We start from the raw sequence: 72,089 nt of genomic DNA on the forward strand, positions 1-72,089 counted from the left end.
GCTAAAAATGAAATCATTTTAAAAAGTATTAAAAGATCTAGATGTTAAGTAATTAATACGAGTTTAATTAAATTACATAGATGTTTTAAAGAAATCAGAATTGGGCAGGGTCATGGATGCACTGTGGTTACCACTTGACAACATCAATTGTAGCGCCGCCGCTTCTGAGTCTTCCGTTTGCTTTCACCTTCCTCGGATGGGCTGCCGGAATTATGTGTTTGGTGGTCGGTGCATTGGTCACTTTCTATTCTTACAATTTGCTATCTCTTGTCATTGAGCACCATGCTCAATTGGGTCGTCGACATCTTCGTTTCAGAGACATGGCCAACGACATCTTAGGTAAGAAGCATACTTCAAATTGCAAATATAATAATAATAATGGTAAACTATCTATTTGATCACCCATCTATTACTTAATTTTTGTTTTAGTCACCCAATTATTGTTTTTGTTCAAAATCACCAACGTTATGTTTTGGTTTTGGGTTAGTCACTCATCGTTAAACAATTAATAATAATGTTGATATGTCATCATAAAATAATGTTATATCAAACTTACAGTTAATTTTTTAACAATTTATTAATACATCATAAAATGGGTGATGGTTTGATGAATGATTAGAAATTGAGAGGCTTCTTTCTTTTGCATTATTGATTGACAAAAATGCGTCCTTGTACATATTAAATGAACAAACTTAAATGCATATGACCAAGCCATACGCGGTCCATTATATACCTTACATTTGTGAATTACTGTATGGTTCCAAATTCTTTTTTAAATCAGCAATTAATTACACAAATATATTAAAGAAAACATTTAATTTATTGACTCCATTATTAAAATATTTTGTTATTTTTTTGGCTAATCTGTTACAATGTTTAGTTTTAATAATGAAAACTGTTAATAACACATAGAGTAAGGTTTTAGCGTGTAAAACTGACCAAAATGATGGAAGTACTGGACACTAGGACTCCATCAAGTCCAATGGTTTGCACCTAAATCGAGACTTTAATGCCAATTTGATGGGGTTGTGGGGTAGAATGAGTTTTCATTTGGTTGGTGAGCAAGGTTACTCACATTAAATGAAGATATATTATATAAAAAAAATCTTTTTTACAAGCAGTCTTAATCCACAACAATATTTTTATTTAAAAAATATTAAAAAAATATATATAAAAATAGATTAAAATTGTTATTTATTAACGTTAGAATATTTTTCTTTAGAAATAATCTTAATATATATTTTTACTATTAAAAGATATTAGTCAATGACATATGCCAGTGGATTAAAGCTATCTGTAGCGAAAAATACAATGTCACCAGTATATAAAAAAATAACCCATTCATTTTTATATAACATATTACTTTATATGTATAAAGTCATAAATAACCCATAATATTTATATAACATATCTGATGAATCTTTTGAAATTTTCAGGTGGATCTTCCTAATTCGACAGCATCCTTTTTTTTAACCTTTATTGATTAATTTCAAGAAAATTAAAATATTAATTTATTTTTTTATAAATTAAGATTTGTTTATGTTAGATTGGGTTTTTTTAGTCATTGAACGATTTTGTGATCTTGATTTTGTATAAAATGTTAAGCTTTATTTCAGCAGTTTTAACACAATATTGGGACTGGCAGGGCCAAGATGGGGTCGTTATTTTGTTGGGCCAATTCAATTCATGGTGTGCTATGGTGCTGTAATAGCATGCACTCTTCTTGGAGGACAATGTATGAAGGTAAGCTCCTAATTAACCCCACCTCCCTTTTTATAGTTTAAATATTAAAAGCAACCTGCACAAACCAAGCGAACTCAATGGTTATAATGTTTACAGGGGCGTTTGAGAGTTCATTGTCAAATGATTAAAAATCTTTTGTAATTATCTTAGATTATTGAAAACAAAAAACTAAAAGCAACCATTCATCAATTATAGTCCTTAATTTTTTCAATTCTTGCAGGCAATTTATTTGCTATCAGAACCAAATGGGAGCATGAAGCTTTACGAATTCGTGATTATATTTGGATTGTTGATGCTGATTTTAGCTCAAATCCCATCTTTTCACTCACTAAGGCACATTAATTTGATATCTTTGTTTCTATGCCTTGCCTATAGCGCCTGTGCCGCTGCTGGCTCCATATATATCGGTAATTCTGCATGTTGAAAACTTTGTTTCAATCATCTGTTTGTTAAACTGATTCTGGATAATTTTGTGTTAATGTTTCCAGGAAATTCTTCGAAGGGACCGAAGAAAGATTATAGCCTGGAAGGTGATACCGAAAGTCAAATTTTTGGAATCTTCAACGCTATTGCCATTATCGCCACAACTTATGGCAATGGTATCATTCCGGAGATTCAGGCAACTATTGCACCGCCAGTGAAGGGGAAGATGTTCAAGGGGTTATGCGTTTGTTACACAGTACTTACAGTGACTTTCTTCACTGTTGCCATCTCTGGTTACTGGGCATTTGGCAACGAATCTGAAGGCCTTTTACTTAGTAATTTCTTGGATGATGGGAAACCTCTGGTGCCAAAATGGTTCATCTTGATGACAAACCTCTTCACCATTCTCCAACTATCAGCAGTTGGTGTGGTAATTACATACCTTCCCTCCCTTTTTCCGAGCATCATATCTTCATTGTTCAGACTCTTCATTTTTCTTAAAATAATCATATCAAACACTTTCTTCCAAATTTGAGCAACATACGTTCATGTATTTGGTACATATCTTCAATAAAACAAGGTCTTTTGTCACAGGTCTACTTGCAGCCTACAAATGAAGTGCTGGAAGGCACATTTGCAGATCCAAATAGCAAAGAGTTCTCTATCCGTAATGTTATCCCAAGGTTGGTTTCGAGATCACTGTCTGTTGTTATTTCCACAACAATTGCAGCAATGCTTCCATTTTTTGGAGACATCAATGCAGTCATTGGAGCTTTTGGTTTCATGCCCCTCGACTTCATTTTACCTGTTGTTTTCTTCAACTTGACGTTTAAGCCATCGAAGCGAAGTCTTGTTTTTTGGTTGAATGTTACCATTGCAGTGGTTTTCTCTGCACTTGGAGTTATAGCAGCCGTTGCAGCAGTAAGACAAATAGCTCTTGATGCCAAAAATTATAGATTATTTGCTAATGTATGATGTAATCCAGCCCCAAGTCTATCAACGCATGGCCTTGTATCTAGTAGATCCTTCATTAAAATGGGAGGGAGAAACTGTTGAACGAATTCAATGATATTGCAGAATGAATCAAATCTTTGATTAAAATTTATGTATTGCAATTGCTGAAAGGTAGCAACAGAAGCTCAAGGGGGAGGGGTAAACAAGAAACATCAGATGCAAATCTGCAACATACAGCTCAATGACAATTTATTTCTACCTGTCATACAAAAACCTAAGATGGAGCAATGAAGATGTAATGCTGCTAAATATCATATGCGCAATAAAGCTCTAATACTTTTCAAATTTATGAATCCGTATCTTCTAAATGTCCGAATTCCTTCATCCAAAAAGATTTTGCTTCTTCAGGCGTCCGAAATGTCCAAATATGGGACTCGGCTTTCTCGCGAGCTACCAGAATTTCCTGTTTTCAGCAGGAGTAGTTCATTATTCAGGAAAAAAACAGCACAGGTAAAATGCAACTGCAATTTGAAGTTTTTTCTAGGAAGAAAAACCAAATAGTTGGGCAGACAATAAGCCTACCTACAGTTCCTGGTCATCATTCCCTTACATGAATGTTAGTGTCATTGGCATTCATAAAAATGAAATACTGTGGCGGATTTACAATTTACAAGAATATGGCGGATTTAGGATACTAAGAAAGACCCAGTTTAAGAATTGAAATTGAGAACAAGTTCATAGACTCTTAGTAAGGGATTTTTCAATTGAAATTTATATCTTACAGTGATTAATGACCAAAACCGACTCATTTGGAAATATATTGTACACGTACAGTTGTCAAGTGTTGTCTTCAATCGTTCCTCTAATCAGATTTTAGCTTATGAACCACTATTTAAGCATAAAGAAACTACTAACTAGTTTACAAAACAAATTTCACAAATAAAAATTAAATCTAAGTTTAACTAATATTTAACTTAAAAAATAAATAAATAAAGAGAGGGGGAAAGAACCTCGAGTTGAGAAGAGGGTTTGGTTTTCAAATACAAACAATCCCAAAGAGCACTCCACTTCCCATAGCAATTATCAAGAACTCCTACTCTATAATATTGTTGCAATTGATGAACCGGGGCTGCCAAATAAATCACCAAAACCATTCATTAGCTAAAATGGGTAAACTAAAATTCTTAAGAAAAAAGAAGAAGGGGAAATATAGAGGGGTGTTTACAATAGCAAAACCAGAGAGCATCGAAGCATTTGGTGCAGGATACGCGACGCTGAGTAGCATAGGATTCTTTTTCGGCACTCATTTTTCTTCTCCGCCAAACTTGCACGCCGATCTGGTCTGCCTCTGAATTCGATTCTTTGTTGTTTTTATGTTCCGGATTTGCCGTGAAATCGAATAGAGGAATAAAACGACGGCGTTGAAGATATTTTGGGTTAGAGTTGGGCTTGGGGTATCAACCCTGAGCTGAAAATATAGTTGAATTACTGGGCCCAAAGTTCATTACCACTTTGGTAAAAAAATTATTGGTCTAATTATTATTTAGTCCCTGTACTATGTTGAAATCAGGATTTAAAGCGTTTATTTTCCTTTTGGAATATTTGGTCTTTCTATTTCCATAATTAGCGTGTTTATAGGCAATATTGTGGGAATAATATTTATTTATTTATTTATTTAAAAGGTTTCCAGACGACTTTATTTAGAAAAGTATCATCCTTTTGATAAATGTGTATCATGTTGACAATATTTTTTAAAATAGTGTAGGACATGTTTTTACTGACGTGATAATTTTTATGGGCATAGTCTTTAATATTAATGTCATCCAAGATTAAAATAAAATAAATTATAATTATGAGTCAAAAACTAAAAAAATATGAATTTTATTCAAAAGTAAATGATACATACTATATGGATAAAAAACATGTATTTATACGAGCACAGGCCATCAGAAGATAGCAACAACATATGTATATATGTTTTGTCTTTAATCATTCACTTAGCCAATGTTTAAAAGGTTATATTCAAACAATTGCAAAAATCATATATAAACAATATGACATTTGAGAATTTAATGACCATAACTTATTGATTTTAAGTTGTTAAAGACAATTATTGAATTTCATCATACTCATATCGAATACGATAATCAAAGACAATTGTTATCTTTTTGATATACTCAAGTTCCCAATATCTAATTGGCTTTGAATATTATACATCTACGAATTTGATTAAATTTAAGAGTTATTTTTAACGAATTAAATTCAATAAATTTTGACCATGAGATTTTAAAATTACAGTAATATTTATATATATGTGAGTTTTTAAACCCATATATTTTTGCCTGAGATGACGATAGATTATCTAAATAGTACTCACTACAACATCAAGAGCCACAGCAACAATAAGTATCGTCTGAGTTATCAAACAACTGCTCGCCTACTGTTTGTCCTTGTAAATATATTCAAAATTTTATATTATTAAATATTATTTTATCAAAAGTTATATATTATTAAAAAGAACATAAACATAATAGCATTATGTACTTTTAAAAAAACAAAATAAATACAATTTTACATTGAGACATTTCCTTCTTACGTAGGGATGAAAATCAAAATACATTAAGACACTTCCTTCGTGAATTAACATAATAATAATACAATTCGGAAGATTTTTAAAAGTAGAACAAAAAACATTTGGCCGGTAATACCGAAAAAATCAAAAAAAATGGGGAATTTTTTTCCCGCCACTATAATAGTTTTGTTTATGCTGTACGTGTCCCCAGTAAGTAATAATCGATTTCCCCCTGTACCCGACCCGCTACGAAGGAGCAAAAGCGTGGGCAGCTTTGACTCACTAAGAACATGCATGAATCGGACCAACTCCGAGTTGGTTCGTTTACACGCCGAGTCAATTTGATTATTTATTATCGGTTTTTTTTTTCGTGCCGAATCGTATAAGGTCAAGACTAGTTGCCTTTTCGTAAATTTGGTTTTTGTTGGTGTACATCACATTAGCATGTTTTTTCGCCTACTTTTAAAATACAATTTGTTCGTAGAATGCGTATTTTTACTAACTATATTTAGTTGTTTAATATACAAACTAAATGTATTTTTTATTGAATAAGATCTATTGATTACTTATTATGTTGATTTATTTATTAATTCTAGATGGAGTTTATGAGATTAAATTCTAGGATAAAATTAAATACATCAAATAATTTCAGTGATAAAAGAGAAAATTATTCTCTTTAAAGATTATGAGTTTGAGCAACATTGTCTGAATGGTGTGTGTATTGTTAATAGATTAAGAAAATTCTGAATAAATGTTTTATTGTAATCACCCTAGATTATTAAAAAAATTATTTGGGAAACTCAAAGATTCTTGTTATCTATTAAAATCTCAGGTTTAAGCACAATGTTTATAGGGTTGTATGATAATATTAACATTCATTATCAAATAGTTAATTATAATTTGAATAAATATCATATTGTATTTACCTTAAATTAATGAAAAATAATAAACATGCGACATTGTTAAAAGATCATAAATTAAAATAAATTTAAATGACTAGAGTTTTAAAAATAAATGATAGATTATAAAATAAGTTTTCTTATATATTTTTTCAATATTTGCATACAAGTATATAATAGAAATTGTATAACATTTATTTTAAGTTAAAATAATAAATTTTTTAAATAAATAAAAACATTATTTTTTAATTTTTAGAAAAACATGGAACTTTTATACATGTTCCATCACAACCCTCCTTTTAAATCGTATCGTGAGGAGGATGTCATAGTATATCACCCCATCTAAAACCGGGTACGAAAAATCATTTACTTTTTTCACGGTCCAACTCGGACGAGTTGTTCAAATCGTCAACTCAAATAACCGAGTCCGCCACTCTCACTTTCTCACGCGCGATAAAAGAGGCCGTTGTTCACTCCTATTGGGATACACCGGCTGCCTATCGCTCTCTATAATCTCTAAAATCTCAGAAGACGATATCAATGGCGGTTAGCAAACCCTAACCAGGTATTGCTGCATAATTCTTCCTCAGTAATTTCTTTTCGTTAAAGATTGACTCCTATTTTCTTACTACAAATTTTAATTTTCATCTATTTAGAAAATTGATTTATTTAATATGTACTTGTAACTTGTTTTAAAGGATCTCTACGAGTCCTAGAGCACTCAAAAAAAGGGGGGGGGGAGGACGCCCAATCACTTATTCACACGAAAAAGAAGGTTTTATTTGGAAACCCTAGGAGGCTGATTGGAAACTAGTTTTTACTAAATCCAGGGTTCGTTTCAATCTGTTACCGGGTCGGTCGATCAATGGAGGTTATGGTAAAAAGGCCTAGAGGTAGGCCAAGGAAGCGTCCGAGGCCGGAGGAAGAAAATGAAAGTGCCGTTGCTGATGCGAAATTCAATAATTCCAAAACTAAAAAGAAGGTACTGGAGACAAGATCCATGGCCTTTGTAGGTCGATATGCGTTGAAAGAATTTGGGGGAAGTTCCTTTTTAGGGAAGATTGTTTCGTATGACACTGGATTGTATAGAGTAGACTATGAAGACGGTGATTTTGAAGATCTGGAAAGTGGGGAACTTCGAGAGTTGATTTTGGAAGAATCTTATTTTGATGATGATTTGCGTAGAAGAAAAATTAGGTTAGATGAGTTAGTGTTAAGCAGGATTGTAAAGAAGAGAGAGTTGGAGGAGGAAAGGAAGAAATTGGAGGTTTTGAAAAACGAGGTTGATGCCCTGGAAACCTCGGCTGTCAGTAAGCTGAGTGATGGGATGATGGTTGAGAATGAAGGAGAGCAAGACAAAGATGATGCGGATTCTTCAAGTGATTCCTGCGATTATGCACATGATAGGGAATTGTCTTTGGAGTCAGAGATTCCTCTTATTCCACCCCCTATATTACCTCCTTCTTCGGGAACAATTGGTGTGCCGGAGGAGTGCGTTTCACATCTGTTTTCTGTGTATGGTTTTCTTAGGTCCTTCAGCATCAACTTGTTTTTGAATCCGTTCGGATTGGATGACTTTGTGGGGTCACTAAATTGCTCCAAGCCAAACCCTTTACTGGATGCTGTTCATGTTGCTTTGATGCGATCATTGAGTTGTCATCTTGAAACAATCTCTTCAGAAGGCTCAGAGCTTGCATCAAAATGTTTGAGGTATGTTCTATTTTCACACATCATCAATTAATGATTTGATGGGTTGTGATTGGGATGTTTAACAACAAATTTGGTTTCCACCCAATCTACTGTACTGTCATTCTCGCTAAAAGTACAAGGTAGTCCCTAGGCCCTAAAGAATTAAAGAAAGTCAGGAGTTCATATAAATTCTGGGGTGGTGCAATCCTTATAATGATACAATTGGTGCACTTTTTCCACCAATTAGGAAAGCAAATGAGAGTAGTTTTGATCTCTCTTGGAAAAAATGTGTGCTTTATGGGTGACTAGAAGTGCCAGATGCTTCACATGTTACGATTCTTGCACTTTTCCTCCCATTTTGAAAGCAACCTAGTGGCATCTTGCCATCTCTCTTAGGAACATAATATAACATAAAATATATTTGGGTTCAACTTTCAGGGCATCACCAAGCACCAAAAAGGAACAGAAAAGAAAAGAAAGTAACGTTCTTACATTCATTCATCAATAGAAACTTATATAATTATAATTGTTGCATTCTTTATCTGCAGGTGTCTCGATTGGAGCTTGCTCGATACGCTGACTTGGCCTGCTTATTTGGTCCAGTATTTTGTGATAATGGGATATGCAGGAGGACCTGAGTGGAAAGGATTTTATGAAGATGTCACTGAGAGAGAGTACTATTCCTTGCCTGTGAGCAGAAAGCTGATGATTCTACAAATTCTTTGTGATGATGTATTAGACTATGCAGAGTTGAGAGCTGAAATTGATATGCGAGAAGCAACTGAAGTGGGAGTAGATCCTGATGCAGTTGTAATTGATCCTCTTGAAAAAGGACCTACAAGGGTTCATCCTATATATTCTAAAATTTCCTCGTGCAAAGGAAGGGAGGTAATGGGAATAACCTCAGAAAGTCACGAGGTCAAGTCATTTTCTAGGACCCCATTGGGTTTGAGAAATACTGGAGGGACTGCTGGTGTTGATACTGATGTAGATGGAAATAGTGACGAGTGTCGTCTTTGTGGCATGGATGGGACATTGCTTTGTTGTGATGGGTGTCCATCTGCATATCATTCAAGATGTATAGGTGTCATGAAAATGCATATACCTGACGGGCCCTGGTATTGTCCAGAATGTGTAATTGATAAAATGGGACCAGCAATTGCAGTAAACACCTCACTTAGAGGAGCAGAACTTTTTGGTGTTGATTTATATGGGCAGATCTTCTTGGGTACTTGTAATCACTTGTTAGTGTAAGCTTTTAAACCTGTTTCTTATTCTACGCTAGTAACAATTCCTGTTTGTCAGTTCAACCTCTCTTTTGAGTGGTATCTGCCCGAAAGGCATTCTTGTCAATGACTTGAAATTTGCCCTCTGACTATCTTCTTGTTCTAGCATTTAAATGTCTCATCATTCGAAGGTGGTTTTACTATGTCAAATTGTTATCTGTTTTTCTACTGCTTTCGACTTTTAAGTTGCTCAGTGTGCTAAGTTTCTGTTATGCATGAAATTGATGCCTCATTCTTTTTCTCCGTATTACCTTTCCAATCTGTTCTAAATTTTTGTTTACAATTTGCAATTCGATAATTGCAGGCTCAAGGCTTCCCTTGACACGGAATCGTATGTGAGATACTACACTCTGAATGACATTCCCAAAGTTCTCCAGGTTCTTTCTTCATCCATTGAACATAAAACATTATACCTTGATATATGCAAAGCAATTATACACTATTGGAATGTCCTGGAAAATATTGTCTCTCCACTTGAAATTGGTGGCAAGGTAGCAAAGATGAAGGAAGACGCAGAATTTTCTACTGGATTACCACTTCCTGTTGTGAAGGATAGCCATAAGTTTTTGGGTTCAGTTGATGTTGAAAATGCAAGTAGCTTCAGTGGAAGCAATGTGGGAGTTTTGCGTCCAGATACTTCTATGCTTGCAATGAACCTAACTGACCTTCCTGGCTCCCTGAGCAATGATGAGACAATGGGAGGGAAGGATCATCCTCCAATGAATAAAAATCTGTCTGAGCATATTTATATCGAGTCTGCTGTATCTGCTGCTTCAGTTAGCCAGCAAACTGCCTCTGATGTAACCCATCAAAGTTTAGTTGACAGATCAAGTGTCATAGATCATACATCATGTGCCTCAGGAAGCAGCAGTAACAGTTATGGTGGAGCTGCAAATGGTATCTATTTTCAAGCAAATATGTTTTGCCAGAGCCAGAGCAAAGTGGGCAAGCAAATAGGTTTTGGAAGGGATGCAAGAAATTTTGCAGTTGATTATATATACATGGGGATTTCTTTTAAACCTCAGGCTTATGTAAATCACTATAACCATGGGCATTTTGCTGCTACTGCGGCTGCCAAGCTGGCTGTTTTTTCATCAGAGGAAAGTCAGGTATCTGAGGTAAATAAATCAGGTAGTGCCAGAAAGGTTGCAACTGCTAGTAGCATGTTGCTGCAAGTAAAAGCTTTCTCATTAGCAGCCTCGCGCTTTTTCTGGCCAAGTGCTGAAAAGAAGTTGTTGGATATTCCACGAGAAAGGTGTGGCTGGTGTGACTCTTGCAAGATCCCATCTTCAAGCAGAAGAGGATGCATGTTAAATTCTGCAGTCTCCACTGCCACCAAAAGTACCAATAAGGTCCTCAGTGGCCTTCCTTCTTTAATGAATGGAGGGGGTAGTCTTCCCAGTATTGCAACATATATTTTATACATGGAGGAGACTTTGCGTGGTCTTGTTGCCAGCTCTTTCTTAAACCCAGATTATAGAAAACAATGGCGTAGGAAACTAGAAGAAGTTTCAACCTGTAGAGCAATGAAAGTTCTCTTGCTTGATGTGAGTATTACAAAATATATTCATTAATTTCCTTCATACTTATCTGATAAAAGCACCTATCTTGATATTCCATCTTATTTTCTGGTCAAGGTTTCCTGACATGCTGTAAACCTTGAACATCTTATCTTTACCTAATTTTTGTTTCTGATCACTATATGCTTTAAAATTTTGGATTAATTGAGAATGTAACTGATGGGGAAGGTTTGAGTTTGTTTCTTTTCCTCTGTGGATTGTCAGTTTTATCATATTGTTTAACTAAATTATAGTCTGAACTTACTAATTCAGACTTTGGTGTAACAGATTATTAGGCCTATGATATTTTTTCCAATTCCGTCATTCATTTCTTCTTTGCTGATGTCTTTCTTTCACCCCTAGCCTAGTCTGTCTTCATTCTTGTTCACATCAGTGCTATTATTTTGCCTTCTCTTCCTTGCCTGTTTCTCATTTCATGTTTTAGTTGTTAAAATGTTCATATTTTCTTGTTAAAATGTATGTATTTTGGTAAAAACGCTTGTACCCTTGTGTACTTGTAGCGTGAAATTAGATGGATGCCATGTGCTATATAATCAATTGCTCTTGGTTGATGTGGTTTTTGGTTTCTGACATTGTAGATATGCATTTTATTATGCTATTTCCCCCTCTATTTTGGTTAATGTACCTTTGGTTTTCATTTTCAGCTTGAAGAGAACATTTCAGTTACTGCTCTTTCTGCGGACTGGGTCAAGCTAATGGATGATTGGTTAGTAGATCCTTGTGTAATTCAAAGCACTTCATCATCTGCTGTGGGATTGTCACAGAAGCAGGGACCAGGTGGACGACGGCGTAGGAAACAGTCTGTTGCATCTGAAGTTACAGCTGATGACTCTGATGATAAAAGTTTTGACTGGTGGCGTGGAGGGAGGTTATCAACTCATGTATTCCAGAAAGCAATTTTGCCTGCCTCAATGGTTAGAAAAGCTGCCCGGCAAGGTATCTTTGGTGTCCATGAAATAATTTTTTTAGAAGTCTAATTTGCTTTCTATATAGTAGTAAAATTGGTGAAAACAAAAAAATTAAATAGAATCATGGTTTTGTGAATGATTAGGTGGGGTGAGAAAGATTTCTGGTATTAATTATGTTGATGATTTTGAGATTCCTAAAAGAAGCAGACAATTAATTTGGAGAGCTGCAGTAGAAAGGAGTATGAACACGGCGCAGCTTGCACTTCAGGTTCGCCATTAAACTGTGTTTGAATTGACCATTCCTGTAACCCTTTTTCCAATAGTGTCCTGGATTACCAGGAATTTTAATAAAAATTCATTTTGACTTTGGTTCAGGTTAGATACCTAGACCTTCATGTGAGATGGAATGATCTTGTTCGTCCTGATCATAACATCTCAGATGGAAAAGGTTCTGAGACTGAAGCATCAGCTTTTAGAAATGCTCTTATATGTGATAAGAAAACTTTAGGAAGCAAGATCCAATATGGAGTTGCTTTTGGAAATCAAAAGCATCTTCCTTCACGTGTCATGAAGAACATAATTGACATTGAGCAAACTGAAAACAAAAAGGAGAAATATTGGTTTCATTTGACACACATCCCTTTATATTTGATCAAAGAATATGAAGAAAGAATGAGTGTTGCTGTTCTTCCATCGGTTAAGAAGCCTTTCACTGAGTTATCTGAGTTACAACAAAGGCAGTTGAAAGCTTCCCGGAGGAATATATTTGCTTATCTGATATCTAAAAGAGATAAGTTAGAGAAGTGTTCCTGTGCTTCATGTCAAATGAATGTTTTCTTGAGGTAGTCATACAGTTATCAAATATTATTTTTGTTGATATTGTAATTCCTGTTTTCTCCACTTATTTGCTCTAAGCTTATTCTTTTATGCAATCATCAGGAACGCGGTAAAATGTGGCACTTGCCTAGGTATGCTAACCACTTTCTAGACTTCTCATTCTAAATTATCTTTTATAGTGAATATTTTCCAATTTTGCCTCTGGGCTCCTAATATCATCTGTATATGAGATAGTTACATGTAGCTCAATAGGCTGCCTGTCTAATGTATAATCCAGTTGTTTTGCTTATTGTTTTTGCAATTAACTTATAAATTGAAAAAGATAAGCCATTCTGTTATATGTAATCTAGGAGAAATGTCAAGCTAGGGTAGGGCTTCTTATTACTTATAAGTCTTCATTTGTCTGTTATGTGTAGTTGACTTTTGATATTTCCATTCTTCTTCATTTTCCATGCTCATGAGAGGAAGTTTGTACTTCATGTTTGTGGAGCTGTTCATCCATCATTTCGTGATTTAGATTTACATTTTCCCTGCAAGTGAGAATCCTGTTGGATGGAGAATTCCTGTAAAGGCGCACTAGAAGTGATCTTGTTTAATTTTGATCAGCTTTAGTCAAAATTTCAATAATTGCATAAATAATGAATATGAAATAAATATTAGAATAATATTTGAAATCTGAAACTGTCATAAGATTTCTTGTAACTTTACTAACAATTGGTTGATTTGAGCAGTTTTGAGCTGGGGAAACTTGATCTTATGGTTCTAGCAAAATTGAATTTGTTCCTTCCAAAATTTGGATTAAGGGGAAAGATATTGATTGCAGATCATTAGTAATTATCTATTCATTAAGTGTTTGTGTGATGGGACCTAAAGTGATAAACATGAATAGCTATCCAAACTCATTTATTTTCTGTGGGGAGTTATTTTTCATTTGAAACATGAAAAAAAATGCGGGATACATGCATTTAGGTATCATGTCCACATTTTTGCAACAAAATCACCCAAGCCACCAGGAATGGATGCATTTTGGCTTTTTATGTGGATTACTTTATTTTTTGTTGTTGCAGAGATAGGTTTGGGTTTGAATATCTAAATAATTTAAAATTTTTCCCATTTTTATCAGGTTATTGTCATGAGGACTGTACTTTGAGCTCAATGCACATGAATGGGAAAGTTGAGTGCTTCAGCATCTGTAAGGGGTGTTACCATGCCAAAGTTCTTGCTCAAAATGAAATCAATACCAAGTCTCCTACCACTCTGTTGTCCTTGCAAGGACGAGATTGTTGCAGTGCACCTGCAGCCACAAAAGGCATGCAGGTTAAAAGTTCTACTCAATCCATGAAACCACTGGCCTCCATCAGAAGCAAGGAGAACCTGGTTAGAATTCAGGAAAAAGGGTATGATACAAAGCAATCTCTTTTAAATAATGGCTCAGGAGTGAAGCGAAATAAGTTGTGTAATTGGGGTGTCATATGGAGGAAAAAGAACAGTGAAAGTGAATCTGGAATTGAATTCAGGCAGGAACACATTCTCACAAAGGATGTTTCAGATAACCGCTTTTTGAACCCTACTTGTGTGCTGTGTCAGCAACCCTATAACTCAGATCTGATGTATATTCGGTGTGAAACATGCGGAAGTATGCTACTGATCTTTGATGCTGTTCTTTCCTTTTTAAATATTCTTTTGATTTTAAGTTATGATGAATGCCTATGCTTCTTTTTTCCCCAGAGTGGTACCATGCTGAAGCTGTTGAACTTGACGAGTCAAAGGTTTTTGATGTGGTTGGGTTCAAATGTTGCAAGTGTAGAAGGATAAAAGGACCCGAGTGTCCTTTCATGGACCTTGAACTTAGAGAGCAAAAGCGCAAGAAACGGTTTGGAAAGCTGCAGAAACAGGGACAAGGAAGTATAGCATTCAATTCTGATCTTGGAACTAATTCCGACACTAAAGAGTTCAGCCCCGTCACTCCAATAATTTCTACAGAGGATGAGCTAGTATATGCTAATGATCCTCGAGTTTTATCCCTTTCCAAAGTTGAGCAAATAACAGAGAACATTTCAGAAGTGGATGTTGAGTTGAATACTGCTTCTGCCAGTGGACCGCAGAAGTTACTTGTTAGAAGGCAAATAAAGCGGGAAGAGGAGGCAGATGGTCTTTCTGGGGATGGTCTTGAACATGTTGAGTTGTCGACATACCCTGAACCTAATGATTTTGCGGGGCCCAAGGGGGAGTCGTCTATTCCTTTTGCGCAATGGGATGTTTCCAGTAATGGGGGCTTTGAAGGTGAGCTTCTATTAGATTATGAAAATCTGAACTACGAGGACATGGAGTTTGAACCGCAAACATACTTCTCTTTCACTGAGCTGCTAGCATCCGATGATGGGACCGGGGATGGATTGAAGGATTCCGATAATCAAGTGGACCCAATGAACCCCGATGTTACTGCACTGCATTGTCATGTGTGTCTACAGAATGAACCTGCACCTGAACTTTATTGTGATGTATGTGGGTTTTTGACGCACACCCAATGTTCTCTTTGGGATGAGTCTTCATCCTTGGAAAGCAGCTGGAGGTGTGGCCGATGTCGAGAATGGCGCTAGTTGGCCCAATGCTGTGCAAGTTTTGGGAATGTCTTTTGTCTATGTTGGTCTAAATGATTAAACAGAGGGAGGCAGAGCTGGCCACAGCCTACCCGTGACAATTCTTGATTACCACGCCAGTCACTGAGGTTATCATGCATTTGGAGGAAACAGAAACCGCCTCCATTGCTGTGCTTTCTCGAGGCTAAAAAGCATCTACATTTTTTCAGTGGCCTTTTTGTTGATAAGCCCCTCGAGACTCTTTCCTCAGATCGGATCAAAGGAGAAAAACTACGTTTCCAGTGGTTTGGTGAAAATGCGTCAATGACAAAGCTTAAGCTTGGGTGAATGATCAATTGTTTTGGACACCAATTGTGTAGGAAGAGACAATTTTTTTTTAAAGATTTAGAGATATTTACGTAGAACAGTTTGAAAGACGAGCAGATGCCCCTTTTTTGGTGATGCTCGTCTGATTGGCATTGCTTTTGTATACAATTGAATTCCAAGCGTTCTTCCAATTTTTAAGATAAACAAAAGATTTAATTTAAGATGTTCCCCAAGTAACGTTTTCTTCTACGTTATTTCGTGAATGCTCTCTCTGCATGTGATATTTAAACTACACGTCCAACATTACATTATTCTGTCATTTGCCCAAAACTATAAATTTAAATGGCTCCGGTTCCTAAGGAAGTTTTATAATTTATCACGTACTGATACTTTTAAATTTATATGAACTTATATGCTAATTAAATTTATGGACAACCATGTATGTAATTAAAATTTTAAAATAAATACGCAATCAATTATATTAAATATTTAGCGTGAAGAAAATAAATAGATCTTTTGGATTTTCTCTTTGTGTAATTGAAGATCCATTAGTCTACGCGCCTATATTATTATTTAAAAACTTAAGATCCATTAATTAGTGAGTGTTCAAGATGCGCATGTTGTCTTAAAAATCTTTTAAAAGTTCTAATCCTATTATTTTAAGAATATAATATCTCTTTACTTAATAAAAGACCAATTATTCTATTAATCAAACATCAATTTAATTAAAAGAAATTAAAAGGTCCTCATATTTATATTTAATTTATATCCCGAATAAAAAAGAATCAAAATTCAATTTATCCAAATTCGAATCAAGATCGAACATCAACTTGATTTTAATTTTATTCCGTTTAATCCGATAATCTAATGAACGAATGTTTTCTTGGGGTATCCCCTTCAGTTCTATTCACACGAAGATACGAACCAAAACTGAAAATGGATCACAAAAAACAAAGAAAACTGCATTTATAATCAAATTTCTTATGATCGTTTTTCTTGTTCCCACTATATACTTATTTTTAATCTTATTACAAAATATATTGGGTTTGACAAACCATTACATTGTTACAACTGATACTACTACATGCCATATCTTACATGTGACGACGTCTTACTAGATAGACAAACCCCAATCTGCTTAACTCAAAAAAATGGGAAGAAAAAGGAAACCCTCACCATGACCATGTAGAAAGAATCACAAAATGCCCGACCACCTTTCTCTCACTAAGCCGTACAAGCATAATTAAAGCTCATCCGTGGATCCGCCGAGCCCTTGCATCATGACTTTTATATATGCACCTCTTAATGGGAGGCGCAAATGCCAAATACGTGGCTGACAGTAAAAATCAAGGTTTATAAGTGTACACTGAACAAATCTTCATTTTCAAGATAGCAAACCCGCTAGTATTGCTGCGGGATCATTCGGCGGTATTTGTGGGGTTGGTTGAGCTGTGGGAGGTGCTTTTGGTGCTGGTGCTGGTGACCGAGCAGTAGGGATGCTAATCAATTGTTCCTTGATGAACTCCTTCAACCTGCAGATCAAATATAAGAAAAATCTGCCAACACCAAAGATTTAAACTTGATCAGTTTGAAGTTTAGCTACTTACTCGAATGTTAACGAAGGATCGCCTGAAGCAAGTGTCATCCGCAACTGGGTTCTGTCCGCTGGATCTGTTTCAATTCTGACCTGAAAACATTACATAAGAAAAAACTGTGAGAAGTGACCTTCCCTAGATCCCAATGGACCAAAAATTCATGGATAACTTAAACACACCTGAAGGGCAAGTTATAAAGGCTTAAAGACTAGATTTCTCTACATAAGAAATTCAATTCGGGGTGACCCGATCAGATAGAAGAATGAAAAGACTGGAGGAAAAAAATAGTAGTGGGTAATTTCAGAACAAATTTAGATCCTTTTTAAACAAGAATAATACATGTAACAAACCATACAAATCAAATAACTACCAAACAAAGGAAAATGGTAAGAGTTCCTTGGAAGTCATCATGTCATTGGAATTTACCACCAAGCTTTACCATTATAATAGAACAGCCATGTAGATTCAACAGAACATATTTCTTACCAGACACAGCATCGCATGCGTACTCTCTGAGTAGAAGGTTGTGCTTGCAACTAGATTGTTAGGATTTGGATCCTGAAAGATTTTGAAAAAAATTTAGAAGGTCAACATTGATGCTTTAAACGAGAGAAGGGATTAGTCAAATGAAAGTGACTTACCAGTCCAGGACATATCATTATCCGGAAACTGTCAAGTAGATTAGCCATTTCTGGAAGAGGCATGGGTCTCACACCTCTAACCTGCACAATTTTGAGCAGCTAGATAAGTCAGGGAACCCAGCAGAGGAAACAAACTGGTCAGTGAATGGTACTATGAGCAAAGCATACATAGAACAAGGCTTCATTATATTATGGTTGTTTACACAGTTACGTGAAGGTGAAGGTGGTCCTAAAGCTAAAGGATGAAACACAATCTCTCTCTCCCCCAATTCCCAACCATTAAAAAGAACACAAAACAGAAGGTATACGTACAACTTCTTGAAGTTTCAATGGTGGTCCTGAAAGTGATCTCCATTGGGGGAAAAACTCCTCAGCAGGCACTTGAATAGGCTGCAGAAACTTATTCAGCACGGCAGGAAGGCGAAGCTTCACATTAACCTGTAAAAGGTAATAATAAGTTACCTGGTAAAATTTAACCATATGCTTAAATGTACAGAAGTATATAACATATAAATTATCATATAAATTATCTTAAAGTACCATATTGGTCCCAAACTTGTAGGAGAAGTCAAGAACAGCTACATCTCGGCTCGGCCGAAGATTTACAATCTCAAGTGGGCATTGCACCTACACATATAATGCCAAAAAAAAAAGACAGAGAAGAAAGCAGCAACATCCTCAGTCCTTTCTAAAATAGAAAGCAGCAACATCCTCAGTCCTTTCTAAAATACGAAATGACAGGAAAAAACATCAATAGCTATTAGTGAGCAACTGGCTACAAGCAGAATGAGTCCGTTTCACCTGAGCTCGAGGAGGTATCGTGTCAGGCACTAATGAAAACTCCATCTTCAGGTGAGCAGGAGGCAATATTATAGCATGAACAGAAACGAGCGGAGCAGTATTCTTGTTTCCCAAGAAAAGAACAAGATGCACATGATGACCTCGCCCCTCAGCTTTAATGCCAATCTGAAGTAAGGTTTAGCGGGAAAATCAGCAACAACTTTTTGGAAGCTTTTACCAACTTGAAAACCAAAAATATCCTAGAGTACAATAAAGAAGTAATACAAATTAGCAGATAATTAAAAATAAAATTATGAGAAGGCTTTGCACCTGAATGTAAGGATCCTCATATAGAACACCACTATCTTTCAGGCATAAAGCATGGAATCTTTCAGCAATATTTCCTATTGGCTGCAGATGCAAGTAATAAAACAAATGGTAAATCTTATAAAGTATAACTTATTAGAATCATGATGCACCAATGGCTTAACTTCTTAATTTTAGTTTAGCATGTTGCAGTATATATTTTTTTGATAGAATATTATTAGGTCTCATTAAAAAAACCCCTTCATCCCTCCATGTTACAACAGTAACGTGAAGGACATTGGAAGGAGGTGCCTATGAATTTTATTAATCAGAACAATAATACACAGCCAGTACCTAACAACCTTCTGTTACAACATAACACTGAAATTTTAGTTTAGCATGTTGCAGTATATATTAACTAGTGAAAATTTTAAGCTAGTAATTTGAAAATAAATGCCCTGTACAATTATTTGATGATAATGACGAGAGAACACTTGATGAGTTTTTCAGACTTCTCTAAGTCATGGGAGAGAGAGAGTAAGAGAGAGAGTAAGAGAGAGAGAAGTCGAAAAGTTAAGCTTCCTCCAGTGAGGTATGGACAATATTCGTGGATAATCTGAGTCAGAAAGTGTCAAGGAGTGCGTTAAGGGAGCTTTTTCAGTATCATGGGTCGGTTATCAGAATCTTTATCCCGAGAGTTTTGAAAAAACCAAAATACAAAGCCTCTACTTTTGCCTTTGTTCAGTTTGCTAATGAGAAGAGCCTGATGAATGCTATCGCGAAAGTTAGCGGATCGTTGATCGATGGGAGGAAAGTATCAGTGGGGGTGGCGAAGTACCATAAACCTCGAAGAGGTACAGCCACACCAGGTATAATTCAGTCAGAAAAGAAACAGTTATATGAAAATGAAAAGAGGAAAAACAGGGTCGGAAATGAAACCCCGAGAAGTATAAGAGATGATAGGTCTTACAAAGAAGCTTTGGTTTAGAACAAGAGGTTGAGGGCAGATCATGATTCGTGGGAGAACAGAGGGGGGGACTTCAAAAGCTGGAACACGAATGAGGAATTTATGGGAGATGCATATTCCTGCGAAAGAGACAGATTGGATGAAGTGCTCATTAGCAGGGTCATTAAGGCATCCGTTGAGCTGGAATTGGTTCAGAAGGCTTTGCACAATGATGGTATTGATGTGAAGTTAGTAAGCTGGGGTTATGCATGGAACTCCTGTATTATCACTTTTCAGTCAGTTGAAGCATTATCGAAGACATGGAATAGCAAGAAAGATGAAATGTCTTTCTGGTTTGATTGGGTGGCACCTCTTCTTGATGAAAACGTAATTCCAATGGCATACTGTTTGATTGAATTGTATGGAGTCCCTTTATTATGTTGGCAGGAGTCTTTCTTACAGAGGTTAGCTGAAAGATAGAGATCGCTGGTATGTACATTGGAGTCAACAAGGAACAGAGAAGACATGTCGGTAGCAAGGGTGATGGTTAGAGTGGCAAGCCCTTTTGATGTTCCAAAGACAATCACGATAGGGTCATATGGAAGATCTTTTAAAGTCAGAATCGGACTGGATTCGGTTTTTCAGAAGCCGATTTATCTTTGGGAGAAAGAATCAGATGGGATTTCAAAGGAGTGGATAATGCGACCTCGAGTTTGCTTTTCACCATAGAACTTTTTTGCAATTCCGATAATATGGCAAACTCGAGGTCCACTTTATCCACTCCCGCTGATAATCTTCAATCAGACTTGTTGTTCAGATTCTTCTCCCAAAATCGTTATCAGATCATAATGCGACACTACTAGAAAGGAGTGCAGTTAACTGGGATCCAAAACCGTTCAGGCTTTTTAACTATCTAATGGAAGAACATGGTTTTCAGGAAATGATGGAATCAACATTGGAAGAGATGAAAAAAGATAAAAGGAGAAGAAGAACTGCAAACATGTTGAATGAATCGAAGAGAGTATTTAGAAGTTGGACGAATAATAGACATCTCTTGATGTCGGGAAGGATTTTAGAGCTAGAGAAGTCTATTTTTGACATGGAGGCAGATATACAATAGGGATTAAATTCAGTATTGCGGGATGCTATTGTGAAGGCATAGAAGGAATTGTGGGATTTGTACAAAAAAAGAAGAATTAATTTGGTACCAAAAGTCACGTGAGAAGTGGATTTCAGATGGGTATCAAAATTCCAGATATTTCATCAGTGTGCATTGAATAGGGGGAGGGTAAACGCCCTGAAGGTCCTTAAAGTTAATGGTGAATGGGTCTCTGACCCAAATCAAATTAAGTCTAGTGTTTTCAATTTTTTTCAAGGAGGCCTATAATAGGAAGGCGACTGTGGGAGTGGATAAAGTGGACCTCGAGTTTGCCATATTATCGGAAGTGCAAAAAAGTTCTATGGTGAAAAGGAATTTTGCTGAGGAGGAAATTTGGAAAGCAATTGCATCCTCGGATAGCAACAAGACGCCTGGTCGGTTATGAAGGATGAGATCCTAATGTTTTTTTCAGATTTTTATTCAGGGAAGAGGTGGGAGAAAGGAGTGAATCATTCATTTATATCATTGATCCCCAAGAATTTGAATCCAGAGAGTTTGGAAGATTATCAGCCTATTAGTCTAGTTGGTGGTCTTTACAAAATTTTGTTGAAGGTTCTTTCAAGGAGATTGAGGACTTGTATTGATGCTCTTATAGGTCCTGCTCAATTTGAATTTGTACCAGGGAGATAGATTCTTGACTGCTCCTTTATAGCAAATGAGGGGATTATTTTTGGGAGAAAAAAAGGTTGAAATGTGTTGCTTTTAAAGTGGATTTCAGAAGAGCTTGCGATTCAATAGACTGGTCGATCTTGTTGAAGGTTATGGAATATATGGGGTTTGGGCAGTGGTGGCGTTCTTGGATTTTAAAATGTTTATCTTCAGCTTCAGTTTCGATCTTGGTAACGGCTCTCTGACTGAAAAATTCAAGATGTCTAGTGGGTTACGCCAAGGGTGTTCGTTATCACCGCTGTTGTTTAATTTAGTGGGTGAGATGTTAAGTTTGATGTTGTCTAAGTTAAGATGGACCTTTTCAGTGGGTTTCAAATCGGCAGTCCAAATAAGGCATTCCCGTTGTCTCATTTGCAGTTTGCCGATGATCTGTTAAATTTTTGTGGTGCTTCAGAAGGGCAGCTGAATAATGTGAAAAGAGTAGTGACTATTTTTGAATTGTGTTCAGAACTTCAACTAAATTTGTCTAAGAGCAGAATTTTCGAAATTAATGTTGATGAATCATGCATCAAAGCGTGGGGCAGATTCGATTGGATGTCGGATGGAATCTTCCCAACGGAATATCTTGGACTTCCCTTTGGTTCGACGAAGAATTCGTTTACTTTGTGGGAACCAATAATCCAGAGATGTTACCAGAAATTGACGGGTTGGAAAGAAAATACTCTTTATTTTGCAGGGAGGGTTGTGTTTGTGAAGTCGGTTTTAAGCGCTTTGCCAATTTATTTTATGTCGTTGCTTAGAATGGAGAATAAGGTTATGAGAAAACTGAATTCTATTCTGACAAACTTCTTATAAGGGGGTTCATCTTAGAAAAAATCATATCCATTGGGTGAATTGGCAGACTATGTGTAGACCTAAAGTTCAAGGGGGTCTGGGTCTCATTGATTTAAACTTTATGAATAGGGCTCTCCTGGGGAAGTGGGCATGTAAGTTTAGCTTTGTTTGTGGAATCAGAGTGGTGTGGTAAAGGTCGGTTAATTATAGAGACTGATTCTGCAATTGCAGCGAAATGGATTAAGACTCCGGAAGTGTGTCCTAACGTGTTTTCACATCTAGATAAGGAAATCGTCAGTGTTGTATTGGAGCATAGTGTTATTATAAGGTTTGTAAAAAGGGTTGTGAATTGGGAGGCTGACAATTTGGCTAAGTCAAGGGTAGGGTAATTGTGTAGTAATTTTTGTTTGGATGATGTGTTTGTTGGGAGGGTGTTGGTTAAGTTGGTGGGTGATGTTTTTTTTATAGGAATATTAGGCCTCATTAAAAAACCCCTTTATGATTAATGGAACTCTGAAAAAATTCTTTAATCAGCGGAAGGAGGAAAAGAGTGCCTTGGATTTTATTAATAATAAACTTAATACAATAGATTACAAAAACCTAGAACTCCTTGAAGGAGATCGACAACCTAAATAGTTACAACCTTAAAAACAACATAAATATCAACCAATTCCAGCCTTAGCTAGAGCGTCTGCCTCTAGATTAGCTGCCCTATTAACCCATCTAATAACACCTTCACACAGTCTAAGTTTTTCAATAATATCTTTAACAATGTAAGCATAAACAACAGGACATGAAACGAAATCCCTAACCCAGTCAACTGCCACCCTGCAATCACTTTCAATGATCAACCGATCCTTGAATCTGTGTCGTATAGTGTGAAAGAAAGATAAACCCTCAAGGATAGATTTCAATTCCATCAAAGTAGGAGGACCAGGTCCTGCGGATTCCTTGTAAGTGTCTATGATTGTCTCGTTATCATCTCTCAAAACACCACCTATCCCACTTCTCTTCCAATCAGTAGTAGTAGCAGCATCGACATTTAATTTGATGAAGCCCTTTGGGGGGATAGGACCAATTAATCACAGTTGCAATCGGTTTGGAGTTAGGAGAACAAGAATCCCCTAAGGATCTAAAATAAGCAAATCCTTAGAGATCGAAACCTGTTTGTACTTAGCTAAGTACCATGAAGCTAGCCTGAACCTAGCTAAAAAGAAGAGTTCTGATTGATCTACCTTCCCTCCTTCAAATGCAATATAATTTCTGAATTTCCAAATTGTCCATAGGATAACCCTGGAATAAATGACCATATGGTCGAATTAATCCTCAAATCAGCCCATGCTAGGAGAAATATTTTTGCATCAACATGAAAGACAGATTGAATGTTCCAGAACCTAATAAATTTATTCCAAATGCTCCAAACCACCGAACAAGTAAAAAATAAATGGGAGGGTGTCTCATCAAACTACTTGCAAAAAGGACACAACAAGTCATCTATACCCAACATACCTCTTTTAACAAGAGCTGACTTCACTGCCAGCTTCTGTAGAATAACTTGCCATACAAATGTCTCCACTCTTGGAGGCAGTAATCCACTCCAAACAACATTCTTCCAGAAATTAATCTCTGATGAACTTGAGGTCCCTAAATAACACTGACTAACACAAGATTTCACAGTAAATACCCCATCTCCAGTGCCTTTCCAGACCAGTACGTCAGATGAATCAACCGAAAGGGAAATATTTGAAATAATTGTCATCAAATTAGACCACTGCTCATATTCCCAATCATTCAATTCCCTTCTTAAATGTATATCCCAAAACCAGCTGCCTGAGCTAAAATCACCAAACTCATATAATTTTCCAGTTTTGTTTAAGGAAAATGGAAAACAATCTCAGAAAAATGATCTTTAATAGTTGATCCATTTCCCAAACATCTTGCCAAAATCGAATGCTACCCCCATCGCCAACTTGAGAAGAATAGTTGCTTCTAATTTTACAGCCAGTAGGATCTATTTTGTAATGATTGTTCACCACGGATCTCCAAATCCATGAAAATTTGGGTGTAACCTTATTGTCAAATAGCAGTAAAGACGAGTCTAAATTGTATTTAGAACAAATCAATTTCCTCCATTCCGCATTTCTTTCATTAGCAAACCTCCAAGACCATTTTTCTAATAAAGCTCTGTTTACCTTGTCGATGTTTGGAACCCCCAATCCACCTTTAAATTTCGGTTTGCACACATTGGGCCAACCCACCCAATGAATCTTGTTTTGACCATTTCCTCCACCCCATAAGTAGTTGGACATGATAGAATTAATTGACTTGTACACCGAAGCCGAAACTTTAAACAATGACAAATAGTATGTAGGAAGCGAGCATAAGACTGAATTAATTAAAACTAACCTCCCTGCAATAGAAAGAGAGGATGCCTTCCAACCTGCCAACTTCTTGTTGAAACTACGAACCACTGGTTCCCATAGGGCAGAAGAATTTCTTTGTGCTCCCAGAGGTAGTTCTAAGTATTCTGAAGGAAAGCTACCAACAGTACAACCCACAGACTGTGCCCAATCTCTTATTTCCTCTTCATTCATATTCACCCCAAATAGTTTTGACTTCTTTAAGTTCAACTGGAGGACAGATATAACTTCGAAGACTCAAAGTACTCTCTTTACGTTCATAACCTGCTTCTTAGATGCACCACAAAATATTATTAGGTCATCAGCAAATTGAAGGTGGGATAATTTGAAAGTTCCCTTCTCCTTGCTAATAACCATACCCGTAAATAACCCTTCTGAAACAGTCCTACAAATCATGAGATTAAGGAGTTCCGCTACTATGTTAAATAACATAGGAGACAAAGAGCAACCTTGACGAATTCCCTTTGCCATTGGGAATTCCTCTGAAGGAACCCAATTAACCAAAACTGATATAGAAGTTGTTGTGACGCATTTCGAGATCCAGCTAATCCATGTAGAACCAAAGCCCATTTTTCTCATTACCCTGAAAAGAATAGGCCAATCAACTGTCATATGCCTTTTTAAAATCCACTTTAAAAACACAATCCTTTAAACCTTTCTTCCTCCAAAAATCAATTCCTTCATTAGCAATTAAAGTGCAGTCCAAAATTTGTCGACCTGTGATGAACGCAAATTGAGAAGGACTGATAATGTCTGAAATGCAACTCCTTAACCTCCTTGATAGGCACTTAGACAAAATCTTATATAGCCCACCTACTAAACTTATAGGTCTATAATCATCAAGGCCACCTGCATTCGAAATCTTTGGAATAAGAGTAATGAATGTATGGTTTACACCATGTTCCCAATCTTTTCCCAAATAGAAATTACGAAAGAATATCATAATATCTTCCTTTAAAACAGGCCAGAACCTCTTGAAAAATCCCAAATTTAAACCATCTGGCCCTGGGGCTTTGTTATTGTCACAAGACTTCAAGGTTTCCCAAATCTCATCTTCAGAAAATTCTCTCTGTAACAACCGACTCTGATCGAGTGTAATTTTGTTAAAATCCAGCTTTATGTCATCAATTTCCAGAGTTGAACGCTTATTGTAAATTTTGAAGAAGTAATCCCTAACTGCTGCCTTTATTGCAATCGGATCCTGAATCGTAATTTCCCCAAAATTTGTGCATTCAATGCATTTTGCTTCTCTCTAACTGTAGCACAAGTATGAAAGTATCTTGTATTGCGGTCCCCATCTTTAATCCATTTTGATCTAGAATACTGAAAACTGATCTGCTCCTGAATTTTAAGTAGTTTCCACAATTATGCTCTGTTAGAGTTCAAATCTGCTATTAATTCTCTATCTGAAACACCATGCTGCTGTTGTTGGACAGCCTCTAACTTTTGAATTTTCTCTTCTAAATCAGAAATCAAAGCTTTTGGATACTGATCTCTTCTCCCAACCCAGTTCTTGATTGCACCTTTGGCATTCTTCAAAATATTAAAAACACCCGTTTTCCTTTGATTTTTCTTATTGTTTTGAACAGATGACTTAATCAAGTCCTCAAAACCTTCCTCATCCATCAAGTAATTGAATAATTTGAAAGGTTTTTTTACCCCAATCTACACCCCTATTCTCAAGAGTTATAGCATTGTGATCTGACACAGACCTTGGAAGAATGGACTGAACTATATCCGAGAATGCAGCCAAAAACTGACTATCAACAAGAAAACGATCCAGTCTTACAAAGGTTGGATTATCTTGTTTATTTGTCCAAGAAAATCTGCTTCCAATCATAGCTAAATCAATAAGACCAGATTGTAGGATAAACTGACTGAAAAGATTCGTAGAATTTCTGTTCTGCCCTCTGCTAATCTTCTCTTCTTCATACAAATAAACATTGAAGTCCCCTCCTACACAAACTGGACAATTCTGACCTCTTAAATAAAGACTTAGTTCTTCAAAAAAACTTGTCTTCTCCTCCTCCACTGAAGGACCATAAACATTGATGAAGCCACAACTGAAATTATTGGCTCGAAATTTACCCGTTATGGCTATAAATCTCCTGCTTACATGATGATTTTCCAATTCAAAAATATTATCATCCCAACAACACAATAAACCCCCTGAGGATCCGATCGAACTAGATTCAATAACACCTCTGAGTTTGTTTAACCCACTCCTAAAAAATGACGTTTTAATCTTCTCTGTCTTTGTTTCTTGCAGCCATAGAAAAGAAGGATAAATCTTAGAACATAAATTCTGTACAACCCTCTGTTTTTGTTTTTTACCCAAACCCCTAACATTCCATGAGCAAATGATTAATTTTGTATTCATCATTGAAAATAAATGTCGATCTCCTTTAATGACCCCAATCAAACTAATCACCTCCTCCAAGATCACCTTGAATGATACCTATCGATACTCTCTCTAGGCTTATGATTTTTTCTAGAAAGGCTTATTTTCCTTCCTTGAAAGACACCCTCAAAAGCTTACTAACCTCCCATGTAGCTAAAGCTTCTTCCAAAAGATTTGAAAATGCTGGAGAGGAGGTGGTATCAATGCTCACATGATCTAGTGCTTCCCTTGTCAAAATTCTTTTGGCTCTTCTGATCAGCAAACTAGATTTGAAATTGGAGCATTCTCCTTCTGAAAAACATCCTTCAATCTCCCTATCCTCAATTTCGTTCAACGAGGCTCCAACAATAACAGAATCTTGTTTCTCATTTGAAGTCAAGACTGCATTAGAACAAATCTGTAGAGAAGTATTAAGATCCACCTGTTCCCCTCCCTGACTAACTATGATTTCCTCAGAATATTCCCGTACCAGTGTATCCTGTTCCTCGATCTCTTATACACCCTTTTAAAACTACACATACTTCTAGTTTCTTGCAGGTCTGACTGAGTTGTAGACAACCTCTTGGAACGATTTAGATTTCTGCGCCTAACGTTATTACCGGAAGAAATAGAACTGGATTTAACCAGCCTTAATTCTGCTTCAATACCTTCTTTTCCAATACCAACAGTCTGTTCTCCATTTTGGCAAGTCTCCATCACTTCTATTATTCTGCTGTCATTTTCTGGAGAATTATGTTTCTGAGCCATTTCCCCAAACTGGTTAATTTGGATTGCTGGTCCAGAAGGAATAACCTTAAAGTCTCGTAGCCCAGGTTGCCCAAAATCCTCAGATTGGGCCAGTGATCCATCAACCGAAAAATTTGAATTTCTAATACTTAAACCGGCTCTTTGCATCTATCCTTGGTGAAGGATATAGTTTCGCTTTTGATTGGAAAGGATATTATATTTAGGCATATTTCAAGGGCGGCAAACTGGGAAGCTGATAAACTTGCTAAAGATGGGATAGGGTGATTTTGGTTATTGTTGTGTTGTTTAACATGAATTGTACCTCCCTGTTTGTTGGATGTTTTGTGTTAAGTTTTATGTTCTTCTGTTGGAAGTGTAGGAGTTTGTTCAATCTTGTAATCTGGTTCTTGTGAATAAAAGTTTTCTTGGCTCTCCTTTCCTCCTTCGTTGTTCCTTCATGTTACTCTCATAACATGGAGGGATTGAAGGAGGATTTTAATGAGGCCTCTTTCTATAAAAAAAATACCTAAACCGGCAAACTCCCCCACATTTATACTCCCAATGTTATGACTTTCTGACAGCCCACAATTAGAGACTTTTCTAAGGGAGGAAAGTCTTGGAGGCTGTTTTTCCTTACCTGCTCCTTCAGATCCTGAAAATGCTCCCTTATCGAACCAATTGTCAACTCTCAGCCGATTTTCTATTGCTGCACGTGCTGCAACTTTTTGTCTTTTCGAAAGTAGGTTGTCTTCTTCATCAATAGACTGCAACTCTTCAAAAAAACCTTCATCGGAACCTTCCACCGGAACATCACTGAAAAATGAACTTGAAAACTCGCTTGCCGATCCAATCTTTATACTAACTTTAAAGGATCTTCCATGTGAGGCAATCGTGGTAGCTTCCGGAATAGCGAAAGGGCTTGTCACCCTCAATAAAAATCTTGCCAATGTGAGGTCTTCTCTATATCTTGTAGCATCGTGTATGTCAACCAGTGTTCCCCATCTTCCTACTACCTTCTCTAAAAAAGATACATTCCAGCAAAACAAAGGAACCCCAAATAATTCCACCAGACAGAAGGTCATTGGGACACCCTCATCATTCAATAATAGTTCCAGTTGGTCGAACAATAGATTCATAAGCTCCTTCCTATTCATCCAAATATCCATCATCTCCTCGGTTGAGTTAAACACTATGACGCAAGAGTTCCATACATGGCCCCAACGAGCAATTTGGATATCAATACCATCTTTAGCTAGAGCCTTCTTAATCAACTCAATCTGTAATGATTGTTTAACGATCCCTGTTAAGGACCTTTTAACCCAACTTGAACTTTCCGATGGAATATACATTTGTAAAATGTTTTTCTTAGCCATCTCCCTGTGAGAAACATCTGAAAACAGATCCTTATTCCCCATAGCACTTCTATTTGATAGCAAAGCATCTTTGTAAGTTCTAGCATCCCTGATACTTCTGTTAGAGTTATCCACCTCGTTGGACTTTGAAGTATCTGCAGAATCCTAACTGGAAACCTTCTTTGAGAACATATTCATCCCCACTACCCTTGATCGAGATACCTTATATCTTGCAGGACTCCCTGAAATCAACCTCCCATCTATCAATATACCATTTAAGGCTTCAACATCCTTCTTCAAACCAATCTCACTCTTAAAATGAACAAAAGCAAAAGTGGAGAATTTGTATTTTGGATTTCTTGTTTCTTTAGGAATAAACACTCTAAAAATTTGACCATGGACTAGGAAAATTTCCCTTAAAGAACGACGAGAAACCCTCCTACTAAGGTTGTCGACGAACACCGTACAAACCTCATCGGAAACTAACTTTTCTTTCAACTTCTCTCTCTGAGATTTGATTTGACCTGAACCCCATTCTTCTTGTAATTCATAACTTTTCGGGTTATTTGCCAATGAATTACAAGAAGAATGGGGTTCGGGTCAAATCAAATCTCAGAGAGAGAAGTTGAAAGAAAAGTTAGTTTCCGATGAGGTTTGGACAATGTTCGTCGACAACCTTAGTAGGAGGGTTTCTCGTCGTTCTTTAAGGGAAATTTTCCTAGTCCATGGTCCAATTTTTAGAGTGTTTATTCCTAAAGAAACAAGAAATCCAAAATACAAATTCTCCACTTTTGCTTTTGTTCATTTTAAGAGTGAGATTGGTTTGAAGAAGGTTGTTGAAGCCTTAAATGGTATATTGATAGATGGGAGGTTGATTTCAGTGAGTCCTGCAAGATATAAGGTATCTTGATCAAGGGTAGTGGGGATGAACATGTTCTCAAAGAAGGTTTCCAATCAGGATTCTGCAGATACTTCAAAGTAGCTTGTTGTTGTATGAGGTGTAATTTCTTTTTGGAATAATATTTGAGGCACTTTTTTCTTCCTTCCAATGTCCGCTGAGGTACTTTTGTACAACGACGGTTATGAAGGTGGTTTTTAACGAGGCCTCGTTTCTTATCAAAGATAAATAAATGCCCTATACAATGACTCAGGATATGTGAAAAGAAAAGGTATTATAGTCATACAATAAATAAACTACCAACAGATAGAAAACCAGGAAAAACTTTCTCTAAGGTGACAGCCAACAATTGAATCCCCCAACCTCATCTTCTCATTCTTTTTTATATTAGATATAAGAAAAAGAAAACCAAATGAAGAAAGCTGTGGCCCAGCATGAAATGCAGCCAGTAAGCACTACTAGAAAAGGCAAGGAGGCATCAAAAGTCAAAACTGTGTAACACAATTTTGAAGTAATGGGTTCGAGGGCTGTTAACGAGGTTGGATCAAAAGAAGTTTCAGTGTCATTTTACACCATAAGTAGGGCACGGATTAAAACCAACTTTCTTCAATGTTGAAAATAAACCACATGAAGGTTCCATTCTGATTTTTAAACTCCGAAGAAGGGATTTAACCATGGGTAAACATTATGTAAGAGAATGCAGTACCTGAACTGTATTTGTATGCTCTTCTACGGGCACTATGGCTGAGCCATCAACTGCATCTGAACCACCTTCCAATCCAGAGACCGCAATGTGCTCAGATTGGACAGTAGCACCAGGAGGGCCTTCAACGGCAAATGGGCCCAAAATATCACTAAGGAGGTCTACTGAAGGAGGTTGTGGATCTACTTTACTTAAAGAACCATTTTGTTGCGACAAAGCTTGGTCTGTTGAAGTATCATTCTGCCAAGGTAATCAAATATATTAATCCAAATTAGATTTGAAACAAAAGCTACAAACATGAATATATATATATATACCAAAAACCTAGAAAACAAGTAACTACTATGATTCCAAAAGACCTAACCTCTGTAGTAATCATGCTGGGCACCTTTATGAGACTAAGCTGGCCAACAGAAATTCGTAATGTTACCCCGTTAGCAGGGTACTGGTCAGTTACAACTAAAGCATTTGATGTTTGCTGTTGAGCACGCAACTTGGTAGCACTTTGCTCTGCAGTGTCAGCCTCAGAATATTCTGCCCTTTTGATCAATGAAGACTGCAAATTGAGGACATGAGCACGGTTAGCATGGTTAACCATCACTTGAATCAAGACTGACATGGGATGCCTGGAACTCCAGCTTTAGCAGCCAATTTTAAACAAATATTGCAAAGTACACACCTTACGCTCAGGAAATTTAGGCATTTCAGCCAATATATCCATCAGAGCAGCACCTTTCTGACACAATGCAAGATATTCAACAGCTCGTTGTTGTATCTCGGCATCAATGCAACTCTCATATCTGAGTTAACAAATACAAATTTATAGTAAGCAATTTCCAGATTTCAACGGACTAGTTGAGTTGTTAATCAATGTAAAGAAAAAAATATAAACATAAAATCTCACTTATTGAATATTGCCCAAATCTGACTTTGAAGCTCTTGATCTGGTGGCTGAGTGTGCATCAAAATCTTTGCATAAGCTGACAAAAGAATAGGAATGGTAGTAGTCCTGAAACACAATATCCATTTTAAGACACTAAAATATATGGAATGCAAATATCGCCCGAATCAAGGTATGAAGGTTCTTACGATACAGTAGCAAGTTTCTCATGTAAGATGCTAAAGATTTCTTTTGGACTACACCCAGGCCTTCTAGCCAATAGGTGGCTATATTCTCCAAGAATGTAAGCACTGACCTGAAACATACAAATTCCAAAGTGAACTTATATATCTCTATCCCTGAAATATACAGATCTTGCTAAATTCAGTGCTGAATAATATCAACTTGGAAAAGATTAACACAAATAAGGAAGTCTGATTGAATTTGGTTGAATAAAAAACAAGAGAAAGAGGAAACAATACTCAATGCAGTATGGTACATATTTGGTCCATGATACATAGAATAAGTTAAAAAATGCAAATACCTTTAATATTGAGAATAGAATAACGACCCTAAAATGGAAATGCCAGATACAAATGAAGCCAAAATGATGATTCAATAAAAATCCCTACTTTGGCTTTTAAGGAGGTAAGCTGTGACATAAATACCGGTTTTAACAGGCAAAGATCTCTAATCTGGTCAGATATGCGTTTCCTACCGCCCAAGGATAGATAAACAAACCCATAGAAGCTAGTATTTTACTGCCAATTTTTTTTAAAAATAGTATGGAATATTTACGCCATTCACATGAACCATACACTATACTTTCCAAGACCACACAACTCATCTGGAAAAAGGAAACACAAATTATACAAACCTTGACCATGGTCTCATGTACAGCAGGCTTGTCAATATACTCTTTTACCTTTGCAGCTGCATAAGGCTGGTCACAAGCATAAAAGTCTCAGCCCAGAAACCATCGAAAAAGAAGAAAATATTCAGTTATAAAATACAGAAGTAAACCTGTCAGAATTTTTTATCACCTGTAGGTCATCATTGTTAGTAACAAACTGCACAACACGGAACCATATGTCATCACTAATAAAATCTCCTGCCTTGTCAATCAATTGAAGGATAACATCCACATACCTGCAAGATTTAGGCAAGCTAGTCATTTTCAAAGGGATAACAGGCAATCGTATGATGAATTTGATGTACATAATAGAAAAGAAAACACTGAAGTACAAATTTTTTAGTCATTAGAATAAATGTTAATATCCAGCTTTAACCAAGCATGCTTACCATGACAAATCAGGAGCAAACTTCTCTGCAAGAATGGCAGCCTTAAGTGACAATTCTTCACGCATTGTGAAATCAGCCGAGCTGAGATACTGGTAAAGAGATGACGGTTATATTCTCATCTTATGCTTCAACATTTGAATAGTTATATGGAAAAAAATCATCCGAGTATTATTCAAAGTAAAACAATTTCATGTTTACGACTATGGTACCTGCAATAATTCTTCAACGATGTCCTTTGCATTTGTTACATCGCACATTCCATAAAGCAAATCAAGAGCACGCCTACGAATACTGGAAATTCCATAATGCCGTCAGTCAACAAAAATGAATCTTAAGAGCGTAAAGTTCAAAGCACAAGTAATTTAATTTATATAATAGAATTTGTTTGATTATTGCTTATGGTTGCCATTTATAAAAAAAATCCATTATTGCTATTTTTTATTTTTTATTTAATGTTGCAAGTATGTATTTGAAGGGTCTGCAGAAGGTCATATCACAATACCTTCGTCATAATGCAACAGATACAAGTACTTCAACACAAATGAAGAGTCGGAGCAACATATGATACAAATTAAGGTTTTAGATTGAATTAAACTACTTTGTGTCAATTAATCGGATGAGGAACTCATCAACAGACAGCAGCATAAGGTGATTTCAAAACTTTTCAATTGCATAAGCAAGGATAGGTACAAACACTGGTTATACACTTTGACATTTCTTATATGGGACAAGTGATAGATGTTACCTGGATTTGAGTCTAATTACTAATGATTCCCAAAAGAGAATCATAGAAATAACTAACTGATAGATGTTACCAAGATATAAGCCTGAATATTGATGTTAATCCTTTTTTGAATTCTCGCCTTGTACTAGTTCTCACTCTCATTTTGGAAACTGACCCTACTAATGATCGTCTGTAGGTCAATAATTATGTAACTGTTCCTTGGTGGATGAACAATATTGGCAATTTCAAAAGCAAGAATAAGCATGTTCTTTAAACACATTTTGCAAGATGTAAATTCCTTATCAGTTGGTTTGACAAAACCTGAGTTAGTTGGAAAATTGATTTTATAGATCTCTTATAATATTACTTTTTTAGGGGAACTCCCATTGTTTGTAAGTCTTGATTGTATACATCTTTTTCTTTAAGCATCAATGCAAGCTGCGTTTTTTTTTTTTTTGGGGGGGGGGGGGGGCGCTAAAACTGTAAAAATAAGAAACTCAACCTGACATCTAAAACTGTCAAAATAAGAAACTCAACCTGACATCAGGGTCCTTCAATGATGTGATAATCTGCGCCTGATGTCTTTTGATAATCTCTTGCACATCAGTAACCATTAGCATCCTAGTCATATTTTCCTGCAACCAAGCAGTTTAAAACTATAAGTAAATCGTTAAGTTATTGGTAGCTTTGGCACATGTGAACATAATTGCTACCATTACAAAAGAAGATCATTTAAAAGAGAACTAAGTTATCATGTTTCTATAACTTACCAAACCAAGATATCTAATATTTGGTTCACGAACAGCGATAAATTTTCCAAGAAGGGCAACACATTGAGACATCATCTCCTTTTCAGCATCAAGATGCATGACCTGTAACAAGGAGAGAAAATGCACAATACATCTTAGAAAACAACTTTTCCAACATGCATTCTAATTTAGAACAGTGACATATGTACATGTTTGTATCCTATATGACGCTCTAAGAGGGACCAGGAGAGTGGAGTAAAAAATATAGATCAAACCAATACAGTATGTCAGAAAGCAGCAAGAAAGCAGACAGATTTCCACTCTCAAACCATGCATTCTCCCTTGTGCAAGTGCAAAGTGGGGTGTTATCGTCAATGCAAAATACTTCTATTAAATTCTTAAATATGGAAAAATATGCATGCGTGGATGCTAAAAGGCAAAGAATAGATAGTCAGGGAGTGAAGTTCATAATAAGTTTCACACGACAAAACCAGGATTTGTAGCGAACTCACAAGTGCAAGGGCTTCAAAGAGTACAGCATGTGATGCATTATTTTTATTAACGTTTTTCACAACATCAGTTCCCATTAATATCCTTTGTAAGACCTGAAGCATGCAAAGTTCCATCAGTATCAAACTAATATTAAAAAAAATCAAGAGATGAATTCTACGGGAAAGTTAAAACCTCAAACAATGTTCTCCGCGTAGAAGGATCTTCAATGGTTGGAAAATACTGGAGAGCCCTCATCGTCTTAACCTGTTAATGTTGAAGGAGAAAATAATAAACATCATATAAGCTTTACCAAAAAGGAGTTGATAATTACTAATAGTCAAAGTCATCCACTCCAAAGATGAGATAGGAAAAGAAACAAGGAAAACAATTTCAAACAATTACCAAGTAGCCTAGTGCAAACAGTCTACACAGTAATCAGACCATGCACATAACATTTTTCAAAGCTTGGGATTGAATTCATAGAGGAGTGAAACAGAAGTACAAACCTGAAGCCAGGGAGATGGGATACCATAGTAAGTATATTCCTGAGGAACATCTTGGTTCCTTGCAAGGCGCTCCAATATCTTAACACATTTTGGAAGGCAAGACCAATATGCTTCATGATTATTTGATACCAAAGCAACAAGAAGGCTCATAGAAGATGTCAAAACACCAAGATCACGCTCATCTAAAAGTTGAGCCATTCGATCCGCCCTAAACATAGGGAAACGAAATAAATTCAGAATAAGCACAACTAGTATCATAAAACAGCCACTTCGGGTAAAGTTTTAACATTTTAGCATACCAGCCATCAACATTGACAACATCAGGGTTTTTCCTATACAGTCGTAGCAAACATAATGCAGCCTTTTTCCTTACAAGTGGTCTGCAGCTGCTAGAAAGCTGAAATAACAGATTTCATCGGTGAATTATTTTGTAAAAGATGTACGTGAAGTTAAGAAGTTTCTGGTCTCTTACAAGTAAATTTTGAACATCAGGTGCCAAAGATTCAGCAAATTCCCTCCCACCAATATTCCCAACCTGCAGAATTAATTCAGGATAAAATATAGAAAAAAAGGTATAAAAGTAACAGTATGAAAAATACAAGGTGCATATAATGATAAGAATCACTATTGCAGACCCAAGAACAATAACCTACAATGTAAATTATGAAGTGATGAATAACATTTAGAAAAGTGAACAAATGTATGCATCCCAATTAAGTATGCAGTAAGGTAGTTATTTGATGGTGTAAATCAGAAATAATTCCTTCCCATTCTAATTACAAGGAACATCTAGAACCAAAAGCAAGTTTTTCAGCCTTACCATGGTTAGAGCAAGGCACTGAAAAGTCTCATTTCGACCGATTATATCATTGCGTACAGTGTTGATTGCTAGTCTCAGAAAATCATTGTTTTCATTGAGTAAGCAAGAAGTCGCAATGTATCCAACCTGTGATCAATTATAGGAGAACAAAAAAATGGAAACATGCAGATCTCAGTATCAAGCATAGTGTATTATAATTAATTGGTTACACAAGCTTCCATTCCAAATCTATTTGAGATGCCCACTAAAATATTTTCAGAGATCAGGATAAAATTATATGATGGTTAAAATTGGTTATTATACTTTTCAACAGTAGCAAAATTTTTCCAGCTTTATTTTTGGAGATACATAACATGCAACAATAATTGTTATAAGCATGAAACCAAAACTTTCATGGTAGTGCATATTCTAACGAGTGATACAGAGATCAGACGTCCTAACATGCTATCCTCTTAGCTCTTTATGCACTCAAGTTTATTGACTTATTCTTTCTTGGGGAAAGAAGAAATGGTTATAGCTACTTCAGACCTTGGTTACGACACTTTTCTCATTTCGTCTTCTTTCCTGCTCCTGGACAGGTGTCATTACTACAGCATGGATCCACTATGTCTTTTCCTCCATTTAATCCCACAAATGTGCCTCTAATTGTATTAAAGGGCAAATGAAAAGGATTTTACCTGCTTTTCTGGATACTTTGGTGCAGATATCAAGGACACAGTTTCCATATGACCAAAATCAACGTCATAGCCCAGCATGTATATATAAAGCATTTTCCAAACATATTTCTTCTTCTCATATGGTGTCAGTCCCTGTCAGAAGAATATGAACTTTCAATAAGAAACTTCTACTCATCTTCTTAAGTCACTACAAAGACCTTGTCACCAAACAAGCTACTAATAGGTCCTAGGATTTAAATGTCAAGCTAAAACCTCTCCCAGAAAAAGTTAACTATTAAAAAAAAACAATGATGCTACATTCTTGAAGCTGGACTGGACAACAGGCTGAAATTCACAAAGAGCCCCTAAATAAAGAAATATATGGATTCCTGTAGAAGGGAATGAACCTGACATTCTAGCATGTTTGGAGCTGGAAAAGAAGCTCAATGTGAAAGAACACAAATGCAGTTTTGGTTTCTTACTAACTTTAGTTTATTTGTAAGAACCTTTATGAGAATCAAAGATGATAAACAAACATGAAGATGCAAAATTTGTGTAAATAAAATTACCCAACAATTTAAGAAAGTTGTTGGTACCCGGTACACAACTTCTTGTGAGGGAAACATTAATTAGATTGAGAACCTTAGTCCTGTCCCTTTCAACGTATAGAACATGAAAGGGGAATGTAGAAAAAGGCCAAATAAGGACTACCAACAAGTGTGCTCACAGGGTGATGTTAGAAGAGATAGAGAGGAAAACAGACAGTAATTAACATCAAACCAAATCAAAGGCTTGAAGGACGTCTACTAAATATTACTCCTTCCGTCCCACTAAAAGTGTCCCTTTTAATTTTTAAAATTGTCCCATTCAAAATGTCCTATTAGAAAAGTCGACAAATAACAATACTTAAATTTCCTTTTTTACCCTTATATGTCCCACTCTTTTACACCTATCAAAATAAATCTATCAATCACTTTTAGGGATAATTTTGTCATTTCCCTTGGTCAAATATATATCCTAAAACTATGTTCATGGTCAATATAGGACAAATTATGGGACGGAGGGAGTAATAAACAGCAGTATCTACAAAATCCAAATAAAACGATATTTGCCATTTGAGTATGCCAAGGGATTGATAAGTTAATCACTTTATTTAAATGCATCTTTAAAAGTTAGAATCCTCACAAAGGGATACAATTTTGAAGTTCTAAAAACATAGTTAAAACTTTTTGCTTTTTAAACATGGTTCTGCAGTATACAATCAATATCAACTTACTGGCCTTCACTGCCAAACTGGCGAGAACTGAATCTATAAAAAAAAAGAGTCGTGGACCTAATAGTCATTCAACAACCAGATTGAGCAAGCTTATTGCATGAGACTTATTTAATTGCAACTCTATGTAATTTATGCTTTTACCGAAAGCAACAGGCTTATTTGATTAGAGTGCTGTTGTACTACAGGGTACAGAACTACAGATTGTGGTGCCTACCAACTATAGGACCATAGAAATATGCATGTTAGGAGTTTTTAGCTGGAAGAACAAGTTGTGAGAGATACTCGTGATTGGCAAGCAAAATACTTGATAGCATTATAAAAAAATCACTCAAGTTAGTCTTCGTAAAAATTGTTAAAAGTCTTAAGACTATGAGCTTTAATCCAACCACACACTATATGGATTACTTTGCTTGTGCTTCTGTGTTATTTTTTCCATGTTTTTAGTTCATCTTTTATTTTTCATTTTTCACTTTAGATTGAAAAAAAAATAGAGTAAAAAGTAAAGAAAAGCAAAAGCCCCAATAAAAATGAGCCTATTATAATATTCCAATATGAAGGATATAGGTTTCGCAGCAAAAAATGTGCCGATAAAAGTTTAAAATGATAGCAGTTTCCCCACTCAAACAGCAGCCACTGCTATTCTGAAACAGTGAAGAACATCTTCCCTAAAAAATTATGAGAAATTTCATTTGTTATAATTTTATTCTAACAGTCCACTGAAACGGAAAACTATAGAATTTTACAGGCGTTCAAAAACACGGGTTTTAAATGAAAAGGTTTTTATAGACATAACAAGCTAGTTTCAATACTTAAAAAGTATACAAAAGAAATTAAAAGAAATAACACAATGATAAACCCCAAATAGACTTGACAGCTCAGTTAAGTTCACCTCTGCTCCCAAACAAAACCAAAATTCCAAAAAAAATCTAAGTACAAAAAGTAAATAAAGCTCACTGATTCTTATCTTAAATGAGTTCTACTGGAAGCACTTAGAAAACTTAAAAAGTAAGTTCGATCACTCTGTTAGCACGACCTTATAAATTACAGAAAATATTTAAAAAAAAATCTTTGAAACCCTAACCTTCTCGTTTTTGAAGCGATTACGGACGTTGCCGAGCTCTTTATCGATACGTAAACGCTCTTGCTCCTTGTTCTGGCAGTTTCGGATGTCGCTTATAAAAACTGAGAGCCCTCTCATTCCGTGCATCGTCATTCCACTTTAACCAAACAGATCCACCTCTTCTCCCTGCTGGATCTGCCTCTAGATTTTTCAGATCTTTCTCTCTCTTTTTTCTATCAACAGCGACGGAGAAATCGATCCGGCAATAAGAAATCGAAAAAAATTTCAAAGGCGAAATGAGTTGAACTTAGAAATGGAAAATTCAAATTAAAGGTGCGATGGTTTGATCTAGAAGAAAGAGAGACATGAAAGGGAGACGGTGGTGGAACAAATATTTGGAATAGAAAAAAGCCGTAGCGAAGAACAGGTGCAGTCTGGAGACGACTTTTATTTGACTCGGTTTAATTTAATTTTGTTTTTATTATTTGAGTAAAGAACACAAATGGTCCCTTGACTATAGGTCACTGATTTTTTGAGCATTTTAACTATTACAAATTATGAAATGATCCCTTAATTATAGTATGCTACTTTATTGAGTTTCTTGATTATTAAAAGTTATAAAATGGTCACCCGATTATTCATATGTTTCGGATTAGTCCTTTTCTATTAAAAAGTTAATGGTAGTCTGAGATGAATGTTAATTTGCTGACTGTGATATGATAAAATTTAATCTTAAAATCTCAAGCGACTATCATATCTCAGTTAACATGTTAACATCCAGCTTAGACTATCATCATTTTTTAGTGAAATATGATGAGTTTGGAACATATGAATAGTTTGATGACCATTTTGTAACTTTTAATAGTCGAGGGACTCAACAAAGTAACGTCTTATAATTAAGGGATCATTTTATAATTTTTAACAGTCAATTGAATCCATAAAGTAACGTCCTATAATCTAGGAACCATTTGTGTACTCTACTCATTAATTTTTTTAATTTACTAGTTAATTTATAGTCTAAATCATTGAATTAAATTCCATTTTTATTTAGATCACAATTTTTTAATTTAATCAATTTATAACATTCAACTTTTAATATTAAGAGTCTATTAAACGACTTTAATAATAAAAGATAGTTTATTCTCCAATTGAGTATATGGACATCCATTGTGCCAAACTTGCACTGCCACTACAAAAAGGACTCCATTATTTCGCACAACCGTCAGGAATAGTAGAAGATAGATTAGGAAAAGATAGGCTGCTTAGATCTCTAGTCACGTAGTTTCAGCATTAGTGCTCCTTTTCACCCAAAAAAAAAAATGGGTACATCCATTGTAAATTAACTAAGAAAATAGATATAAATTTTTTTGTTAGAATTATTTAACAATATTAGGATATAGAACTTATTTTTTTAATAATAAAGATTGAACGAAATAATTTGATTAAATTTTTGTAATCTGAATAAAAATAAAAGTTAAATTTAATAATCTACAATATAAATTACATAAATTTAGTACTACATTCTTTTTCATTTATTCATGAAGCTTCAGGGAAGCCAAAAAAAACATTGAACTATAAAATGAATAATTATCAAAACTGCTCGTCAAGTTAGATCTAAAGTTTAATGTAACACATGAAGTTTAATGTAAAGAATTTGATTTAGTTCTACTTATTTAAAAGTAAATACACACTTCTAATTTCAAATTAGACAGATGTATAATATGAAAATTCATCCGTACAATATGAAAATGTAATATGATATTCAATGATTTATGAAATTAAATTAAAATTGCATATGTATAATTACATAAAATTAAAATTCTTATATTACATTGTACATTTAATCAAAATTCATGTACAGATTAATATCTATCCCTTAAAAATATTCGATACATATATTCTATCATTTTATTTAAAAAAACTGATAAAATAATTGATACGTCCAAGTATTAGGAGGAAAAGGAAATCGCAATCCAAACATGAACACGATACTGACCCTAAAACAGGGAATTCTCGTAATCCACAAAAGGAAAAGGCTTGTCATGATTAAAAGCCAAATTTCTAATGAAAGGAAAACCTTCTTTCAATGGGAAATATTTGAACAAACCTATATATCTAATTCTTTCGTTTTGTTCCTATAACTGGGTGTCATTTTGATTGTTAAGACCACTTGGGCGGGCGGGCGGCGAGTCTCATTCAAGAAGCGGCCAGCCACAGAGATGGATATTGCTTTGCTCTATTGTACACCACTCCATTAGGCCCAATCTACGAATTGCATACCACCGTAAATGTTATTGGCAAACCGGACACCTACTGTGAAGGCCATTGCAAGCGGTGGAACCTGCTTAGCAGCCGGTGATGCTTCTACCAGACGCTCTAATCCGTTAATAATTTGATATCGGGTGTTGGAAGATACCCCCAGGAAAACACCTGATTAAGATGGCAAACCATTAGCAGGATGGAGATCAACAAATAGAACGTCCTATGTTAACGAGTCTCCACAGTAGTTGCTAACTAAACTGTTAACTAGATTTTGTCAACCAATTTTCAAACTAAGAACATGAATAAATGAACAATTTTCAGTTAATCGTTTAAAACCCATTCAAGGGTCAAGTACTGAAACACTCCATGAAATAGTTGTCACGATTAATGGATGAATGGATGATTAAGAAGTACGAGACTGAAGTTAAAAGTTGGAATGTAAGTATGTTAGACGTACCCCAAAGCACAGCACTTTTCACAAGAGGTGGCACAGGAACGTCATCATCTGATTTCCTTATGTTCCTGATCATTTAGAAGATTTATACAAGCAATAATTCAAAACGAAATAACAAAAACAGTCAATACTATTAAAGTTTAGAGATAAATCACATTAAAAATTTAAGAGGTTTGCTCAATTACAAAAATAGAAAAACAGTTGGAAGAAGGAAAACTTAGGGGGTATTCCTCTCAGGGAATGCAATGCTAGGATTAAGTAGGTTTTGCAGGTTTCAAGCCAAAACATTCCCTATATAAGAGAGTTATGAACTCGAACAAGTGGAAAAGCCAATTAGATCTCTGCAAACTGAATTCTAGTCCCAAATCATTTGAGAAACACATTGAACTTTTAGCAGGAATGAACACCAAGAAGGATTTGAGTATAAATGGTGAACCATGAAAAGGTACAAGTATAGAGAGAAAATTGAACCTTTTAGCAGTCATTATGAGATTTGCAATGTCTTGGCCAACAAGACCACAGCCGAACCCTACTGAGCCATACAATACACCCTGGATCCAAGATAAACCAACAAATAAACTAACAACATAGAATGTCATAATACATTTTTTTATAAAAATGGAAAAAATAAGGGATGCTCATATGCTACAGTAGAAGCAGAAGATACAAGTAGGGGAACTGGATGAGGAAATGCAAAGTGCTTTGATCGTGCAAGAAATAGATAACCATACAACAATTATCCGAGGGTTAAACTAAATGCAACATCATATTTAATCGGAAATGGAGCAACATGACCTCCCTGCTTTGACATTTCCTCTAAAAGTCATTCATTATGCAGAGGTACCTTATAAAAATATGTAGCAATCCGCTGTTTCACTGAAAATTTACAACCTGGTCTTTCGGCTTCAAAAACACTGTTAGAGTAGAATAGTTCACATTGAATTAAATTTTTCAATATTTTTTTTACTAGTTAAATCTGCGTAAAGTACAAAAAATGGAATAGAGAGGAGCAAAATGAAATTTTATGTTTTACCTAAAGAACAAATTGTTATAGTATGAAATCTATTCTTTAATCAAACAGCGAGAATGTCTACCAATGATGAGCAAACTCAAAGGAATGCTTAAAATTCAATTTTCAAAATAAGTGATCAGAATTTTATAAGACATAAGTTGTTGGTATGTTACGAAGACCTGCTAGGAAGAGAAGCAGTAGCACGCTGTAAGCTACCAAATAATCATCTGGCTGCAGATGGTTGACCAAAACGAGCATATGGTGCTAACATACCAACCAAAGCAATGTCAACCACTATACCGACCAAAAGGTCCGCAAGGTACAACTCAAACTCTGCCCAAAAATCCTTTCCCCTTTTCTGTATTTCCGCAAATGTTGCACAGCAAGAATCAATTACTAACTGCATCATGATACATCAAACAAATAAGGAAAAATCAAGTGGAAAACTTAAGCACAGAGAAATGCTCAGCATAAACTCTAAGAGACAGAATCACAAGTACATGTTGCTAAATTATAGCAAGGCTTATCAGGCTAATTACAGCATAATGACGAGACAGCAACCAAGTCATATAGTTAATGTTAACGCCTTAACAGTCACTTGGTCAGTACATTAGTAATTTTATAACATGGGCTCATATGGATAACTTTCAGAAATCACTAACATTCATCTAATCGTGTGAATAAACATAAAAACTACACAGAAACCTCTGTTCCAACTTTGAAAAGAAATGAAGGATCTTCTAGCATTCGATTCAGGAGCAAAGTGCAGTACTTGATTAAAAAGTTAAGTGGCCAAACCGTTCCCTGTCAATTTAAAAGGTAAAAGGTGAGAGCATAAAGCGGCTTGTTCATAAAAATAGATCAAAACCATTTAACTGCTGCAGATTTAAAGTAAAACAGAGGAAAAGAAGGAAACTAACAAGAACCGACACATTCTAAGCCACTTTTTATCCTTGATTCGTATTAGTTTTAAATTGAACTAAATCAAAATTTAAAGTACATTTGGCCCCTAAGGATGCTGCTATTCGTGAATAAATACCATAATAAGCAATTGCACTATTATTCAATATCAAATGAAGCCAATTGATCTATTTAGTTCCTTATGTAATCGAGTGTCAGAAATTAATTTATCTATATTCCTTAAAGACAATGATTCCCACTTCTATTTCAGTTAATTTTCCCTCCATTTTCTAAACAATTAAACAAAATCAACGAAAAAATGCAGAAGTTAAAGCCTTTCAAATCCAACCTGTAAATCCAAGTAACGAAGAAGGAATAATTTCCGTAATCCATTACTTTTCGCAGCTTCCAGCATATCCGAAGGCAGCTCCACTCCTCTAGCATTGGCTTCCTTCATCACATCCTCAAACTTCAATATTGGACCAAACTCTCTTTCATCTTCATTGTCACCTTCATTGCCACCTTCACCACTGTCTCCGCCACCAAATGAGCCCCCGCCTTCATTACCTCCACCGCCACCGCCACCGCCGCCGAAGTCATTCTTTTGTTGATCACCGTTTCCGATCTCTAAAACCCTAGACTCATCATCAAATTTACCTTTTACCCCTTCCAATGAACTACTAGTTGTGTTCCCCGCGGAATCCGGTCTAACGCAGTGAACCGCAGCCGCGCGATTCGCGAAAGTCAAACGGTGCGTATAAACTGATGATGGTGAAGTTATTTTAGACCGAGATACGGTATTTTTAAGCTCTTTAAAACAAACGAAAGTCCTAGTTCCGATCTCCTTGATCGTCGCTAAATCGTTACCGGGAAAAGTAGACAGTTTGAAGGTTGCGGCCGATGAAATTGACATGGTAACACCGGGGTTAAAATTTAAAAATTATAAAGTGGTGAATTTAATTTGGTATTTTGAAAGAAATAGTAGGTTAAATTGAAAAATTTCAAAGTTGGCAGACTGTTTTATAAAGTGCAGGAAATTCAGTGGCTAAACTCTTGATTTAACCATTTTTCTTTAGAAGATGATATAACTTTTCCTCTCCCGTGCGTTTATGCATAACATTTTTCAGATTTTCCTCTCCAACTACCCTCCTTTCAACTTCGATCTACTCGTCGTTCGACCTCCGATCGATGAGTCGAAACCACCATCGTATTCATTGTCGAACGAGGAACAAAACCCCTCAAGCCTTTCGTCGTGAATCATCGCAGTTCGTCGTCAATCTAAGTCGGAAGTATCGTCGGTAATAACTCGATTTCAATTAGTTTTTCGTTGATTCACGACGATCCGATGATCCGTTTACGACACCTCCCGCACAATCGTGTTCCTTGCATCGTTCCGAGTCCGCCGGTGTTTTTCGTTTCTCCGTCGTCGCCGGCGAGTGGAGGGGTGCGAAAGTCAAAGTTTCCGACGTTTCGGAATCGAGCTCTCCGCCGTTCAAAAATTTGAACCGAGTTTTGTAAGTGCCTCAATATCGCTTAAAATAAATTTTAGAAATCTTTCCGTGATTTTTAGGACCCGGAAACCGTCACACGGAAATAATTCGAAACTGGTGATATTTTAGTAAATAATTCAATTTTGGTGCTATTTTGGTAAATAAATCGATTTTGTTGCTATTTTGGGAATTAATTCAGTTTTGGCACTATTTTGGGAATTAAATTCTGTTTGGGTGCTATTTCTGTAAAATTCGAGTGGTAGTTTGGTAAATATTTGCAGAATGTGGCTAATTTGATAATTTATTTATGTTAGGGTGATATTTGTGTAAAATGGTCGACTGTTGACGGCGTTGACCATTGTTGACAAAAACTTTAACTGGCTTTGACCGGGCATTAAACAACCTTTGACTTCGACCGAGTATACATATCCTGACATTTTTCGACGTTCCAAATCCGATTCCGCTGTCCGTTTTTCGAAATTCGAACCCGAAGGCCTCGAAAATACCGGTCAAACCCGTTGACTTTGATTTTGACCAAAAATTCCAAAATTTTGAAAAGTCATATTTTATTCTTTCGACGTCCTGAATCCGAATCCGAAGTCCGTTTCGCCAAATTTAAACCCGGTAAGCCGTCTTTCACTGATTTATCACCCGATTTGATCCGTTTATCGCAATTAAGCTCCGTTTCTGATATAATTTATGTTGATATGTATCTGAGGTATTATTGGAAGTTGAATTTAAGATCAAAGACATTCGAATGGAATTTTTATGGTCGATCAGTATTGCACGGAAATCGAGGTAATACTTTACTACCTCTTTATGCTTTATAGAACATGTTGGTATTGGTAAATGCATGAATGGAAATGTTTGGTCTCATATGTGTAATTAATGAAGTTCTACACTCGATCTGAATACGGTAAAAAGGTTCAGTAATTGATTATGGTTCAGATGACTTTTATGAGAAATTAAGGGATTGTTAGAATTAAATTACAAGTTATGTGCTTAGTGATAAAGAAATCAACCTGGATCTGTAACTTATAATTTATTTCATCAAAGGTTAAATGTTAAAGGTATTTGGATGAGAAATTATGAGAATACTCCGGTAGGGTAAAATTACGAAAATACCCTTGTGTTATAAAAAGACAATATTGGAATATGGAAGTTGGATAAGAGGTTTTTACAGACATATTGATCTGATAAAAATATATTGAGGTACATAAGAAATGTTAGTTTTACTTGGATATTTTGGATAACTGGGTTTTAACCCAAGAGGAGTTGAGCAAGATGCTAGAAGTCTGTTAAGGAATCTTTTCAAGATTAGAGAATGTTGGAGAAAGCAATTAACCATAGGATCTTTAAATTATAATTATTTTCGTTAAGAGCTAATATCGAAATTATCTGGTTAAGAAATTACGAAAATGCCCTTGAGAGATAAAATAGTCTAAATTGACCTTGAATGAGAAAGTACTTTGAGGATTTGTACTTAACTCGATTAAGTAAGAATTTAATTGTTAAGATCCTGTCATTGTACAGAAAATTCATGATATTCCGTTTGTAAAATTTGAGAAGACACTTGACTCGAAAATATCCGAATAATGAGTAAATACTTGAAGAATAATTTAATGGGGGTATTTTGCTGTCAGAATTATTCGAAAGGACTAAAGTAAATGATAAGATTTAATTAAATAATAAGACCGGATGGAAGGAAAAGATTGAAATACCGTAGATCTGTAAAATGACCAAAATACCCTCATGACCTATACCAAGCAAATGCCTTGGATTAATTAAAGAATCCAAATAAGCATAGGTATTGGCCTACCTTTAAAAGTAATGGAACACAATTTAAGTGAGTAGATCAACCCTAAAGCTATGTCAATACCTGAATGACATAGATATTACTGGAATGTGTGTTCGTCTTCTTAAGTTTGACTCGATGATAAATTTTGGAAGTATTCAACTTAGTTCAACTCTGGATCGCATCCAGTACTAAGAATTGGACGTTTGCTCGACATATCAGCCACAAAGACCAAATTGAATGGAACGGAAGTGCAGCATGTGTCTGAAAAATCAGGAACGCTTGAATTACTCTGGAAAATCCCGAAGTATCTGGAATGGACTTGAATGCTAAATAAATTAAGTAACCACAAGGACTGAGGATTGAATAAGTGAGTTGGATGAATCTTGAAATGTTAATGAACATATATGATGTAATGTTCTTATGGATTATGAATTACAAAATCAAGTACGTCAGTATTTCATGATATGGTGAAAACGTGAACATGAAATAAAGACATTATAAGATTTATTCAACGTTAATTTCGAAAATGAAATATGAACAAGAATTTGTGGTATTAAAGGGTAAATACCCTGGAAGGAAAATGAATTGACCAGTCGACATAGATTGTTAAGGTTCTGAATCTTCGTTCTCAAGTTGTTCGATTATCCGATCAATTGACATGGATGCAAAGGATTCTGAATACCCTTCTGATTACGTACAACTTCTGAAAATTGTCCGAATAAGATATTATCCTGATAATTCACATTCTGAATAACTGATGATTCCGTCAGTTATTGAACTTTTTACAATAGTGATTCTAAATTCCGACATTCTATCGGTATACTGAAGATCCATATTTCTCTATTTGCTAAGATTATCCAGTACCTTTGAATAATATTTGTAAACTCTGGTGTGTTCCCTACTTATATGAATATTTTATCTGATTTCTGATTTGAATTCTGTTTTGACATCTGATCTGAAATTTGTTCTGATTCCTAACCTGGATTCTGTTCTGATATCTTATCTGAATTATGTTTTGATTTCTGATATCTCCGTTTACGACGGAGAAATGTTTTATCTGGGGGTTTATTGTTGGAGGAAGATTATCTGCAGACTCCTCGGCTTTGTGCTCAGGGTCTAAATGGCATGTGCGGTTGGGTGTATGGTTCTGGGGAACCTACACATTTATGATGTGAACGGATGGGGGTATATATATATATATATGTTTTAAAAGATCTGTATCTTTTTACTGAATTTTTCGGAAACACACTAGAAAACCTATTCTGATCTCCTGAACCTAGACATCCGAAATATTTCCATCTGAAATGAATACTATTTGTTACTACCTGGAATATCCGTTGGATCTCTGCTCAACATAAAGATCTGTAAATATCTGAACCAATAAGGAAAATATGTTTATCTGTACCTGCACGTTTTTCAGCATCATCTGGTAGTTCTGTATTACTGAGCTTTTCGAAGCTCACTCTATTACTCACATTTTCAGGTTAAAAGAATTGTACCAGTGCATCTATCGACTTCAGTAAGGGAGTTCTTCCGGTGATGTTGCAGAGTATGGTACATGTGATTAGGGGGCATGTAATTGTATTTTGATTTATATATATGAGTCTGAAAATATGTTTTATTTTTAAATAGTCAAAACTGATTTTATAAGTTACACGTTTCAATAAAAGTTTTAAATTTTCCGCTATTTTTACAATGGGTCGCTCCGGTGGCCTAAATGTGACACCCTGGATCGGATCTGGTTACCCTTATCGGTCTGTGGGGGTTACATTTAGTGGTATCAGAGCTATGGTTTGAGTCAAAATTTTTCAAGATAAACCGGCCGGTCGAATGTCAAAATATGTCTGATCATTACATGCCCCTAGACTGCAATCGTACCTCTCTGAGCCGGAACTCAAAGGCTGAGTCCCTATCTGTAACGAATAAACCGAAGTTTATATCCATTAAGGCTATACTTGTACAAAAAGGAACATCAGAAACATTTGTCTAAACGTTGTAAAGTACCTTACGAGCCATGTGAGAGTTATTTAACTGAGAAATTCTGACCCGACTCCAGAAATGAAATTGAGATATGTTGTTGCTCTATGAGCCTATTCACGTAACCAAGGCTGAATTGATTTCACAAGGATAAAGTTGGGTTGATTATTTACTTAGATTGAGGAAAAGTCTGATAAGAATGTATACTCAACTGATTAAGGATTAGAGGAGGATTTGTATTTCTGTAAGAGCTACATGAAAGATATGAAATAACTGAGGGAAACTTCATTTCTATAATTAAGTGACCTGAATGAATTTCGAGGACGAAATTCTTTTAAGGAGGGGAGAATTGTAACACCCCAATTTAGGGGCTAAAATTTAAAAATTATAAAGTGGTGAATTTAATTTGGTATTTTGAAAGAAACAGTGGGTTAAATTGAAAATTTTCAAAGTTGCAGACCGTTTTATAAAGTGCAGGAAATTCAGTGGCTAAACTCTTGATTTAACCATTTTTCTTTAGAAGATGATATAACTTCCCCTCCCGTGCGTTTCTACAGAATATTTTTCAGATTTTCCTCTCCAACTACCCTCCTTTCAACTTCGATCTCCTCGCCGTCCGACCTCCGATCGACGAGCCGAAACCACCATCGTGTTCGTTGTCGAACGAGGAACAAAACCCCTCAAGCCTTTATTCGTGAATCATCGCAGTTCGTCGTCAATCTAAGTCGGAAATATCGTTGGTAATAACTCGATTTCAATTAGTTTTTCGTTGATTCACGACGATCCGATGATCCGTTTACGACACCTCCCGCACCATCGTGTTCCTTGCATCGTTCCGAGTCCGCCGGTGTTTTCCGTTTCTCCGTCGTCGCCGGCGAGTGGAGGGGTGCGAAAGTCAAAGTTTCCGACGTTTCGGAATCGAGCTCTCCGCCGTTCAAAAATTTGAACCGAGCTTTGTAAGTGCCTCAATATCGCTTAAAATAAAATTTAGAAATTTTTACGTGATTTTTAGGACCCGGAAACCGTCGCACGGAAATAATTCGAAACTGGTAATATTTTGGTAAATAATTCGATTTTGATGCTATTTTGGTAAATAATTCGATTTTGGTGCTATTTTGGGAATTAAATTCTGTTTGGGTGCTATTTGTGTAAAATTCGGGTGATAGTTTGGTAAATATTTGCAGAATGTGGCTAATTTAGTAATTTATTTCTGTTAGGGTGATATTTGTGTAAAATGGTCGATTGTTGACCGTTGACCATTGTTGACCAAAACTTTGACTGGCTTTGACCGGGCATTAAACGACCTTTGACTTCGACCGAGTATACCTATCCTGATATTTTTCGACGTTCCAAATCCGATTCCACTGTCCGTTTTTCGAAATTCGAACCCAAAGGCCTCGAAAATGCCGGTCAAACCCGTTGACTTTGATTTTGACCAAAAATTCCAAATTTTCGAAAAGTCATATTTTATGCTTTCGACGTCTTGAATCCGAATCCGAAGTTCGTTTCGCCAAATTCAAACCCGGTAAGCTGTCTTTCACTGATTTATCACCCGATTCGATCTGTTTATCGCAATTAAGCTCTGTTTCTGATATAATTTATGTTGATATGTATCTGAGGTATTATTAGAAGTTGAATTGAAGATCAAAGACATTCGAATGTAATTTTTATGGTCGATCAGTAATGCACGGAAATCAAGGTAATACTTTACTACCTCTTTATGCTTTATAGAACATGTTGGTATTGGTAAATGCATGAATAGAAATGTTTGGTCTCATATGTGTAATTAATGAAGTTCTACACTCGATCTGAATACGGTAAAAAGGTTCAGTAATTGATTATGGTTCAGATGACTTTTATAAGAAATTAAGGGATTGTTAGAATTAAATTACAAGTTATGTGCTTAGTGATAAAGAAATCAAACTGGATCTGTAACTTATAATTTATTTCATCAAAGGTTAAATGTTAAAGGTATTTGGATGAGAAATTATGAGAATACTCCGGTAGGGTAAAATTACGAAAATACCCTTGTGTTATAAAAAGACAATATTGGAATATGGAAGTTGGATAAGAGGTTTTTACAGACATATTGATCTGATAAAAAAATATTGAGGTACATAAGAAATGTTAGTTTTACTTGGATATTTTGGATAACCGGGTTTTAACCCAAGATGAGTTGAGCAAGATGCTAGAAGTCTGTTAAGAAATCTTTTCAAGATTAGAGAATGTTGGAGAAAGCAATTAACCATAGGATCTTTAAATTATAATTATTTTCGTTAAGAGCTAATATCGAAATTATCTGGTTAAGAAATTACGAAAATGCCCTTGAGAGATAAAATAGTCTGAATTGACCTTGAATGAGAAAGTACTTTGAGGATTTGTACTTAACTCGATTAAGTAAGAATTTAATTGTTAAGATCCTGTCTTTGTACAGAAAATTCATGATATTCCGTTTGTAAAATTTGAGAAGACACTTGACTCGAAAATATCCGAATAATGAGTAAATACTTGAAGAATAATTTAATGGGGGTATTTTGCTGTCAGAATTGTTCGAAAGGACTAAAGTAAATGATAAGATTTAATTAAATAATAAGACCGGATGGAAGGAAAAGATTGAAATACCGTAGATCTGTAAAATGACCAAAATACCCTCATGACCTATACCAAGCAAATGCCTTGGATTAATTAAAGAATCCAAATAAGCATAGGTATTGGCCTACCTTTAAAAGTAATGGAACACAATTTAAGTGAGTAGATCAACCCTAAAGCTATGTCAATACATGAATGACATAGATATTACTGGAATGTGTGTTCGTCTTCTTAAGTTTGACTCGATGATAAATTTTGGAAGTATTCAACTTAGTTCAACTCTAGATCGCATTCAGTACTAAGAATTGGACGTTTGCTCGACAAATCAGCCACAAAGACCAAATTGAATGGAACGGAAGTGCAGCATGTGTCTGAAAAATCAGGAACGCTTGAATTACTCTGGAAAATCCCGAAGTATCTGGAATGGACTTGAATGCTAAATAAATTAAGTAACCACAAGGACTGAGGATTGAATAAGTGAGTTGGATGAATCTGGAAATGTTAATGAACATATATGATGTAATGTTCTTATGGATTATGAATTACAAAATCAAGTACGTCAGTATTTCATGATACGGTGAAAACGTGAACATGAAATAAAGACATTAGAAGATTTATTCAACGTTAATTTCGAAAATGAAATATGAACAAGAATTTGTGGTATTAAAGGGTAAATACCCTGGAAGGAAAATGAATTGACCAGTCGACATAGATTGTTAAGGTTCTGAATCTTCGTTCTCAAGTTGTTCGATTATCCGATCAATTGACATGGATGCAAAGGATTCTGAATACCCTTCTGATTACATACAACTTTTGAAAATTGTCCGAATAAGATATGATCCTGATAATTCACATTCTGAATAACTGATGATTCCGTCAGTTATTGAACTTTTTACAATAGTGATTCTAAATTCTGACATTCTATCGGTATACTGAAGATCCATATTTCTCTACTTGCTAAGATTATCCAGTACCTTTGAATAATATTTGTAAACTCTGGTGTGTTCCCTACTTATATGAATATTTTATCTGATTTCTGATTTGAATTCTGTTTTGACATTTGATCTGAAATCTGTTCTGATTCCTAACCTGGATTCTGTTCTGATATCTGATCTGAATTATGTTTTGATTTCTGATATCTCCGTTTACGACGGAGAAATGTTTTATCTGGGGGTTTATTGTTGGAGGAAGATTATCTGCAGACTCCTCGGCTTTGTGCTCAGGGTCTAAATGGCATGTGCGGTTGGGTGTATGGTTCTGGGGAACCTACACATTTATGATGTGAACGGATGGGGGTATATATATATATATGTTTTAAAAGATCTGTATCTTTTTACTGAATTTTTCGGGAACACACTAGAAAACCTATTCTGATCTCCTGAACCTAGACATCCGAAATATTTCCATCTGAAATGAATACTATTTGTTACTACCTGGAATATCCGTAGAATCTCTGCTCAACATAAAGATCTGTAAATATCTGAACCAATAAGGAAAATATGTTTATCTGTATCTGCACGTTTTTCAGCATCATCTGGTAGTTCTGTATTACTGAGCTTTTCGAAGCTCACTCTATTACTCACATTTTCAGGTTAAAAGAATTGTACCAGTGCATCTATCGACTTCAGTAAGGGAGTTCTTCCGCTGATGTTGCAGAGTATGGTACATGTGATTAGGGGGCATGTAATTGTATTTTGATTTATATATATGAGTCTGAAAATCTATTTTATTTTTAAATAGTCAAAATTGATTTTATAAGTTACACGTTTCAATAAAAGTTTTAAATTTTCCGCTATTTTTACAATGGGTCACTCCGGTGGCCCAAATGTGACACCCTGAATCGGATCTGATTACCCTTATCGATCTGTGGGGGTTACAGACATTTTCTGAGATCTGCGAAAGGAGATATAGAGTCGAACGATGGCGGGGAATCCAAAATTGGAAGGGAAAGAGATTGAAAGGATAATTAAAGGCCTGGTGGAGTTTTTTTGTTTGGTTTTGAGCTTTGAAGTGAGGAGAGGCAGTGATGAGTTACGCTCAGGTACTCCGCGTGGCAAAATGTGATTACGGCTTGGCAGAGAGGGGAGAAAAGGCTAAATTACATAACTGACACCGTTTGTTTTTAATTTTACCTTTCTAACACCGTTTGACCAATATTTCCAAAACTAGCACCCTTTCTGCTGAGTTGGCAAAGGCGCGTCCCCGGGGACGCGCTTTACCCGTGTTTTCGCTGAGTTGGATGCCACGTGTGAAAGGCGCGTCCCCGGGGACGCGCCTTTGCCATATCAGCAGACACGTGTGGAAAGCGCATCCCCGGGGACGCGCCTTCCATTAAATGTCATAAATGCCCCCATCTATTTTTCCTAACTACCCCTCCTCCTCCCCTATATAAACCCCCTCAACCCTCACTCATTCTTCACACCAAAATCATCTTCTCCTCTCTTATATAACTCAAATTCTCCAACTATTTGAGTTTTAAATTTGTTATTAGTGGTAAGAAATTTATTTTTATGTTAGTATTTTTTTAAATAGTTATTATTTTTTATATTAATATATTTATATAAATATTATTTTTTTATTAAAATAATATTTATATAATTATTATTTATTTAGAATTATTAATTTTTTTTTTGCTAATTATATTGTTTTGTCTACAGTTATAATGGAAAACGAAATGCTGTTGCGATTGGATATTGATCATATCTCCAGACATTTTAGCGATATGGTAATATTTTTTATAATTAATGTTAATATTTAAATTTATTTTTATTTTAAAGTTATTATGAATTTATATTAATTTTTATTTTTTATAATATATATTTAGGATGCTGATCGTATTTTAGAAACTTTTATTAAAAATCCACGTATACCGACACCGGAACGTATTTTGCCATATTTGGCTTCTGCTGGGTTCGGGTATATTGCAACAATTATAGGCGGTTGCAAACTCGAACCTGCCCTAATTTCTGCACTGATTGAGAGGTGGAGGCCCGAGACACACACTTTTCACCTTCCATGTGGAGAGGCAACAATTACATTTGAGGATGTCTCTATGCATCTGGGGCTTCCCGTCGACAGAAATATGATGTGTGGTATGGCGGATGGTGATTGGCAATCAATGTGCATTGATTATCTTGGAGCTGCTCCGCCAGAGTTTAATGGAGGTAGAATAGCTTTATCTTGGTTGAAAGCTAATTTTGAGGTTTTAAATGAAAATGCTTCAGAGGATCAAGCAAAGGCATGTGCTCGGGCATATATTCTACGAATAATTGGAGGAATATTGATGCCCGACAAATCTCGCAACCAGGTGCATTGTATGTGGTTGCGGCATCTGATCGATTTTGATGAAGCTGGAAGATATAGTTGGGGTGCTGCAGTTTTGGCATTTCTCTTTAGAGAAATGTGTCGGGCGACGAATTATAAGAAAACTGCTATCGGTGGATGTCTTCTGCTTCTACAATCATGGGCGTGGTTCCGCATGCCTTTCTTATGCCCGATCGTGAATGAACCATACGTATTCCCCTTATTGTTGAGGTAATTTTCGAACTAAATTTTGATTTAAATATTTTCAATTAAATAGGGTGATATTTAGTTTATATTATATTTCATAGGTGGTCGATGAAAAGAAAGGACCATAAAAGTATACCTACTGGGTTAGAGGAAATTCGTTTACTTATTGATACGAAAGCTGGGTCTGAGGTATGTTTTTAAATTTGTTTAATTATTAATATTTTAATTTAAAATGTTAGATATAATTAGAATATTTTATTTATTTGAATTGTATATTTATATTTCAGTTTCAGTGGATACCTTATGCGAGCGATGAAGTGAAAGCTTGCATCCCACCCCACCTTAGTGGGTCATTAGAGGTATGGATATCGGTTATACCTCTTATATGTTATGCTATTATTGAGTGGCATCCAGTTGATCGCGTGCTCCGTCAGTATGGTTGTACGCAATATATTCCTGGAGCTCCTAGAAATTTAGACGACGTGCATAACATAGATAGACGGGGAAAGAAAGATGTTAACTGGGTGGTGAGACACAGAGATTGGATTGCGCTTTGGGAGAACCGATATACACTGTTGGCCCATCGACAATATTACGCTGAAACTGGTCATATGGTTACGGATAACTATATGGACTGGTTTAATGAAAATGGGAAGCCGTTTCTACTTTCGGCGGAAGCACGAGGGGTTAACATTCCTAGGCACCGAGAAAGACGTCAACCGTCTCAATATCATCGTCCCCCGACGCGTGGACGGAGAGAAGGCGCTACCGGTTCTGCATCAGTCCCACCACAACATCCTTATTCGTCGATGCCGCAGGGGTACATGCCCAGCCCTCCACTTCATATGCCAAGCCCACCAGTTTATATGCCATCTCTGCAGGGTTACATTCCGAGCCCGCAGGGTTACATTCCTAGCCCGCCAGGTTACATGCCTAGCCCGCCAGGTTACATGCCTAACCCGCAGGGTTTTATACCATATGGAGGTGCATATACGACTATGTTTAATGATCCAGCATATGGTTCATATGCATCTTATTTGGCTGGTGGTGCTTCTCCGCAGACACCTCAATCTTCATCTGGATCACATACATCGATGCCAATGTTTCCACAGTTTTCACAATTCCCGGGGAGCGGTGGGATTGTTACTAGCACTCCTCCAGAGTCGTTATTTTATACAGGCCCTTCAGCCCCTTCAGCGTCATCTACACCAAATGAAGAAAATGCTGCTGATGATGATAGTGAAGATGAGGAGACTGAAGAACAAGTTCCATGAAGAAATCCTCCACGAAATAGGCAACCACCGCCATGTGGAACTCATTCGAGAAGACGACATCGGTGATCCAATTATATTTAATGTTATTTAAATAATTAAATTTCAGAATTTTATGTAATTTGGTTATGTTATTTAAATGTTTCATGGTTGTTACATACATATTTTTTAATGTTATTTTTTATTCACATTTAACATTAAATGTTTGATAAATGTTTTTAAAATATAAATTATATTATTCGAAATTTAAAATAAAAATAAAAATAATATTATTCAAATTTAAATTTAAAATATACATTATAGTATTCGAAATTTAACATTAAATTTCAACTTAATATTCCAATTGTATTCGAAATTAAAAGTTATATTCCAATTATAGTTCACAATACTTAAATTGAAATTAAATTTATCCATACATATGATTTTATCATTAACATATATATTAAAACGTATACATTAAAATCAACTTATGTTGAGTTCATCGATCGACGGAATCAGCCAAGAGGGGGGTGAATTGGTAATTTATTCAATGTCACATTTCAATGCTCATTCCATACAATTTCAATGTCACAATCAACTTATCACTTCACATTTATTCAATTTATCCATAACATTTTATCTAATTTATTCAAACTTCACATAACGTTTTAATTTAAGTTATTCTTAACTTGTTGAACTTTCAAAAGAAGTTAAATTTAAGTTATTCAAACTGATATATCTAGTGTCCCCGAGGGACATGAATGACATAATAGGGCAATGATAACATATTCTCTGACGAAATAATGGAAGGTGCGCCCCCGGGAACGCGCTTTCATGTGAATAGTGAAATAATAGGTACTGATATATCTAGTGTCCCCGAGGGACATGAGTGACATAATAGGGCAATGATAACATATTCTTTGACGAAATAATGGAAGGCGCGCCCCCGGGAACGTGCCTTCATGTGAATAGTGAAATAATAGGTACTGATATATCTAGTGTCCCCGAGGGACATGAATGACATAATAGGGCAATGATAACATATTCTCTGACGAAATAATGGAAGGCGCGCCCCCGGGAACGCGTGTAACATCCCAAAATACGGGTTAGTGACCACAATTGTAAAATTTCAGAATATGGTGATTAAAGTATAATAGTTTAATAGTTTAATGATTTGTTCGGAAATATTTTCTAAAAGTTTATAGTAATTATCCAAAGAATTAAAGGGCAAAATGGTCATTAGACTTGAAAATTATAATTAAATGATATATATATGGATAAGGATGGGAGATTTTCCAGAAAAATCTCTTCTCTCTTTTCTTCTTCATTTCTCTTCTCCACGTGTGAAGCCAAGCAAAGGTGAGTTTTCTCTTGAGCTGATTATGTGCTGAAATTTAAGTTTAGTTTTGATTATTAGATGCTAAGTAAGATTAAGGAAGGATTAATTTGCTTTAAAACAACAAAATGAAGAGTTTATGAGGATTTAAAGATTTGGAGTTTTTGAATGAAATATCGAAATAAAAGTTATATTGAGAATTGAAAGTTGAATTTGACTTGTCATCAAGTTAATTAAGGGATAGGAAGTGTTAGAATAGGAATTTGAACATGTTGCAAAACTAGTATAATTTTTGCAATTACATAGGAATGACTAGATTTGAAGTTAAAGAAGTGATTATGGAATAGAAATAAGTTTAAGTATGTGTATTAAAGTTAGGAGTATTAAAGGAAGTGAAATAGGAAGGTTTGAGTTGAAAATTGATGATTTTCGAGCTTAGAATACAATTTCTGGGTAGAGGGAACCGATACCCTATGAATGGGAATCGATTCCCCCTAAATGAAAATATAGAATTTGATTCATTAAACCGGTTTAAGTTATTAACATCAAGTTTAAAGTTTAGGCTTCTGATAGTTGTTTTGAAATGATATATTATGTAGATATTGAGCCTAAACAAGTTCCGGAATAATCAAAGGATTATAATCAAATCAAAGCAAGGCTAAGGTGAGTGCAATTTAAATTGTACTTATGTGATTGATCAAACATTGGCTTGCGATGAGTCAATGATAGAGTTACTATGGTAAGAAATAACTTATATAATGTTATGTGATTACTCTGTGTGCATTAGTACATAGAAATGGATGTATGTTTATATGTTACATGATTTACATGCTTACATGAAAATGCAACATATGATATTAAATATGAGCTTACACATACATTTGGTATGTGATAGAAGAAAAGGAACATGTGATTATGAGATCAAGGATTACACGTACATGTGATACGTGACTGAAAAGAAAAGATATGTGTTTATAAGAGAAAGAATATGAATAAGTAATGTGAACGGTCATAAATGATAATGCCCATGTTATGTGATATGAGAGCTAGGGGTATAGTTGGCATGCCAAGGGTCGAGGGTTATCTATGTTCTTCGGGACATATGGACTGTTTACCTATGTTCTTCGGGACATATGGACTGTTTACCTATGTTCTTCGGAATCTATGGACTGGTCCTTCGGGACATTTATACGAGCTGTTGTGACAGCATAGTGGTGCACAACCTCAATGTACTCACATACCTTAAGTTCTCAAAAGTATACATGGGCTAATACATGGTCCTTACAGAGAGTAAATAAATAAATTGATTTGCTACTATGTATGTTTTGTTGTGAAGTAGTATATGTGTTCCATGGTATGTAGAGAAATGTTCGATATATGTATTTATACGATAAAAAGGTACTAAAAGTACTTGTATTATCTCATGTCTTCATGTATACTGAATTATATGTGACTCGATTGAATGTTATATTTATGAGAAATGCATTATTATTATGTTTTTGCTTCACTAAGTCTATGACTTAGCGTGTAAGTGATTTACACGTAGGTACTGAGAAGCAAAAGGATCAAAGCTAAGTTCATAGTAACAACATATCTCTGCTCAAAGACCAGATCAGAAGTAAATTACACAGTATGTATTATTATGTGATAAATAGGTTGGCATGTAAATAAAGTAGGTAAATTAAGTATTTATGCTCTGATCGAGTTTTGTAATATTTTAAACATATTTATATAAGTACAAATGCAAAGAAATAAACTGTTAAATTTTTTACGAGTGTTATGTACAATTTACGAAAATCACTGTAGCAGGTTACTGTATTACTGTTCATATCGTATTTCACCGTTCATAAACACGTTTTTATCTCAAAATTTTATACCAAACATAATTGAATAATACATGATTGTATTTTCTTAATATAAATTCAAATGTTCAGTTATTTTACAAGAATAAAGGTTTTGAAAATGTCAATGTGACATCTCGAACTCGTATCCAGGTCGGGTACGGGTTGGGGTGTTACATTTAATGGTATCAGAGCTACGGTTTAGCCGATTCTCGGCATAAACAAGAGTCTAGGGTGTCTTATAATGTATACATGCCAACAAAATAGTGAAAACTTCTGATCTGGTATAGTAATGAGTATGTTGTTTTGCTAATAGAACGATATGTTTATTCTTAATAGATGTCCGGACATGATAGTTATAGAAGTCAAGCGGGAGATGATCGGCCCTCTGAGAGCAGTAATTCACCTGCCATGGCCAGGCAAGGTGAAGAACAGACACCTTCTGGAGTGCCTGTAACTGATCAAGATGTGTTCTTTAGAACATTAGATGTGATATTGACGCGTTTTCAACCTCCTGTTACTTCAACTCCAAGAATGAATGTTGCAAAGGAGTTGAAGGGTTTAGGAGCTACAGAGTTTAAAGGTGAAGCCGAAGAAGGTCCTGTTGCTGCGGACCTTTGGCTTAATGATGTAAAAATTATGTTAGATGGACTTCACTGTTCTAATGTAGAGAAGTTAGATGGAGTGGTCTCCTTGCTTCGTGGGCAAGCGAGAATTTGGTGGACAAATGTCACTTTGAGAATGACCAATGATCAAGTGACATGGTCTTTGTTCTTAGAAGAGTTTAAGCATAAGTATATAGGAGACCAATTTATCAGGCAAATGAAGCAAGAATTTTTGAATCTGAAACAGATGAATCGCACAGTGTATGAGTATGAGTGCGAGTTTAATAAGTTAGGTCGTTTTGCGGCTGAGTTGATCCCAACAGAGAAGGATGTGTGTGAGTGGTTTGTAGAGGGCTTGCGCCCAAGGTTGAAAGAAATGTTAATAGTATTGAACTTGTCCTCGTTTCAAGAAATAGTAAATCGTGCTAAAGCTCTATAGAGAGCTCAGAATGAAAGGTTTGGGGATCAAAGAACCCAATCATCTAAAAGAACCGGGGCTTTATCGAGTTCTGCACCACCCAAGAGGGGTAGAGATTCTGGTACTCAGTCTCAGGCAAGGTCTGGATTGATAGTATCCTCCGTTAGAGAATCAAATCAGATGAAAGATAGACAGACCCAATCAGTAGGGTTTGGTGAGGACAGAAATCAACAGAGACATTGTCAGACTTGTGGAAAATATCATGGTGGAATATGTAGGGTAGAATCCGGAGCTTGTTTCCGATGTGGTGAAATGGGACATTTTGTGAGAGATTGCCCATTGGGGAAAGGAGAACCAGTACAGTCGAAACGATCTGCTTCGATACCTTGGAGAGGAAGAGGTAGGAGCCAACCTGAATCTTCTACTCAACAAGAAATACGCTCCACTGCTCGAATGTATAATATTAATACCAATGAAGATTTTGATGATCCGGAGATAATAGCAGGTATCTTTCAAGTGTGAAATAAATACATTATGATAATGATTGATTTAGGCTTGTTTGTTCATATATTAGTAGTAACTGGGTGAAAGAATTGAGAATTCAATTAGAAATTATTCATAGTAATATGACAGTGACAAATTTATTAGGGTACAGTGTGTGGATAAGTAAGATTGGAAATAAACCAGTTTTATAATTACCATAAAAATGTTAATTATAATTGAAAAGAGTAGAGTTAACCAGTTTAGATGAATTGGAAATTATAATGTTAGAGGATTTATATCGTTCTGAAATAGAATAGTTTCTTTGCTGCATTGATAAGATAAGGTATAGGTGATTATTCTTATAAGGAGAATATTAAAAGATCAAATGATGCAGAATATGGTTATAGAAAAGTTTAAGAATATATATATAATAAATATAGATGGATTATTGGTATGGAGTGATGAAAATAGAGGTTACTGTCTATATAATGAGTTACATTATATGGATTTTAGAAAGGTTAAAGTAAAATGCATTGGAGATGTGTAGACAATATCTTATCTCCTGGTGCAATGAAAATTCGAGGACGAATTTTCTTAAGGGGGGAAGATTTGTAACATCCCAAAATACGGGTTAGTGACCACAATTGTAAAATTTCAGAATATGGTGATTAAAGTATAATAGTTTAATAGTTTAATGATTTGTTCGGAAATATTTTCTAAAAGTTTATAGTAATTATCCAAAGAATTAAAGGGCAAAATGGTCATTAGACTTGAAAATTATAATTAAATGATATATATATGGATAAGGATGGGAGATTTTCCAGAAAAATCTCTTCTCTCTTTTCTTCTTCATTTCTCTTCTCCACGTGTGAAGCCAAGCAAAGGTGAGTTTTCTCTTGAGCTGATTATGTGCTGAAATTTAAGTTTAGTTTTGATTATTAGATGCTAAGTAAGATTAAGGAAGGATTAATTTGCTTTAAAACAACAAAATGAAGAGTTTATGAGGATTTAAAGATTTGGAGTTTTTGAATGAAATATCGAAATAAAAGTTATATTGAGAATTGAAAGTTGAATTTGACTTGTCATCAAGTTAATTAAGGGATAGGAAGTGTTAGAATAGGAATTTGAACATGTTGCAAAACTAGTATAATTTTTGCAATTACATAGGAATGACTAGATTTGAAGTTAAAGAAGTGATTATGGAATAGAAATAAGTTTAAGTATGTGTATTAAAGTTAGGAGTATTAAAGGAAGTGAAATAGGAAGGTTTGAGTTGAAAATTGATGATTTTCGAGCTTAGAATACAATTTCTGGGTAGAGGGAACCGATACCCTATGAATGGGAATCGATTCCCCCTCTTGAACGAAAAAATTCCAGTATGATCAGGGGGTATCGGTTCCCCTGGGGGGGTATCGATTCCCCCCTAAATGAAAATATAGAATTTGATTCATTAAACCGGTTTAAGTTATTAACATCAAGTTTAAAGTTTAGGCTTCTGATAGTTGTTTTGAAATGATATATTATGTAGATATTGAGCCTAAACAAGTTCCGGAATAATCAAAGGATTATAATCGAATCAAAGCAAGGCTAAGGTGAGTGCAATTTAAATTGTACTTATGTGATTGATCAAACATTGGCTTGCGATGAGTCAATGATAGAGTTACTATGGTAAGAAGTAACTTATATAATGTTATGTGATTACTCTGTGTGCATTAGTACATAGAAATGGATGTATGTTTATATGTTACATGATTTACATGCTTACATGAAAATGCAACATATGATATTAAATATGAGCTTACACATACATTTGGTATGTGATAGAAGAAAAGGAACATGTGATTATGAGATCAAGGATTACACGTACATGTGATACGTGACTGAAAAGAAAAGATATGTGTTTATAAGAAAAAGAATATGAATAAGTAATGTGAACGGTCATAAATGATAATGCCCATGTTATGTGATATGAGAGCTAGGGGTATAGTTGGCATGCCAAGGGTCGAGGGTTACCTATGTTCTTCGGGACATATGGACTGTTTACCTATGTTCTTCGGGACATATGGACTGTTTACCTATGTTCTTCGGGACATATGGACTGATTACCTAGGTTCTTCGGAATCTATGGACTGGTCCTTCGGGACATTTATACGAGCTGTTGTGACAGCATAGTGGTGCACAACCTCAATGTACTCACATACCTTAAGTTCTCAAAAGTATACATGGGCTAATACATGGTCCTTACAGAGAGTAAATAAATAAATTGATTTGCTACTATGTATGTTTTGTTGTGAAGTAGTATATGTGTTCCATGGTATGTAGAGAAATGTTCGATATATGTATTTATACGATAAAAAGGTACTAAAAGTACTTGTATTATCTCATGTCATCATGTATACTGAATTATATGTGACTCGATTGAATGTTATATTTATGAGAAATGCATTATTATTATGTTTTTGCTTCACTAAGTCTATGACTTAGCGTGTAAGTGATTTACACGTAGGTACTGAGAAGCAGAATGATCAAAGCTAAGTTCATAGTAACAACATATCTCTGCTCAAAGACCAGATCAGAAGTAAATTACACAGTATGTATTATTATGTGATAAATAGGTTGGCATGTAAATAAAGTAGGTAAATTAGGTATTTATGCTCTGATCGAGTTTTGTAATATTTTAAACATATTTATATAAGTACAAATGCAAAGAAATGAACTGTTAAATTTTTACGAGTGTTATGTACAATTTACGAAAATCACTGTAGCAGGTTACTGTATTACTGTTCATATCGTATTTCACCGTTCATAAACACGTTTTTATCTCAAAATTTTATACCAAACATAATTGAATAATACATGATTGTATTTTCTTAATATAAATTCAAATGTTTAGTTATTTTACAAGAATAAAGGTTTTGAAAATGTCAATGTGACATCTCGGACTCGTATCCAGGTCGGGTACGGGTTGGGGTGTTACAACGCGCCTTCATGTGAATAGTGAAATAATAGGTACTGATATATCTAGTGTCCCCGAGGGACATGAATGACATAATAGGGCAATGATAACATATTCTCTGACGAAAAATGGAAGGCGCGCCCCCAGGAACGCGCCTTCATGTGAATAGTGAAATAATAGGTATTGATATATCTAGTGTCTCCGAGGGACATGAATGACATAATAGGGCAATGATAACATATTCTCTGACGAAATAATGGAAGGCGCGCCCCCGGGAACGCGCCTTCATGTGAATAGTGAACCGATTATAGACACTATTATATGCAACATATTATAAACTTTCAAAACAAACTTCAGTTCACAATCTTTCAAATTCTCAAATTCCCAAACTCTAAATTCTCAAATTCTCTGAAAATGAGTCATCTTTCTGCTGTTGTTTTGTATGATGGAGAAATTAAGGAAGCTGAAGAGGGGGTTGTTTTTGAGTCAGATCATTATATCCCCTTAACCTTGAAGAGAAACATCACAATTGAGGAGTTAATCACAAAAATTTCGTTAAAGATTCGTGTAGCAGGCCAGAGAAGACTATCTTCACTTCAGTACAGATTTCCTACTGAACTTTTTCCGCTCACGTATACATCATTTCAGCTTTCAAACGATGATGATGTTTCTATGATGGTTGATGCTCATATGGGGAGTTCACAATCTCTTATTGAAATGTATGCCACTTTTATTGAGGTTCGTGCAACTCGTGGTCTCTCATATTCCTCTCACTTTGGCATTGCATATCAAACTGATCAAGTTGATAGCCCGACACAACTGATCTGTAATGATTTCACATCATTAATGGCGGATCCAACGCCATATACCATGCCATCAAGTTCAATAGGAAGGCATTCATCTGCAACTGCTTATGATCTCAACCCACGTGGCTTCACCAATAATCCATATGGCAACATCTCTTCTACTTCAAGGGGCAGACTTTCATCTGCCAATGTTTTCGACTTACATATGGAAATGCCAACGAGACGACAGTCTATTCACATCCCACATGATACAATGGCCTCAAGTTCAAGGGGAGGACACGCAAGCGGGAACTTATTTGACCTCAACATTGGATTATCGGAGGAACCCTCATCTCCACCAGAAGAACCTCTTCGGGAGCCAGGTGCAGATGGTGCTGAAACGGGATTATTCGTTGAACCTGACTCACCACAGTTTAACGTACATTCTGATGATGACGAGGATGACGTTCCGATAAATACAACACCAACCGAACTTCCTGCACATATGTATGAGGCTGATTATGATGCAATGTATGAGCCTGAATTTCCAGATCTTCCTGATGTTGGCAACTATGGACTTCAATCATCAGTCAATGACAGTAATTTACATATTGGAATGGAGTTCGCATCGAAGGAGGAAGCAATGATGGCAATAAAGAGTTACAATATTCGTAACTCAGTTCAGTCCCGAGTTGATCGATCTAACACGGAGAAATATGTCTGCTACTGCGTCCAACGTGACAACGGATGTCAATGGATGATCCATGTATCAAAGAGGAAGAGGAAGAACAACTTATGGGAACTAACCAGATACAACGGTCCTCATACATGTTGTGCAACAGGTATAAACCAGGATCATCCCAACTTGGACTCCAACATTATTTGTCAAGCAATCATGCCCATTGTGAAGCAAAGCTCTCATATAGCTGTTGCAGTGTTGATTTCTGCTATACAGTCACAATATGGGTACACTGTCTCATATAAAAAAGCGTGGTTGGCAAAACAGAATGCCATTTGCAAACTTCATGGCGAATGGGATTCCTCTTACAACGAGCTGCCCAGTTGGTTTCATGTTGTGCAAAGACTTAATCCCGGGACAATTATTGAGTTCGAAACTCAACATCATTACGTGAATGATCGAATGGTTCGCGATCGCTGCCAATTTTACCGAGTCTTTTGGACTTACCCTCAGTGTATTAATGCAGTCAAGTACTGTAAACCAATTGTCCAAATTGATGGTACTTTCTTGTATGGGAAATACAAGCAAGTTTTATTATTGGCTGTGGTCCAAGATGGAAACCGCAATATTCTTCCTGTTGCGTTTGCCCTCGTTCAAGGAGAAGACACTGAGTCTTGGGCTTTTTTCTTTAAAAATTTACGTTTACATGTTGTCACCAGGGAACGACTATGCATTATTTCAGACCGAGGAGCCGGGATAAAAGCAGCAATGGACTCTTTGGGTACAATGTATAGACCTCCACATGTTCAACATCGTTATTGTGTCCGTCATATTGCTGCAAACTATTACAGAAAATACAAGAAGAACGATGAACGTCAGTTAGTCGTGCGGATGGGTATGTTACTTTTTCCCAATTTTTCTATCAATTTCTTATTACTTATTTATACTTCATATTAACTATTACATATTCCTAATGGCTTAGGTTACAAACTCTTACCTCAAAGGTTTGAGTCGATGCTACAAGAGCTGTTTGGCAAAAATAAGAAGGGGTGCGAGTACATTATGGACATCAGCAAAGAAATGTGGACAAATGCATATGACGGGGGGTATCGCTATGGTCATATGACAACAAACTTGGCTGAAGCAATAAATTCAACCTTAAAGGGGGCGCGTCATTTACCAGTCACGGCGTTGGTCAAAACGACTTATTTTCGTTTGGGCCAACTCTTTGCAAAACTCGGTGGACAAGCTCTTACTTGGATGCAAAACGGACATATTTACCACCCAAGACTAGTAGCCGATTTACAGAAAAAAGTGACTGCATCAAATGGGATGTTAGTTACAAAATTTTCTCGCACCCGTGAATTGTTTCGTGTAACCGAAATGCCACGTCCGCTGCAAGGGATTGAAGCTAACTCTTTCAGAGTTAATCTGCAAGAGAGGTGGTGCGATTGTGGTTTCTTTCAAGCACTCAAATATCCATGCTCTCATGTCATTGCTGCTTGCTCACATTCGCATTTGGACTACAAAAATTATGTTGATCCCGTATACCAACTTTCACAAGTATTCAAGGTATATGAATTTGAGTTTCCGCCCATAGGAAACGAAAGAGACCCAAATGAGATTCAAACTTGGCTTACAATTGTACCAGATCCATTGCTATTGAGGGACTCAGGTCGTCCAAAATCTACTAGAATACATTGTGATATGGATATTCGGGAGAAGTCAACAGAACAAAAACGATGTGGGCATTGTAGAAACATCGGGCACAATAGAAAAAAATGTCCAGCTCTGTTATCATCATATAACCGTTAACTCTTATGTAATTAATATTGTATTTAAATGAATGTTTTTTATTTCTAATAATTTAATGTTATTGCATTTATATAATTTGTCAATGTATGTACACCTAAATAATTTTTTTTTAACTTTTAAATACATAAATATATTTAATATATTTATTTAATATATTTATTTAATATAATAATAATTAATATTATTAGTTATAATTTTTTTTTAAAATATAATAATAATTCCACCTTCTAAGTAGAGAAAAATATTAAATTAAACAAATTAAAAGTTATTAAAAAATTTATGTATACGATGACACATTTCATGTTCTGATTGGAGGATTAAATTTATTAAATTAAATTTTCAATAAGACTAATTTTATAAAATATGTAAGTCTTGAAGATTAAATATGTAATTATACTAATTTATTAACTTATGCATCAATATTTTCGTTAAATATTGATATGAGATAACTAGATTGATAACATTTAAATAATTAACTGATAAAATTAATAGATCGATAATCAAAATAAAAAATACTCGAAACTTGATAATTCTTACATTATAATCGAAACATTTTACATAATATATTATTAATTTATAATAATAATAAAAATAAACTATTTATTATAAAACAAAATGCTGAGTTGGCAAAGGCGCGTCCCCGAGGACGCGCCTTCCACACGTGGCATCCAACTCAGCGAAAAACACGGGTAAAGCGCGCCCCCGGAGACGCGCCTTTGCCAACTCAACAGAAAGGGTGCTACTTCTGAAAATATTGGTCAAACGGTGTCAGAAAAGTAAAATTAAAAACAAACGGTGTCAGTTATGTAATTTAGCCGGGAGAAAATTACAAACGTCACCTGGTAGATTCGAACTCTAGCGGGTTAAACCCATGAGCGTAGCATGCACACGCCTTAACCACTAGGCCAAAGCCACGCTTTTCAAACATATTTCGCCTTCAAAATATATTAAATAAATAGTTTTACTAAGAAACTGAGAAAAGCTTTCTATCGATGGTGATGTCTGAAAAACTAAATAAAAATATTTAAATCAATTACATACAGGAATGGACATAGAGGAGACATGTTGTTTCTCTTAAAAATTTTAAATTCATATATATTTTAGATATTTTTTTATATTTTCTATTAAAAATATGTTTTGCTCCCTTAAATTTTTTAAGTTTCTCCCTACTTAAATTTTATAAATTCGTCTCTCCTAACATAAAATCATATCCGTCTCTGATTACATTAATCCAAATTTAACATATTACATTAAAGATTCAATCGTAATTTATACGTAGTTTCTGAGAATTGAATTTAGTAAGAAGTCTAAGGACGCATTTCATCTTGTTGTTTTTATTTTTAATTATATTAATTTTATCATTGAATTGATTTAATTGTATTATTTTTGTCTTTTGATTGATGTTGATCATTATGGTATTGATTTAAAGATCTATTGTATCGACATGATAGTATATAATATTCACGTGATGATAATGTGATACAATGGTTAAAATGATATTTTAACCGCGATCAAAGGCATAATTAATTTTTTAATTGGGTTTAAAAGTATAATTGAGATTTTAGTCGAGTTTAAGGGTGTAATTGATTTTAATTGAAAGTTCAATGATTTTTTTAATTCCATAACTTGTTGAATCCATCCAAAGTCTTGAAGACTGATGTCCATCGTCTTGCTCCAAAAAGAATCTGTGAGGTTTCATCAAACATGCAAATAAATCAAAACCAAATAGAAACGGAAATAGTGAAGGAAAAACAAAAAAGGTACCAGCATCTTGATCTAGATCTAGTATATGATGATTACAAGAGTAATATATATTCGTAAGATTCTTTTAATTATTTGACAATAAACGTTCAAACATCTCTGTAGAAGTCATATTCAATCTCAAAATCTCCAAAAATAACAATTCTTCATTTAATCACTGAGATTGCTTAATTCGTGCTTAGATAATATTATACACATATTGTTACATATAGGAGCCGACCGAACCATAAACACCTATGGGACGTGGTATATCCAACCCATGGAAAATGGTAGATCCAACCCATTTTTCAAGCATTAAAGATAACTCAAAAACGTAAGCCTAAACACGAAAAGGAAAGAAAGAAGCCTTGCATTGAATTGGGCCACAACCACCAATTCCTAACGTAGTTGTATCTGTACGTAGTTTCTCAGCATGCCATATCCTTTCACCCAACTCTTTGCTATAAATACCCTTGAACCCTTAGGCCCTAACCACGCAACAATCAACAATTAACTTTCCATTGATTGTTTTCTTCTAGTTTAACAATATGGCTAGCTCTATGTCCCTTAAGCTTGCATGTGTTCTGGTACTGTGCTTGGCCGTGGCTTCACCCCAGGCTCAAGGGGCAATAACTTGTGGCCAGGTCATATCGTACCTGGCACCCTGCATTGTTTACGTACGAAACAATGGTGCCGGTGGTGGTGTGCCTGCAACTTGCTGTAATGGGATCAAATCTCTCAACCCGATCAACTCCTGACCGCCAATCGGCTTGCAAATGCATCAAAGGAGTGGCTGCCAGCATTCCCGCATCAACTATGGCGTTACCAACAAACTCTCAGGCATGTGCGGGCTGAACAGCCCGTACAAGATCAGCCCCTCCACTGACTGCAAAAGGTTACTTATGACCCAATAATGCTTTATGACATCAATTAGCAAATGGTTAATTTCTTAATTGATTAACAGATGTGTTTGTTTTCGTTGTTGCATTGCAGCGTCAAGTGAAGTTAGCCATGGAAGTTGGTAAGCAAATCGAAGGGGAAATAATAATAATAACTAAATAATAAAAATGGATGTTAAAAATCCGTAGGGATAGCATATCCCAAGTCGTAATAAAAGAAATATGAGTTTTATGTTTCTGTAATCACGTCTAATGAATAACATTTCTATGTTCATCTCTGCAAAACTAATATAAATATTTATAATATTTTGATGTTGAACATCAAATCAAATAAATCCACGTTTGCTTATTCATTGTTATTTAAAATATAAGAAATATTATATATATTGTTTACCTTATATTCAAGTGATCCACTTCTAGCATATCTAGATTAATTTGCAAAGTGGTCTTCGAATTAATTTGGAGTTACAAATTGCCTAAAAAATTAATAGTAAATAATAAAAAATTTCATTGTAAAATCAAATATTTTATAAAAGTATAATTATAATAGTAATAGTAATAGTAATTAAAAAGAGAATAAAAATAAATAAGAACATATTATTATAAATTGAAGCTTTATATTAACTTATCTTTCTTCAACGTCATTATCATTAGAATATAAATAGACATTTGCTCTTCAGAGAATCCTTACTCTTTGAGAAATTTATAACTTATTAATGTTAACGATCTTATTTTCTTTAGTTTCCATGTGATTGAAAATACCTAACTCATTAATGTTATTTATAGTGTTAATCTTAATTTTAGTTTAAAATAATTTTAACACTTTGAATTTAATGATATTAGTTTTTATTCATACGTATTTCGTAAGAGTTTTATTCACTTGCATTCACATCTAATTATTATTAAAATCTTAAATAAATTCTTAATATAAATGTTATTAAAAATTGTATTTTACATGAATTTATATCGAAAATAATATTATAATTATGATTTATTTAAAGAATTATTTTTAAAAAATTTAAATGTCAATTTTAGTAAGGCTTGAAAAACCACACATACAGGCCTCTAAACACATTTTAAAGGTCTAACTAATTTATAAAATTTTATGAGAATATTATTGTATTATTTAGCATCATTTTTATACTTTTGTAATACTAAAATGCATATAAACTATCATATACATTACTGGCTTACCCTTTACTTGAGAAAAGGGACAGCTACTCTCTATTTTCTATTAAAATTGACATAAAGAGATGTATAAATAGTTGGACTTCTACCCCAGTTTCATCTCTGATCATACCATCCAAAAACACTCATCATAAAAACATCAAACATACAATATATCATATTTATAAATTTCAGAAATCATTTCACAGGTAAATGTTACTATCTCAACATACAACAAAAAAAGAAGTTGATTTGCTAATCTCCACAATCTTCTCCTTTCATGTGGCTCATAAGGGTTCATCAACTTCTTTTTCTAGCCAACCAAACATAGAAATGACTCACATCAAACAATAGATTAAAAGGAGTAAAATTACGAACTTAAAACATAAAAATCCTTCAAGTAACTTTACATCACCTTTTAAAAAAGATGATAAGATTTTCTTCAAGCAGCTCATAGAATGAGATGATGATTCTTACCTTCTTGAATCTTG

At 35.3% G+C, this 72,089-nt stretch overlaps 4 protein-coding genes and 2 pseudogenes across 6 annotated transcripts in view; 3 read left to right on the forward strand and 3 right to left on the reverse strand.

Annotated features, from left to right (window-relative positions):
* Positions 1–3,315, forward strand: part of LOC120142082 (GABA transporter 1-like) — a 3,924-nt gene extending 609 nt beyond the window's left edge. Inside the window, exons 2-6 of the mRNA XM_039156848.1 lie at positions 109–339; positions 1,646–1,743; positions 1,964–2,150; positions 2,232–2,596; positions 2,761–3,315. Of these exons, the coding sequence (XP_039012779.1) occupies positions 117–339; positions 1,646–1,743; positions 1,964–2,150; positions 2,232–2,596; positions 2,761–3,141 (1,254 nt within the window). The 5' untranslated portion in view covers positions 109–116 and the 3' untranslated portion in view covers positions 3,142–3,315. The remainder of the gene's footprint in view (positions 1–108; positions 340–1,645; positions 1,744–1,963; positions 2,151–2,231; positions 2,597–2,760) is intronic.
* Positions 3,308–4,478, reverse strand: LOC120142083. Its single transcript, XM_039156849.1, has 3 exons — positions 4,346–4,478; positions 4,131–4,249; positions 3,308–3,583 (listed from the first exon to the last, which is right to left on the reverse strand). Exons 1-3 carry the CDS (start codon positions 4,425–4,427, stop codon positions 3,467–3,469), a joined length of 318 nt encoding a protein of 105 aa, XP_039012780.1. The 5' UTR covers positions 4,428–4,478; the 3' UTR covers positions 3,308–3,466.
* Positions 4,479–6,968: 2,490 nt separating this feature from the next.
* Positions 6,969–15,871, forward strand: LOC120142257 (DDT domain-containing protein PTM-like). 3 transcript variants are annotated; one of them, XM_039157006.1, is made up of 10 exons: positions 6,974–7,156; positions 7,290–8,301; positions 8,829–9,530; positions 9,871–11,113; positions 11,791–12,082; positions 12,198–12,322; positions 12,430–12,896; positions 12,994–13,022; positions 14,015–14,527; positions 14,620–15,871. In XM_039157006.1, the coding sequence occupies exons 2-10, from the start codon at positions 7,457–7,459 to the stop codon at positions 15,489–15,491; spliced, it is 5,088 nt and encodes a 1,695-aa protein (XP_039012937.1). In that variant the 5' UTR covers positions 6,974–7,156; positions 7,290–7,456; the 3' UTR covers positions 15,492–15,871. The 3 variants fall into 3 exon arrangements, with proteins under 3 accessions (XP_039012938.1, XP_039012937.1, XP_039012939.1); XM_039157008.1 differs by lacking the exons at positions 7,290–8,301; positions 8,829–9,530 and having other exon boundaries at positions 6,977–7,156; XM_039157007.1 differs by lacking the exons at positions 12,994–13,022; positions 14,015–14,527; positions 14,620–15,871 and having other exon boundaries at positions 6,969–7,156; positions 12,430–12,900.
* An 873-nt stretch (positions 15,872–16,744) lies between these two features.
* Positions 16,745–40,086, reverse strand: LOC120142211 (AP-2 complex subunit alpha-1-like). The gene is made up of 27 exons (XM_039156958.1): positions 39,654–40,086; positions 37,318–37,449; positions 36,641–36,766; positions 36,293–36,355; positions 36,120–36,217; positions 35,821–36,028; positions 35,507–35,578; positions 35,335–35,427; positions 34,844–34,945; positions 34,611–34,708; positions 33,559–33,640; positions 33,350–33,438; positions 33,091–33,196; positions 32,925–32,990; positions 32,257–32,363; positions 32,072–32,176; positions 31,847–31,967; positions 31,532–31,723; positions 31,171–31,407; positions 19,144–19,224; positions 18,835–18,999; positions 18,574–18,660; positions 18,346–18,471; positions 18,034–18,114; positions 17,879–17,950; positions 17,405–17,484; positions 16,745–17,329 (listed from the first exon to the last, which is right to left on the reverse strand). The coding sequence occupies exons 1-27, from the start codon at positions 39,783–39,785 to the stop codon at positions 17,182–17,184; spliced, it is 3,069 nt and encodes a 1,022-aa protein (XP_039012889.1). The 5' UTR covers positions 39,786–40,086; the 3' UTR covers positions 16,745–17,181.
* A 1,620-nt stretch (positions 40,087–41,706) lies between these two features.
* Positions 41,707–54,139, reverse strand: LOC120142045 (annotated as a pseudogene).
* A 15,891-nt stretch (positions 54,140–70,030) lies between these two features.
* Positions 70,031–70,540, forward strand: LOC120142054 (annotated as a pseudogene).
* The last annotated feature ends 1,549 nt before the right edge of the window (positions 70,541–72,089 follow it).

Source organism: Hibiscus syriacus, unplaced genomic scaffold (assembly GCF_006381635.1).
Source record: "Hibiscus syriacus cultivar Baekdansim isolate YM2019G1 unplaced genomic scaffold, ASM638163v2 tig00110819_pilon, whole genome shotgun sequence".
Lineage (NCBI taxonomy): Eukaryota > Viridiplantae > Streptophyta > Magnoliopsida > Malvales > Malvaceae > Hibiscus > Hibiscus syriacus.

Excerpts from the sequence above, each read along its gene's own strand:
- LOC120142083 (XM_039156849.1), bottom strand. The coding sequence starts at position 4,427 with ATGAGTGCCGAAAAAGAATCCTATGCTACTCAGCGTCGCGTATCCTGC. Across the intron at positions 4,250-4,345 it reads TGCTCTCTGGTTTTGCTATT|CCCCGGTTCATCAATTGCAA; the intron begins GTAAACACCCCT and ends TTTATTTGGCAG. Across the intron at positions 3,584-4,130 it reads AACCCTCTTCTCAACTCGAG|GAAATTCTGGTAGCTCGCGA; the intron begins GTTCTTTCCCCC and ends TGCTGAAAACAG.
- LOC120142257 (XM_039157006.1), top strand. The coding sequence starts at position 7,457 with ATGGAGGTTATGGTAAAAAGGCCTAGAGGTAGGCCAAGGAAGCGTCCG. Across the intron at positions 12,083-12,197 it reads TAGAAAAGCTGCCCGGCAAG|GTGGGGTGAGAAAGATTTCT; the intron begins GTATCTTTGGTG and ends GTGAATGATTAG. Across the intron at positions 12,897-12,993 it reads CAAATGAATGTTTTCTTGAG|GAACGCGGTAAAATGTGGCA; the intron begins GTAGTCATACAG and ends TGCAATCATCAG.
- LOC120142211 (XM_039156958.1), bottom strand. The coding sequence starts at position 39,785 with ATGACGATGCACGGAATGAGAGGGCTCTCAGTTTTTATAAGCGACATC. Across the intron at positions 35,428-35,506 it reads CGCGGAGAACATTGTTTGAG|GTCTTACAAAGGATATTAAT; the intron begins GTTTTAACTTTC and ends TGCATGCTTCAG. Across the intron at positions 31,968-32,071 it reads ATTTGGGCAATATTCAATAA|ATATGAGAGTTGCATTGATG; the intron begins GTGAGATTTTAT and ends TTGTTAACTCAG.